A 72,089-nucleotide genomic window follows, 5' to 3' on the forward strand; every position below is an offset into this window, starting at 1 on the left:
AACAACAAATTATGTAGAAATACCAATCAACTACATTTTCTTCGTTTTACCATTTACTTAATTTAATTTAAATAAGTGTGATATCACAGGCAATGTTTGTATATAAGCTACATTTACATACATTTCAAAACACAATATCCAACAAAACACGAATAAATTAGCGTAAACGTATTGTCTTTTTTAAGTAACAATGTCCGTCTTCTTGAAATGACAGGCCTCAAATGCACTCCAAGCTAAAAATATCTTCTTAATTTAATATAGATCGTGTTGAGATATTGCATAGAAGTGGGATCGCATTAACATTACGCTAAGGTCACGTATGTTTTAATAAATAGAAAACTGATTTCCGCGAAATAACAAGAGGAAAAAATAAGCCATTTTGATGAACCTTACGCGACCATAACTTGGCCATGCTTTTAGTGTCTTAGTAACAATTCATACATAGTTACTAAAACATGAACGCTTAAAGACTTGAGAACGAGTTAAGCTATTACAATCAATAGCAATGCAACCAACAACAGCGAAACGGAAAACACAAACACAAAAAACACACAACTAAAACGAAAACAACATTTACACAATGAATTATAATACATTTATCTTGGTATGAAATCTTACTTTCGTAAGAACGGTACACAAAATCAGTCCCACAATTATTTACAATGTGTTCCCTTTTGGGCAAAAATGTTATTTTGCTTTTAAGATAAATTTAAAATGCATTTAACTTTCACACACACATAGACCTATTGTCAAAGACAAACTTTTTAAAATAAGATATAGGTAATTACATTTTACTCAACATCGATTTATTCAAAATTCATTTTGAATAGGCATATTTTATTGATATTTACAAATAGTAAAACAGTTTACTACGAATAAGCATAGTTTTAAAATAATTTTAGAGTTTGTATTTCCTTATTTTAAACGTACTTTTTTAGCTATAACTCTGAAGTTCGAATGTTTTGAGAAAAGATAGAAATGAAACAGAAAGTTCTGTGTGCGCTCTCAAGTGATTTAATTTTGGAAAGATAGGCCCACGTGAAATAAACTTAAAGAAAGATTTATACGAAGAAACCTCTTATCGCCGTATACTTGTCTTTTTTTCTATGGCACACGTTTAAGTAAACATGTTTTTCACTTTTTTTCAGGTGCATTCAAATTTCAAAAGTTACAGGAATGACCAACTGATAGTGTTTATTATATTTGGATTTGTAATTTATTGCGCGGCATATCGTGATTATTTGCGATTGTGGAAAAATGAGCCATGCATACAGAGTAAATGCAATGCACCTATCACCGGTTCATAGCTATTTCAACTTATGACAAAATGATAATACACCAAAAGAAGGGTCTTAGCAAACATACTTCAAACTTTATGTGCTTTTAAAGAAATCTTGAACATAATAGCTACTGCTTTTTGAGTGTTTTTAAACAATGAGGAACTTCCTTGACGAATGTCATTTGTCAATCACTGAGACTAGAAACATATAAGGACGGAACAATTATGCTTATCGAGATAGCAGTTCGACAAAACGTGAACGAGTACAAAGCGAGGCTAGTTCAGTTTGCGATCAAAGGTACGAGGCATTTATAAATTTAACTTGTATAAATTCATATTTAAACGCGTATCAACCATGCTATGAGTCGCTTGATGATGGACTTGAGAGATCATTCAGTTTCTACCACGTCGCGTTAACATGGATAATAATCTTTTTATTGTGGGTCAAAATTGGCATATACTTTCATGCGTAAATAATTATGCATTATTCAAAAGAGAATGTAATGTAAACCGTACGTGGGCACTGGTATTATATAATATTTTGCTGGTTTGAGACAAAATATATGTATGTATGTATGTTATTGTAAATATAAACACAGTATAGTAAGGCTCGCTTGGTCATTGTCGGCTCGGGTACTACTTACTTGTACCCCGGTTACTCTTAATTATACTTACATGTACCCCGGTTACGGTAAATGTACTTAAACGTACCCGGTCGATATTAGACTGTACCCGAGTTATATTCCCGCCCAAAATCCGTGGTTGTAAAACGCGCTACCGATTACCGAAAAACGATATTGTTTATCTTAAACAAACTTCTCTTAAAGTTGAGTATGAGTTTCGATAATGTAGAGGCCATTTAACAGAAAATTGACATAAATGTGAACATAATTAAATTTTTAATAATAGCTGACATCGACCGATTTAGCGTTAAAATTCCCGAGTACGTTTTAATATATTTACCGTACCCGGGGTACATGTAAGTATACTTAAGAGTACCCGGGGTGTAAGTAGTACCCGAGCCGACAATGACCAATCGAGCTAAAGTAAGTGTATCGAAACACTTATTAGATTATTCCACGCCATATGAAGTAACTGAAATTAAAATTCTAAAACTCCTTAGATAACAGCATTTATATGAACATTTGGTTTTTAATAAATACGCCAAGATACAGATGGCGTGGAAATTCATTGTAATGCAGTTTATACATGGACTATCTAAATAATATTATATGATTTATATTATACGTGCTTAAGAATCATGATCAAGCAATATTGTTTGTTGATCGCGATAAAAATATAAAGCTTTGATGTTTGCAAATCGGTAATACATTGCGAGAGTACACAAGCAGAAAAACCTTTATAAATAAAAATAGCTGTTTATAAAGAGAATGAGGTTTAAAACACATTCAAAAACACTATATTTATAGTAAATTGTATGTTAATGTGAACATATGATGGTTAAATTTGCAAATGAATACATTATTTTCCATATAAAACTAATGTCCCCTTAATGTTATTAAATTTGTGTCAATAATACTGTGCGGAAAGTGGGAATGAACGGTTATTTCATCATGTAATTTGACCACGTATGGCCGAATAGAATTTAAAATGCGATGCAGCCTTTCCCTTAAATTGCAATGTAATCCGAGGAAATCGGTAATTTACATTTTACATGTCGTTGTATGCATCTAACCATTCCGATCAAACAAACAAAACACAAGCTGCAAGAAAACATAGTTTATGCTACCCCCATACAAGATATCGGAAATAAAGCACATTTTATGGGTATGTCTTAATCATGCACGCAAGAGACGTTAATAATGACAAGGTTCCATCCTTGATATCTCAGTGAATACACGTGTAAGCACAACACCGTATATAACGGAATGTTGCATACCTTGTTATTTCCCAATATGTGTTATGTATTAGAAGTTTGTAATATTCTATATCTTATGTGTAAGCTCTATTTTATTATCATTTATGTCATTGTAGGACAAGCATGGACCTTAACAAACCTAAGGCAATTTTCGCATTTTTCCTTGCAATTTGCTGCGTGATGGGTGAATCCCACAATGATGTAAGTTTACAATTTAACCTATTTATAAAGTATTACAATATGATGACAATTTCTCGATTATTGCATGTGCAATAACAAGAATAAAAACAATACATCATAACTTGAGTTCGATTTTCTTAGCAAAGGCAGTGGAGATGAACGCATTTCAATTAGGGAACTTGAATATGTTTGAAGACCTATTTTTTGTTTAATATTTAGTTCAGTAAAATTCTTTATAAAGTGGCGCAAACAGAACATACTTGTTACAACGTGTAATCTTATGCATATGGTATGAATGGTACATCTATATTATTTTTTATCATACCACCGCATAAATATCTGCCTGATATAACGTTGCCTGATATATTGTTTTTTAATATATACCTGTTTAATGCTTTTAACAAAATACAGGTTGTATCAATCGTTGAAATAAAAAATCCCGTATTACGCTACTCGCTGTTTCCAATTCCGTATTACCATACTAGCCGGACTACTTCGACCCATTTAATGACGTCACATTACACGCACCGAAAATAGAAATATTTTCGTAATATTACGTAGTGCATCGTGTGACGTCATTTCTGTGACAAAACACAATAGTTTTATCTTAACTCTGTAAGGACACGTAGGACGTGATGTTTTTTAGCAGTAAACTATGTGTTAAAAACGTATTTTGGAGTGTGTGTTTATCATGCATAAATGTATGTTTCGATAGGAATACAATAAAATAGTGTGGTTTAATCTAAGTTTCGATAAAGACATGGGAGAAAAAAGTGGAAATGCATATCGTTTAAACGTTTTTGTTATAAACATCGGATTTAAGTTGTCAACTTAATTGTTATAAAAATTGGATTAACGATGGCATTAAGGTAAGCGTGTCGGAAACCTGTGTTTTCCCGGTTCGAATGTTTACACGTTAATTTACATAAACTGTATTCATACGCGTCTTAAATAAACTATGGCGTACCGTTTTAGTCATTGTTTTGTCAGTTTTGTTAAAGTAAAAAATACATTTGTTTACTGTTTTCGTTAGTTGTTGTATATAATAAAAGGAATATTACGCTAGTCAATTGTTCCAAGAGTTTGTATCACTCTCGTGGCTTGTGCTATTTCGCATCACACTCGATGTTCCGCCTCTCGTGTGATACGTCATCACACAAGCCACTCGAGTGATACAAACTCTTGGAACAATTGACGAGCGTAATATTCCGTATATATTATGGTCAACAGGAAGTTCTTATATCAGTCATGTGTGGAGGATAGTCAGATTCAACTATAAAATACTCATTTTTAGTAAAATCGAATCAGATTTAACAAAACAAACAATTTGATACCAAGATGTAATATATTTAAAAAACAAAATGCAACAAAAACAGCATTTTTTTTTAAATATTAACCGTGCTCATGACGTCATTATTAACACGTCAACCGACAAAAGTCATATTCTTTCCCGCTAAAACTGCAGCTTTTTAGCTATTTGTTCATTATTTCTTTAAAATCGGGGACGTAGAAGTATGATAAACAGAAAAAGAGGTTACTGCCTGATCTTTTTGTAATATATCAGGCTGGGCACGAATAAAATAACGGCTCGGCAAGCCTCGCCGTTATATTATTCTAAGCCTTGCCTGATATATTACAAAAAGATCAGGCAGTAACCTGTTATTCTCTATGTACCATATGCTATTTTTTGCATCCTGTTTAGTCTAACGAGTTGCCTGAAGAGACCTTCAATACAACCACCACGGACCTTGGTAATGAAAAGCAGATAAAGGTCATTTCACCGGATGGAGCTCTGCTTGCTACAATCGCCGTTTTTGAAATCGAGGTGATTTTGTTATGTGTTTTGTGCATCGAATTGATAAATCGATAACATGTACCACGATATTGTTTGAAACAATACAGTATCTTCAAATTAATACTGTCTTAAACAATGTTTTTTGCTTGTGCAAAAAGGAGTGTGTGCTGTATATTCAATGCTGTTAACTTCGATAACAGTAATCAATGGAATCAACGGGTATTCGTACAATAAAGCGATAATGTGAATATAAACTTTAATGTAATTATTTTACATATTTGCAGGGTTACGAAATTGACAAAACAGTCGACAGAAACAAGTGCTTATTGAGCAAGGTGAGATTACAATTTTGATACTCACGAGAGCTTATGATATGAATGTTTACAGTGATAAACCTTTTGTTTAAAAAAAAATCTTTGACTGATAGTTGAACACTAGTGACATTCCCCATATATATGTTAACATGTCAGGTTTCCGAGAACGCCACATGTTATGACGAAGTGCCCGTGGCGGATATTGACCTGATTCCTGACAACATTGCAGCCTTCTGTAAGGGTCGAGAGATCCTAAGTCTGGTCCCCACTGACTGCAACAAACAGGCGGATGCGACCGATGTTCCATCTGGTATGTAATCGTAACAGAAACATACAAGTTTGTAAACAGCAAATTTGTAACGGAAATAAAGCGTCTGAAAACTACTGCTTTTTTATGGAGCCTCAGTTGCTTCTAGTAGTTTTGCACGTGGTTGTTTCTTGAATTAGAGTCATTTAAGGTTCGCTGTCGTAAACATAACGTTTACGCATGGTTCAGCAAAGTTTGGAAATTACATTAATACGTTAATAACTACTATATGTATAATATTTATTTATATTCATGTTGATTTGTACATTTGTCTATTTATTATGGCCATATTTAAATATTAATGGGGATTTTTTAGTAAAAATATTCGCAAGTTTGATGTGCGTTGTTTATGTTGTATACATGGTTCGTCAGCTATACTGAAGTTGTGCAATTAATAATATAGTATATATTTGTCGATTGTGATTTCAACTTGCATAAGAAAGGGATCCTTCCTGTCATTTACAATTTGACATTTGACAAATGGTTTATCTCTCTTTGTTTTTTGGACGAGATGCATTGCGCCATGAGGATGGTAGATGAGTATTCTTTATATGCATTAGGTGTGGGCACAGTTTTGGGTTGTAAATAGTTTATCGGAGCTGTTAATGTAAATGTGAAAATGGTTTATTCGCCCAACATCTACTGTTTCAAAGAATAAACGAACAGCGGATTGCCTTTTGAAGAACAATTCCTTAAAGATCCATAACCACAAATATCAACCAATTCTAAAGTTAACCCATAAACACATCAGTAATCCTTATAGCCATAGCCAAAATTGCAACAGAACATGTGGTCTGCCAACATTTATTTAACGAGATATGAAATGCTCGTTTTTTGTATTTTTTGGGAGAGACAATATTTTGCATTTCAATTTCCCGCGACGATATCCGCACATTTACGAGCGATGCCATACTATGTTGTCCATGTAATATAACCATTACATCTATTTTTATCTAACACATGAGTAATATACTTTTTAAGCCTTTTCATTGGCTTAGTTTTCGTTCGATTGACCAATCGCATTTTGTTATTTTGCTGAAATGATGTTGCAACGTCAAATGACGTCACGAAAAGTTAACAACATTTGGGATTAATCATTATGTTTGCGTAACTATTTATTTAATTTGCTCATTTAAAAGCATGTGATAAAAAAAGATCTGACACTCGTTGTCATTTCATACCATATTTTATTAAACTTGTCCAGGAAATTCGTTAGTAAGCTCGCAAAAGGCTCGCTTACTAACAAAATTCCTTGACTCGTTTAATAAAAAATGGTTTGATATGACAACTAGTGCCAGATCCTATATATATAGCATACTAGTATTGGGCAGTGTTTATGGACCATTTAAGGTACTTATTGAAAGAAAAAAGAAACATATATTATTATCGGACAAATGTAGTAAGAGAGACAATAACATGTGTTGGTGTTTGTTAAGACTTTAAAGGGATCTTTTCACGCTTTGGTAAATTGACAAAATTGAAAAAAGTTGTTTCAGATTCGCAAATTTTCGTTTTAGTTATGATAATTGTGAGGAAACAGTAATACTGAACATTTACCATGGTCTAATATAGCCATTATATGCATCTTTTGACGATTTTAAAACCTAAAAATTATAAAGCGTTGCAACGCGAAACGATTGAATAATTTGGAGAGTTCTGTTTTTGTCGTTAAATTTTGTGAAACTACGAAGATTGCTTATATAAGGTATAAATACGACAAGTACGTGTACTCGGCGGAATAGCTCAGTAGGCTAGAGCGTTTTTACTTCAGGACTCTGGCAGGACTCCAGGGGTCACTGGTTCGAAACCTGTTCCGGGCAATGTTTTTTTTCCTTTTTTAATTTTATTCTTGATTTTTTACTGGAGCTTTTACAATCCAATGTTTACATTTATCGATATAAAGCATTTAATGAATAAGTTAAAAAATGCCAAAATCTGTGAAAAGGCCCCATTAAATGGATAAATGTTTACCTAATTGCTTGTATGATGCTGCTCCGTTAATGCTTAACTTGTACTTTTATTTCTATTAAGATTCCTCAGATCATGGCGTTGTTAAGAGATCCGTTTACAGCACTTGTGGACGCTGGAGCGTTAACTTCCACACTTGCTGTCGGAACTACTGCTGCGGCCTGTTTTGTTGGGGAAGCTGTACGACTTGCACAACAACCATACTATGGACATACCGCACTCTTTCTGGGTATATAAGCCCATTTTATTGGTAACAAAGAGGACAAATGTAATGCTGAACAAGCATAAGCATGTGAATTTTCTGATAATAATACAAACCGCACACGTTTTGGATTTATTCATTGATAAACAATTCGGTAGAATTCAGGCTTTTTAAATATATTACATATAATTTATAAAAAAACCTATAATCTTTCTTCATTGACACATTCTTTAATGATTGCTGCGTTAGTAAATTATTATGGTCTTCTTCAACATAGGTGCAGGTTATGTGTTTTGAAGCAAAGAATGATTTTATTTTGTCAAATACTAGTATATAATTAATTACATTGTAAAGTGCTGTATTATCTCAAATCAACTTTTCATAATACATGCTATGCTCTTTTTTTGTTATTGAAATAAACATGCACACACACACCCACACGCGAATGCGAATGCAAACATGCACACGCGATGTATTGCCTGACGACTACGGGTCCTTAAATATAAAAAAAGGTTTGATACATTAAATAATCGAAGGTAAATGTGTTTTTATTATACAAAAGCATAACATGACAGTGTAATGATCTTAAATATAACTGATTAAAACAAAAACACCTATGTTTTCTAAATCACTCACAGATGATTTGGATCGACACTGGCATAATTGTATAAACAGGTAAAACCGTAAAAACTGAAAAGTGTATTTGTGTTTGATAATCAGAGTGTGTATCTCTGATGATAGTCAGGAAATACTTCTTTGTTAACTGTATGCAAAAGTAAAATATTACTATGTACAACCATTAATCAAGATTTCAATGTCTAAAATATCTAAATGAGCCGCGCTATGTGAATACCGGGCTTAATTAACGTGCATAAAGTACCGTCGTCCCAGAATAGCCTGCTCAGTCTGCATAGCTAATCAGGTTCGACAATTCCCACTAAAATAGACTTTTTCGTTTAAAGGAAGTCTCTTCTAAACGGAAATCGTGTTTATGCCGAAAGTTTCGTCCCTTATAAGCTTGTGCGGACTGCACTGGCTTATCTAGGACGACACATTACGCACACGCATTATGTCCGTTTTTCCAAGACCGCGTCTCAAATATTAATATACGAAGTTCGCCGTAAACTACGGCTGATTTTGAGTTTCTGTTTTTAAGCAATGTCAATTTACAAAACTTAAGCGTGCAATTTCGTTGGACTATCCAAAACTTTAGTGTCCCATTTTGGTAGATACAAATCATATGAAATCCACGTATGGAATATATATTTACTGTTTAATTCACTATAAATTCGCGCAAAATCGAAACATTGCAAGTTTATTAACCAGAAGTAACTTACCAGGCTTAGTAACCAGATTTTTATTTGTAAACACCTGTATTTCCAGTACTAACAGTTGATTGTTTATGAAATGATATGAAACAATAGGGGAAGCAACTCAGTAGGGATTGCAAAACAAGTTACAGTCGTTTTTTCCAATAATTGATTAAATAGTTTGTCGCATGCTCGGATAATGGCGTCTAATGCGTACCATGGCTTCGACAAACAAGGCGCATGTGGACATATTCACAAAACTAGAGCGATATTTTGTTGAAATCATTAAAAACGTTGATTAAAAAAAAAAAACATTGAATATTAAATTTAGTATTTGAAACGTGGTCTTTCGGGACTGAGCCAAAGTTTTGTAACATCAAACACTCGCGAGGACTGTCTTATAGACAAATAAAAAAGGCGCTTCCATACATGTCAATCACATTTAAATTGATGTTGCAATATTACACAATCATCGTCTGTAGACATAACGTATTAAGCGAATCAACCATTTAAACAAAATTGCACATGAGATTCGTTTGTGATTTCCAAAACAAGCATTTGGTTATTTTTGGGGATTAATAAAACAAATTATCTGTTCACAATAGCTTTTGGGAGGAGTTTTGTATAGTGGTAGATCCTGGATATATTGTAACGTACGATACATGCGTTGTCAAAAATATTGACGAAAAGAGCATTCAAGCTATGTAATAATGATAGGTGCCTATTTGAATCGGTGGATACATATTAACGGCATTATATTACAATATATGTTTCTTTCCGAAATGTGATTTGTCTACGCTTGAAAAAGGTGCAATGCCTTTTCTTTTTATCTGTGACAACTTTTTGTTCCCTAATTGCTATATGGCGAGTTTGTGAAAATTCTCGAATAACATTTCACGCCATCTGCTTCGCGTAAACAGTTAACAGTTTAAGCTTCAAAACATTCTAAAAATCAAAGCGCTGAAGGCACTGAAGTTGTTCGCTATTGCATAATCTTAGACACAACTCAGTTTTCAAAATAATGTGACATTATGTTAAAGCTTTTTATATCGCAAGTTTGAAATGAACACATCCCATTCAAATTTATAAAGAGTGTGTCTTAAAGCACAGGTGTGTGTGCGCTGTTTATCCTCATATTTATGTTATTGAGATAACTTAGACAAAACAACAACAATATGTCTCTTTTTTCGCAATTGGTTGCTGCACTGGCAACCATCTTTAGAATTTTGGTTGACTTGCTAAAGAATAACAAGCCTAGAATTATGTACATGCTGTGATATGTGCATCTAATACTTTATTTATTGTCTTTAAATTATTGAGCAACAAATTTGCCGACATGACAGACTTTTAATGCATCATATATTGTTGTGAGCCGGAATTGAATCATTTTCTAGGCCTAATTGATCCACAGTCGTAATTTGTATTCTATGTTTAATTGGATTGAGTTGTTTCAAGCTTTAAAAAGGTAGTTGCCCTGTTTTTTAGCCCAACTGTAACCAACTTTTTAAATTGATTTTCCTGTGCTTAAATCTACTGGCCCCAGGCTAACAGGCAACCTCTAAACCTGTAAGTTATTCATGATATACGATCTGACAGTGTATTGAACTCATTTAATGTGCAAATCTGAAGACATTAAAGGGACCTTTTCACGTTTTGGTAAATTGACAAAATTAAACGATTCAATAATTTGGAGAATTCTGTTGTTGTTATTATATTTTTTCATACTACGAAGATTGCTTATATAAAGTATATACATCTCTCATTGTATGAGCACGGATGGCTGATTGTTCTAAACGATAGACTTTTATTCCAGGGGTCAGTGGTTCGAGCCCAGTTGAGGGTTACTTTTTGTTTCTTTAATTTTATTCTTGTTTTTTTAATAGGGCTTCTAAGATCCAATGCTTACATTTATCAATATTACGCATTTAATGACAAACTGTGAAAAGGTCCCTTTTAGATGTTTACTAAAAATGCCACAAGGTAACAATTTAGAACTCAATGGTTGTTTATTTTTATTTAAAAGTGATTTTGTTTATTTGCCTTGTTTGCGATTTTAGTTTGAAGTTATTATCACTTTTACCTTTTTTTTATTTCATTAATAGAAAAGATAATTTAAGCTTCATTTTGGGAAAACAGAGCTTAATGCATATGCATTAATTGTCATCCAAGTACCAGAGACTCTCTTTAAACGAAAACCACCATAAAATCAGAAAGTGTCGTCCTTGATTAGCTTGTGCGCACTGCACAGGCTAATCAGTGTGCACAGGCTAATCTGAAACACCACTTATTTTACATGCATTAAGCCCAGTTTTCCCTGAAAGCAGCAAATATGTACAGATTTCAATGACAAACTGGCCAATGTCGTCGCAAAAGCTGTTAAACGCTATTGATTAAGATACACTGAACAAGAACAATAAACTATACATACGGTGTGTTCCAATTGATAAATTAAAATATACATCGTACAACACTACACTGGTCAAAGTTTGTGTTAATTTCCATATTAGATTTCACAAGTATTCACTACTTCAATATACTTTTGTGTTCAAATTGCCGAAATAAGCTTTTCACAAAACAACACCAAACTGTTTCAACGTTATGTTCAGATTGCTGGGCTTAAATAAAAACACAACAATACTTTATTTTCCAAACTTTGAGTTCGAGTAGCTCAATTCAAACACCTATATGTTCAAATATTGATTTCAAAGGACAAATGTTCTGCTTTCTAGCTTAATACAACTGCGTTCTTTTATTTAACTGGTAAAAGCTGAAATCGCACAAGCGTGTGTGCAAGGAATCTCATTCAAGCCTCCCACAAAGATCCAAAGTGCAAAATCAAGTTTATGATGGGGTTTTTTCCGTATTCGCTAACGTCCTTTTTTGTAAATTTTATTTGCAATGATGAACTTACTTTGGCAGTCAAGCGGACGCCATAAGTTCTCTACTGCTGTGGCAAATATATATGTTGAATTTACAATTTGTGTACGTTTCGGATATATAACACGTTAATTGAATGAACCAATCCGTATCCGTATTTGACATGTTTAACAGGAAACGACCGTTACATTGAACGCATAGAAGTGAACATGTATAGATCGCACAGAATCATGCGATGTAATGTTTTAAAACTCAAAACCATATTGTGCTAACACTTACAATCGTGTGCTTTGAACCTTTACAAGAATAATTCATTGAAGTATGTGCGTAGAACGACAGTGCTTTCGTCCGAGTAGAAATTGGTTACCAAACATATAGGCTTCATGTTCGCACAACACGCAATGTATGCCTTCTTTAAACATATTTTATTTCCAAATAATATCATTGTACAAATATATACATTGGTCCATACATACATAATGGAAAAGGGGTTAGACCTGAAGTTCTTCAACATTATCGGGGCATTTCCCTTGCAATAGTTTTAACATGTTGTAATGGTGACAGACTTACATACAATATTAATCATGTCATTTACACAGTATACAATTGAGAACATAAATCTTAATAATTATATTTATTATATGATGACAACAGTACTACTAATAATAACAGTAGTTACCAAGAATAGTAATACTAATAGTAATAATAATAATAAAACAAAAATAATAATGGTTTTATAGAAAATATACAGATATCTTATACAATGAAGGATATTAATAATTATAGTAATAAAGATAGTAATAAGTCCTGTCCAGCAAAATGTAAAAAAAAAGAGTTAGCTAAGTAATGCATCGCTTTGTCGTAATAATAAATTTTTGAACTTCGTTAAAAATGATAGCGTTGTTTTAATTATTAAGTGAAGGCTTACCATAAAGGAGCATCTCACAATTTAGGGGATGAAACGATCGTAGCGCAGTAAATAGAGCTAATTGCTGCAAATGGTATGTATGGCAATGAAAGTAGTAGTGCTAAAACATGTTCAACATCATTTCCGCACGCACATAGGGGAGTGTTTTTAAATGATTAATGAATAAGTCCGAGTTAGGGTTGCTGCAGTTATTTTTTAAACGGGCATGTAATTGTTTGAATGAAGTTTTAAAATTCGAAATGGTATCAATGTTTCGTATATCAATTTGTAACGAATTCCATAGACTGATGGCAGATGGTAAAAACGAGCGCGAATAAAGTAAAGTTCTTCTTGATAAAATAGTATAGTCTTCCGCGTTTATAAGATTACGAGAGGATTGTTCATGAACTGTTGGTGGAAGAAGGTTAGTAAGGTAATTGGGACACTGTCCGATATGCATTTTGCAGATATTAATTAGTTGTAGATAACTTCGTCGTTTTTCTAGACTTGGCCATTTAAATTCAGTGTAAAGGTTTCTAAGTGAGACGGATCTGGTTAGGCCTGAGGCAATACGCGCGGCTTCATTTTGGATTTTTTCAAGTAATTCATTGTCGTACAATGTACAACCGTCCCATACAACACACGCGTATTCTAATAATGGCCGCAAATGTGTAAAATATATTTGATTCAGACATTTGCTTGATAGTTTATACTTAACTTTACGCATAACGCCGAGGATTTTCGACGCGGATGTCAGAATATTATTTATGTGGTTGTTCCATTTACCATCGCTGCTAAGCGTAAGACCGAGAATGTTTATGTTCATCAACAAATGTTACGGGTACATTACCAAACAATAACTTGGGAAAAGGAATATTCTTTTGTGTTGTGACTAGAATAGCTTCAGTTTTTGGGGGATTAAAATCAACAAGCCAACGCTTGGCCTATACTTTGATTAGGCATATATCATGATTTAAAATACCCTCGAGATCAGCTTATACAGATGTGGTACATGATAATAAAGTATCATCAGCAAATAGTCGGGTAATACTTAAAAGGTTTTTTACAATATCGTTAACGTAAATCAAGAAACACAACGGTCCTAATACTGAGCCCTGGGGGACACCGGCATTTACTTCTAATGACTGCGACTTTGCTGAGCCGACAAATACTTTTCGGGTACGGTGAGACAAGTAACTTTCTATCCATTGTAGTATATTTCCACTTATGCCATTGTGCTGAAGTTTGAATAAAAGACCTCGATGCCAAACACGGTCGAACACCTTGGATATATCGCAGAATATCATACAATTAAGTTTCTTGTCGTCAGTAGATATAGCTTTTTGATCAAATATATCAATGAGTTTGTAGACTGTTGAGTGCCCTCTAAGAAATCCTAATTGTTTGCAATAAATTAAATTGTATGCAATAAAATGGTTATACAAGTGTTTTTATACAGCACGCTCCATAAGTTTTCCTAAGCAGCTTAAACGAGAGATTGGGCGATAGATTGAAGGTATGTTCGAGTCACCCTTTTAGAATAAGGGCATCACAATTGCATTTTTCCATAATGAAGGAAATGTGCATTCTTGTAGTGAGCTATTAAACAAAAGGCATAACGGTTTTGAAATAGACTAGCAAGTACGCTTAAGAACAAGATGACTGATTAAATCTCCACCAACAGCTTTGTTGGTTTTTAAAATTTTGATTAAATCGATTATTTCAGTTTCAGTAATGGACACATTTTGCAAACTGGCAAATGGAAACTGAGTAGGGACGGGAAGAACTCCCGAAGATGAATCTAAAGTTGAAATGGAAACAAATACTTGTTTAAGAACGTTTCTTTTTCTTCTTCAGAAGTATATATAGTTACGTTCCCATGTAAGTCGACCGATTTTAGGGGTGGTATCAGATCAGAGTGTGAATGCGAGTGTATGAGATGTTTTAACATCTTCCAGTATTGCCTGGAATTGCTTGATTTTAAATCAGTTAATGTGGTTTCAATATTGGAGTAAAATTGTTCCTTTGCATGTTTAATCATATTGTTGACTCTATTACAAACGTATTTGAATTTAGCCCAGTTGTTTTCAGAAGATTGTTTTATAGCGGTAGTTTTAAGGTTTATAATTAGGACGGACTGTAACTAATTTAAATGGAATACATAATTTCATTAGTTCTAAAATTTTGGCCGTGAATAAAATGGTAGCATCTTCTACACTCATCATTGTTATAAAATTCCAATTTTCGATATTAATTAAATTGTTATGACGTTGAAAATCAGCTCGTTTGCACAACCAAACATGTCTCTGCATCGGTTTACTTATGACTGTTGGGACTTTAATGTGTGCAGCCGTGGCATGGTTATCACTTACGGAATTATCAATTGGTATAACCTCACTGTTCAATACAATTAAGTTATCGGAGACAATTATGGGGTCAATTAATGTAGAAGTTACGGCAGCGACAGTTATGACGTTTCTTTAATTAAATATTGCCAATGACTGTTTAAGACTAGTTTTTGAGTTTGTCTTCGTTTATATCACCAAGCATAATAACATTTTGGTTCATAACCAAGGCTTTGTCAATATTAGTTTCGAGGTCATTCCAAAAAGATACATTTGAGTTGGGGGGACGATAAAAGCAGCAAAGTAAAGCGGAGAAGTAGCCAGTATTAAGTTCAATCCATAACGATTGCACACTGGAACATTCTAACTCAATAACACGTCACGACAGTAAAGACTCATTTACATAAATTACTACGCCACTGGAGTGAGGTGTATAATCTTTACGGTGAAAACCTGTATTAAAACCTTCAATTGTGAAAAAAAGATTATCGGGAACAACTTCAGTTAGATGAGTTTCCGTGAAGCATAAAATGTCAAAATTACACAGATTACTTGCAACATAATCAAGTTTTTTACTAATTGACCGCCGCACGTTCAAATGCAAGACGCTGAGTGCCTTGTATTTCGGTCCTGGATTTAACTCAATATCCCCTGATAAAAATAAAAGAAAGCTTAAAGCGTCAGTTAATAACAGATTCATTTCAAAGACAAGCGGTCGAATGATGCAGCCTGAGAAAGCGCGCGATAGCCCGAAAAGGGTTAGAAAAAGTAATACAAATTCGCTTGTTGCAATCCACATGTAAAATAATTTTTTACGACAACAATATTTACTTGAATTAAATAACCCCACAGACATTCGGTAATCAGCAATATCGTTACCCATTAGGTAAAAGGTTAACACACAAACATAAATGACTGAATGGCCGTGAGGTTTTACCAAAATAAATTACATTTCGTGCAACTTCTTGACATATGCTGGACAGGACTAAAATTGCACAAAAACAAAAAGGATAAGAAAAAGAAAATAAAACATAGAGGGGATGAGAGAGTTGGATAATATAGGTTTAGTAAAAATATTTAAGCATATTGTTAGTTGAAAACTAGCATAAACAACGCTTTATAGCTTTTTAATTCTAGTTGACAAAACTACAAGTGACAGGATATTTGAAACGAAACAATGGAAGAGAGTGTTTTAAAGCGTATATTTAAAGAATAAAGTCAATAGTGTCGTGAGAAGTGTCGTTTAACATAAAAACAGCAAAACGAGTAACAACAAGCATAACATCAATAGCTGCAGTAAATAGTGGTAACAATATCTCATTTGCGTTTACAGGAGAAGACTTAAACCATAGCTAGACTAATCCCCAGTTAAGACGGCTATTATCTTTTTTATATATTAACGTAAAATTATTATCGGGAAATTGATAGACGATATAGATTACTTTTTGTGAATAACAACACTACAGCACAGAAACGTGGACTTGAATCATCACGTGAAAGAAGAAAACAACGTAATCACTAAAATCCGAGATTTCGAGAATCACTATTCATACTCATTATAAGGGATCGGTTGCATTGCAATTTGTTAAAGCTGTTTAATACGACCACGTAGTTCACATGGTGAATAAATATAATTATAAATCACCTGGTTCATCCCTAGTGAGTTACAGGTTTCTCTAATACAACATAATTTTACTTCAGACACCCAAGTACTTAGGTAAAGCTACTTAGCAAAAATTGTATTCACTGAAATCCAAGAATCTTAAAATTCATTAATTATAGATGCATTTTAGTAAAAACTGATCAATACGACCACGATGTTCACATGGTGAATAAAAGCAACTACTAATCACGTGTGTACTGACATAAAGAGTGAGAAACATAGGCTTAATCTTATTAACATGTTCTATACATTGACTAGATTTCGAAGTTGTGATAAGATGTGTTTACGTAATTAATAGCTGTTAATAGTGGTGTTAGTAACATAATGCGTATGGTACACACAATTTTTAGTGGAGTTTCACGTTTGGGTTAGGGGGGTGGGGGGGGGGGTAACAAACGTACATTACGAAAAAGAGTCAAGTAATAAACAACCAAACACGCGAATAACAAAAACAAGTACACATGCATTAGGAAAGATGATTATGTCACATGATTTTTATAGACAACAAAGCAGCAATATACAATTAAACATGTTGCAGATGAGAAGGTTCGATAATATAGGTTTACAAAAAAAAGAAACTACAAGTCAACAGGATTATTGATCCAGCAAAACAACCTGTACATACAACTACTCAAAGCGAGTATGCCTTCACGAGCATGATGGTCAGTCAAGATAAGAAAAGCTATGCATAAAAATTACATTAAAAACTTCTTGTTAAATTTGAGTCACTCTTGGTATTTGTTCATAAATGTCTTAGAAATAAAATGTGATTTATCGTGATGCTCACACCTTTTTACTTACACCAACCTACCTACAAAATACAATGTGAGATAAAACCCGATTGCATCATGTGCAGAGAGAAAACGGTAGATTGGCGTTTTCCATCGAACTAAAACGATACACAAATCGTTACCAATTCGTTTTAACAGAAAGAAAGCTGATACTTTAGTAGAAAAATCTCCGTTTCAAGTTAGCTCAAAATGAAAATAGTGGAACCCTTAATGCGCGGCCTCTTAATCGCAAAGGTCAGTGGACATGCGATACCGGGCAGCAAAACAAAAGCAACCCACACACTGAGCATTAAGATGTGTCAAGTGGAATTGATAACGCTATGACGTAAAGTTATAACGTCATGTTCAGTGTGTTTTCACAATTGTCAAAGGTCTCTTTGATGCAGTGTTATGTGTTGGAGTTAATAAAGTTAAACATATAGAGTGAGAAATATAAAAATAAAAGGGGCATGAAAGATGAAGCGAGACACCAGACCATTCTTGTTTTGCTGTAATTATCTATCTTGCTTTCGGGGAGGGGGCGAAAGTATTAGGAAACAATACTTGATGCATTATAAAACAAATAAAAATCACAAAAATGGAAAGGTAAAAAATAAGTTCATCCACAATGCATCTTAAGAAAAGTATTAGCACTTAAACGAAACAAGCAAATTCGTAAAATTGATATCCCCCGCCATTATACTTCTGAACACAAAAGTTTTCTGGACGGATGGACAACGCCAACGTGCATCATCCTCTTATCCATATTTATACTCACACCAAATTCCAATGAAATCCGTCAAAGCACTTCCAAGATATGGCTTTGGACACACACGAAAGCATTTTTTCAAGATACAAAGGGACATACCTCTGTTATAATCCAATGGTGTACAATGCCATTTGGCGTGCATCATCCACTTATCCATATATATACTCATACCAAGTTTCAATGAAATCCGCCAAAGCACTTTCAAGATAAGGCTCCGGACACAAAAGTGCCGGACGGCTGGACGGAAGGACGGAAAGACGGACAACGCCAAAACAATATCCCTCCTCCTATGGCGGGGGATTATAAAAGCTTTCCAATGTAAACAAAATTATAAAAACATTCAGTGAATTTATTCCTCTATTTAAATTACTTCGTTGTATGATCAAACACAATGTTTAAATTGTGATGCCCATTTAGTACACTTTTCCTTAGTTATGTTCATTTTGGATTCTAGGGTGTGCGTTGTAAGTGTTTTTTACACAGTTTTCGCGCAGTTCGTACACTCTTTTGATATAAATAAATATATAGGAACATTTTAACTCCGTGAATATTTTCAGCAGTTAATACCTTATTTTCAACAGAAACCTTTTATTTAAGATAAGTTACCAAGTGCCTATTGAATGCAGGACAATATATACAACACAAATTTAAACATTCTATGTTATTATAATACCTGAGAGCACTACATTGAAGCAGGGGGTTTAAACCAGTTTAAATTCATGTCTTACCTCACACTTACGCCAGCAAACATCACGATTAGCATGGTAGGTACACAATAAACAACGCTAAAATTTACTAGATTACCTAAAAGGCGCCTGCAAGATAAACGTGATCAAATCTTGTGTCACCATATTAGAACGGTCAATCCAAAAATACAGTGGAAGATTAAAACGTTCTAAGGAACGCCTATCAGGATTTTAGAATTCTTGTTTGGCTCAAGGGAAATAAATATGTGTGTCAAAAATGACAAAAAGTATGGTCATGTTTGCCTCAGCTTTCATCTGTATGTTCCTTGGAAATATGTTACAAGTTATGCAAAGAGAAAACCCAGAAATAATAATTCACATTTTAAGTAGCCCGAGACAAAGCAAAGCCATCATCTATTGTAAACTCAACTGTCGTCTTTCTAGACTCGAACAAAACTTTTTCTGATCCTTTGCGTTAATATTGTAAAGCAGTAGTATTATATCGAAAGTTTTCCTTCACATTAATCAAACGTATGTAGCATGACACGAACACGCTATTCTGTGTTTAATTTATACCAATATTGTATACTTAAATCTTTCATATATACTTAATGTATTCATATACTGATATAGTGACGGTTATTGAAATGAAATGCACTCATCTTGGTTATACAGCATTGCTTTCAAATATTAAACACATTTCATTAGTTTATATCGTCTAAATTGTTCAGTCTGAACTTAAATTGAACTCTTAATACTGCAATTATCATTTTCTATTTTTAATGACGACGCCAGTTCACCGGTCCAATCAGAGTAAATTACTAATCTGATATCATGAGTATCCACCTTGTAGCTAGCAATTAATATTAAGTCAAAACATCCAATCCGCCTCACAGTTTACTACTAATCCTATATTATAAAAGTAGGACTCCTCCCTGTGATGCGAAACCGTAGAACATTAGAACGCAAAACTACCAATTCACGTTATAAACCTATCATTATACCGTCAACGAGCTTTGTGTTGTTTCTTTTTGCTCATCAACTCACAAATTAATTATAGTTCATCGAGATCTTTTTCTAGAACGGTCTGTGACTCTGTTCGCAGAGTGTTGGCAGTGCTAAATTAATTCTACCCACCGGAGCAAGAATACGCTTGCACAAATCTTGAACTCAACAAAAAAGATACGCTTCAAGTTATGTATTAACAAATAAAACATGCTCAGCTGAAATAAAAAACATGCATTACAAGTTTTTGTATGAAATTACATTTCCTATCAAAGGTAAAATAAAATCACAATTCCAATCACAATGTTTTAAGCTTTTGTTTGAAGTAAATTGTGTGATATTTTAGAATCAAAATAATCGAATGTTGTATAAAAAACAAAATATAAAAAATATCAAATGTCGCTTAAAAAATAACCCAGGGTTAATAAGTAAATAACATGCTATAAACAATGGAAGGCGATGTAATACAAGTATTGTATGAATGGTCATAACAGTCTTATTATAACATACACAATATTGTATTTGTCCATAGTTACCTTCAGTTTTTATGAATGACGATATTGCTCCAATGTTGATATTTTTATTTTGAACGTTTATTAAAACAGATATGAGCAATGTGATCCACGACATATATGTATATACATTAAACGAATGCAATAAGTTTAAAGATTACTGACTTATATTGACGTTCGAATATCGCACAGCATATATCAAATGCGAATGAAAATATCTAGCAATTCAAAGCTAAGTGTTGAATTATTGAAAATGCTCGGATAATCATTTCCTGCTGGTGTTCTCACACCAGCACTTCAATGAGTTTAAAGATATTATTTGAACGCTCTCGAGTCCGTTTCCTGGGACTCTAACCAGTACTTGTGTCTGTTGGGTGATTTAAAACGCTCTAAAAATGGAGATCGAAACCCTGACCTCCGGTCGCTTGGCAGACACCATATACACAACGCCACGCCGACATAAGCATAATGTTATCCACCGTCGTATACACTATTACTTACAGATTGCAAACACAATAATTATGTATTTATTAACAAATTTATGCCTAGCGTCTAGAAAAAAGGCCTTGGCAAACAGCGTAGACCCAGATGAGACGCCGCATAATGCGGCATCTCATCAGGGTCTGCGCTTTTTGCTTAAAGGAATTTCTGTAAGAATTATTCTGAATATAGAAATAAATATACTGGACATTCTTAATTTTGGAAATAAATTGATCAAATTTAGAAGGATGTGAGAGTCCATTAGGCATAAATGGGTTAAAGTACCAACGCTCTTGAATTAGAGCTCACTAAGATTGACACATGAATAACACTTCCGATGTACATCGCTTCTCCCGAGTACTATTCGTAATGCCATGTGCTTGGTAAAAGAGGCCATCGGTATCTTTCCAAGCTGCCGGGTAGGCAAACGGCCATAACAAAAACAGAACATCTGTTCACAATCCATAGGCGACGCTCTGATCTATAGGATAAGGAGACAATTCAATGTACAATAACTACAAAAACTGACAGCACAAATAGGTCAACACATTGTAAGTTGTTTTATCTTGTCGGCGATTGTCCCTCAAATGTCCTCTGACATTCTACGGAAACTGATAAATAATGTAAATGAGCACAAATCCGTGATGTCTTGCAAACCGTAAGAAATAGATTGGATATGACGTTCTACCAAAGAACCACACAACTAATGATACTTATCAAATACATAAAGACATATACGTAAAATATTTACACAGAGATATTCATAAAACAACAACAACATTACGAACGTTAAGATAAGCATTCACAAGAGGCTACATTATATACAATTAAATCCACTCTATGCATGTCGTTTTGACAATTCAGGAACATATGTTGAAACGTAAAGTTTGAAGTTTATTTCATATCGGATCCAGAAGGCCAATAACAGCCCATGTGGACAATGATTATGCATAAGTTGTTTACAAATTTGCAATATATAAGGAATCAATGTATGGCAGTTGAAACATAAATATTACTAAAGTTATGATAATACTAATAATAATACTAATGATAATAATAATATCATAATAATAATTAAAAAAAATTATAATAGTAATAATAATAATAATAACATATATTTTCTACTATAATGATGCAAGGTGAATATCATGTAAATTTACATAACATGCAACTCAAAACTGTTGATTAAATCACATCTAAAACCGCTAAAGCAAACGTGTAATAATTATAATAATGATTATAATGCAATGTATAAAATGTGCATTGGTATACAATGCATTGCGAAGTTATTAATGAAATGACAAAAATAGCAGCTAAAGCAAACATGCAAACATGTAAAAATTGTGATACTTATAATAATGATAATTATATATGACATGCACCACAAAATTATTGGTTGGATAACATATAAACAGGCAAAAGCGGGCTTGTAAACTTATAAGCGCGTGTAAAGTTAATAGTAACCACCTCGTTATTATTGATTAATAATTTGTGTATTCAGATTACAGAAAATTATTTCATATTTTCATAACTGAAACTATACATTTTTGCTAGCGCCTTGTCTTGGCTACCTATTCGAAATCGAACAATAGATAGCCATAAGGCTTGAAAATGTTTCAATAAATCATACCAAAATGATAATAATGATCATAAAGGACATTTTCTATTCCTTTACAAGAATAAGGCCAGCTGCCCTGACTGTATAAAAAGTTACTAGCATAGACTCGACTACTTATTCGAAAGAAGAAACAATACATAATTATGAAACCTAAACAATAATAAATATAAGAAAATACTTTCATATTGGCATAACTGAAACTATACAGTTTTGCTTGCGCCTTGTCTTGGCTACCTATACGAAATTGAAAAAATAGATAGCCATAATTTTTGAAAATGTTTAAATAAATGAAAACAAAGTTAAAATAATGATCAAAAAGGACATTAAATATTTCTTTCTAAGAAATAACGTAATCTCAAGCTGCCTTGAGATTACACAATTATTCGCGTCAAAGAAAAATAAAACAAAATAGACAGCTTATTGTACGAGTTCGATATACATTGCGCATGAGTGTGATATCGCACTTCACACAAATGGATCAAAAACGATATAAGATTATGAAAATGATAAATCGTAACAAAAATGGTTATATGACTTTTACATAATTATAAATATTTAACATGGGGGAAAGTTAACATGAATATTGGTAGCTTAGCTGACACTTTCACAAAAATAAAACATAATAGGTATAATCTTATAATGAAATTAGTTTGACAATGCATATGTGTTGTTTGTACGAACTTGAAATGCGTTAAAAATGCATATGCACAATTCTTTAATCACCAATTTATTTTCTGAAGTAATAAGTGCTACGAATTTATACATATTTGGTCTGTGTCGAAAATATAATGGAATGAATTGTTTTCTTAATTCTGGGTATAAACTGCACTCAAGCACAAAATGAAACTCATCTTCACTTTTATTACATACGGTACATTTTCTTTGTTCTAATGGAGTAGGAGTGGGTCGTGCCCATCTGCCGCTCTAAATGTAGAGCCTATGTGATGCCAAACGTAATTTAGAAAAACTTATTCGGAATTTACCTATTTTACAATAATTTAGAAAGTAAAGTAAAGATATTGTGTAAGAAACTGAATGAACTGATTTGGACTGTAAACATCGATATGTTAAACAGTATAAAACGCTTCATAAATTAAATATATACAATACCAAATAAGCGATAATTATACATAATAATTACGTCACTTTTTGTCACTACGTGGTGATCCGCAGTAGATTTATAATGACGTCATATGCAATAACGTCAGAGCGAAGTTGTATAAACGAATACATAAGTTTATTAACATGTTTACACTTATCGCTCAAGCAAATCATGCGCATTGTGTTTTAATGAACCATACATAAATGAAATAACGATTGCATGATTTTAGTTTGAAATCGCTTTTTTTACATGTAAAGTTTAACTCGTGTTTACACTTATCATGAAAACATGTTCACATGATCTCTAATGAAACGAAAATATGCAATACCATTAACATACAAAATATACTCGAACAGCTCTGCTTTTTTAAGATTTTAAAACGGAATGTATCTTGACCCTCTAAGACGAAAATCGTGTTACAATTTTAGTAATTAACGGCTTTATTTCGAGAACTCGGAACGAATACACTATCGGATCAATGCAGGTGTTGATAACAAAGAACAGTGGGACAACGGTTCCGGCTACTGTTAGTGCTACCGGTATATTAGCGTAACGATTCGTTCCTATGAAGTATAATAAGAAGGGTATGTAGCAAACAAAATAGCAGCCAATTATTATGCTTATTGTAATCATAGCTTTAGATATTTTGCGTTTACGTTCTACAATAGATCTGCTACAAATGTTAAACGCGACAACAACAACAATAACGTAAATTGACGCAATGAGCACAACGGTCAGACAAGTAAAGGTAAACAGGTAAACCTGTACCTGGTCCATCTTTTCTCTCAATATGCCACTATTGTCTTTGAAAATATACATGAACGTACACGCCGAAACACTCGATGAAACAAGCCAAATCGTTATAATTGCGATCATAGTATATCGTTTAGGAATTTCATAAAAGGGCCATACAATTTTGATCATTACAACAATCGCGGAGCCTGTCATTGACAGAGAACTTGCTGTTATAGGTAAGGCGTATACGGAGCTTAAAATCTTAGACGTCAGACTGACTTCCGTGTTGTCTATGAATTTAAAATCACTAATCCGTATCATGTCATCATATTGAAAAGTGAAATCGAACGATTTATTTGTTATAAATGAAAACGGACGATTGGAATCTGTTATAGCGTTGGATATGCCTGTGTTTGATTTATCAGATAAAGGACTTATGAAATCTGTGCTATTGTTCTGGATGTCTGTGTTTGAGTTATCAGTAAGTGATGAATTATTGTTTGAATCATGAAGCCCATGGTCAATTGGTAAACCAGAATCGTTAACAACGTCTATGTCCGAAAATAGGTTACCAATGCGTTCATTTATTTCTCGATTGTGTTGTCCAAACATTGACACGGTTGTTGTCCCTGAAGCAGAAACATCAATTTGTGTATTGCTTCCTATAATACTTTCTTGTCCGACATTGTTTGGCAATACAAATTCAGACACATCCAGCGGAGATGTTTTATTTGGATTTAAAGTATTGTTCAAAGTGCTTTGGGGAAACGTAGAAATGAAACTCAGATGTTGACCCCATATATTTTGATGTTCTGTACCAATATAGTATACGTAAGCAAATATCATACACATCAGAAGATCTGAGAATGACAAGCTTAACGAGAATCGTAAGAATACCGTTTTGTTACTTTGACTCTGACTATTTTGGCTTTGAATTTGTTTCACAATAGCCAGAACAACAAGAACATTTAGAAAAATTCCAACTGGTACAACGACCTGTATTGCCAGTCCAGTAAATGTTAACGCATTATGGAATGCTTCCATAATACCGGCTGTCTTTCTCAACAAAGCGTCAATTTCTTCGTCGTTAAGAGCTCTTTCCATTGTTGTCAGGTCTCCAAATGCGTATCTACAAGCAACAAAGTAAAACATGTATTAATTAAAAGACAAGCTATATAGACAATTAATAAATGTATTTTTTGTGGGGCATATCGACGGTATATACATTTTTTAGAACAATGAGCAGTGTCTCTAATTTAAATAAAATAAATAAAATCTCTTTCAACAATGTTACACTATGTCATGAAGAAAACAAACGCAGTCCAAACAAATACAGTTTTTTTCGATTCTCGCCGTCAGTTGGATTCGAACACACGTTAAACAAATATTCTTCAAACATTACATTTTTCCTGTCCAAATATCGATACATACTTTATAACAAGTTCTTTTAAAACATTTTTACGATCAATTCTACCACTTCTTATTGTTCACGTCCGCTACAAATGTCCCTAGTGGTAAGTTTTTATTATAATGAAAATTCATATTGTATCGAGTGTTCTGAAAGAAGAGACTTTCATTTCGGATAATATTTAAATGTATAGTTTTAAAGAGATGAAATGTTTTCGTATAATTACATTATTATTATCAATATTCTCGTTAAAAAAATGAAATTCTCTTATACATGGATGACGTTTATTCAGTGTGTAGGAAAAAAAGGTAATACTTTTTATATAAGAAACCGTTTGCCACAATTAGGTAGGGGAGGGGTAATGCGTATGGGGAGCTTACCGTGTTTAAGTGAGGTTAGCTAAAACTTACTTCCAAGATGGCGTCAGTTTAGTGTTTTTCATGTACAAGCTGCGCACATTTTTACCCAGTAAGCCACTTTGTATATATATTTATTTTAAATGAATACGCCCTTTCGGCTCTATGGTGTTTGTGCTTTCCTCGTTTTTTTTTTGTTTTTGTTTCAAGATCTTAGACGTCGGGATAAAAAAGTAATTGAAGGAAACCCATCCACAAATTTGTCGTTTACTTAGTACGTGTCGTTCGAGAAATTGGACGTAGAGATATCATTTGCTCTATAATACACAGTATTGACGTATGTATACAGTAAAATATAACTAAAATCACGACTTTTTCATTTTACCAACGCCGTCTCATCTCTGATAACTAATTTATTGCCAAAAATAGTTTAACCCCTTTGTGGAACTGACTTCCTTTTATGCACATGTTTGGACCTGACTTCTAAATGACAAACAGCTCTTTCATATGTTAGAAGGTTGAGCGAAATAACTGTCGTGAGTGAATTCCGCATTGATGCGAATGTACTGGAAAACATGTTATCTTTAGAGATCAAGAGTTAACTTTTTTATTCGTTTTTATTAATTGTTATATTAATATTTTGTATTATTATATGTTTTCACACATACTTAAAGCTTACATTTGGTGTGCGTAATATAATGCCTTTGACGGTATTATTTTCCCAGTGTAATTCTTACCTGTTTATTTTAACACATATGAACATACTGATGTTTGAATATGCTTACTAAACGGAATACTATCCATACTATTTCCAGGAAGCAAGACGCCAGTTATAAACATTGAGGATGCAAAGATTAAAAAAGAAGACGTTACGAAGTGTGTATCGCTCTAGAAAGCGAAAGGTACATGCAAACCCACCAACCAAACAAAAAAGATTACGTCGAAGTGCCACGCAAAACACATAAAACAATGACGTATACGTGCAATATACGTGAAATATAAAACAAAAAAGCGGGCTCAATACTATTATATGGTTGTTGTGACCATATATAACCATTATTGCGATTCGGAATTCCTGAAGCAATTTAGAATACCGTACGCTTGCTTAGTAGATGTTTTTGTTGCCAACTAAAATATTTACTGTTTATTTAAAACAATGAAATTTGACTTGTTTAATCATAATGATAATGATATATGTAATATTGACGTGACACATTTTGAACGACCTTTTTTTAAACAAGTTCTAAGTTAGTTAATATTATATTATCGCAATCAGTGAACTTCTAGTCGATAGAAAGATGTGTGAAAATGCATACACCATATGATTTCAGTAGAAGTGACCAATATATACATTAATTATATACCTGCTTTATGTTCCCAAAATTACAAGTTGTATCAATCGGTAAAATAAAACTGCACAGAAATAATTCCCGTATTATGCTACTCGCTAGTTTTCCAATTCCGTATTACAATACTAGCCGGACTACTTATAATGACATCTCTTTAAATGCAGAAAATTATATGAGCATTCTTGGTGAATTATGAACGCTTAAACTCATTTTTAACTCAAATGATTCAACGTTGTATATAATAAAAGGAATATTACGCAAGTCAATTGTAACAAGTGTTTGTATCAGTCTCGTGGCTTGCGCTATTTCGTATCACACTCGCCACTCGACTTATACAAACACATGGAACAATTGACTAGCGTAATATTCCGTATGTATTATTATCTCTTTTATATTTATGTGAATACATATGATTTAAGACTGTTGTATTAAGGATAAAAATTGTTTCACGTAGTTTATTTCGTTTCTTCCTAACATTGCCTTCTAATCTTAAGTAATATTAATATGTCAAATGCATAACGAATTCATTCCAAACCAAATTAGTGTATTATGTATGTAAGTGCTGAATACACTTGACAATGTATGAAGAGATATCATGGGAAAACACATACAATGGTTTGGTTTTATATAAAATGAACGTAAGAAACTAACATCATGGCATTTACGGAACGAAACATGTAAATAAGTAGCACTCATAGCAATAATATTTCAGACTTGCCTATGTAGACTTTATATAATGAAAAAAAAACTAAAATTCAGCTGTACATGTTTTTTTTTCAGTTCGTATGTTTTTATTAGCTGTTTTAGTCCGGCTTTGTTGAAGGATTCTTTCTGGTATTTTCTACATTTAAACTCATGTGTTCCATGAATGGGGCATAGTAGTCAGTCCTCTGTTAATTGTCAATTCCTAACAACACATTTTGCAACGAAAGTTGCACTTTCCGTCGAGTTCTTACCTGCATAATATGAAAAGACAGTAAAAGAATGGTTTAACAAAAGTTCATATCAGAATGAGGTCGACGCATCATAACATACATTACATTAATTAAAATATTACTGTAGGTTTTTCGTACGGCATTATTATTATTTCCATAGTAAGTAACGCGGTTAAGAAAACACTTATATTGCACCACTTTACATGCTATTGATCTATTGTATTGAAATACACATTATCGCTTTAAAATGGTGGATAGGTATTTCGTGTCAAGTTCTTCAACTTAGGAAAATCTGTGTGTCATAAGTAAGTCACTTAAACTAACTTCAACCTCACTTAAGCTCCAGTTTACGCATGCCCCCCCCCCCTCTGAGAATGCAATTTACATATTGGAAAATAACATGGTCTATTTTGTCAAAAGATTGCGCAAAACATTACAATAGCCTACTTAAATATTAATTGGGTGTAAACTGCATAGAAGCATGCTACAATACAATACAATGCACACACCTTTTAAGATAAAGTTTAAATTAATAGTTTATTTCATACTTTCATACTTTTATTGTAAGCAATTGATGCATTCATAACTATCATTTAGAATATATACTAGTTATCAAATAAAATAATAAAATTAAATCATTACGTCTTTTTGCCTTATGTAACCTTTTCAGGATGTGAATAATCAAATGTTTTGTTTGCCCATGATCGCGACAAGGTAACCTTTACTCTATTTCAAATTATAGCTTACTGTTTTGTGAATGGTATTTTTATTTAAAAAGGACATACAAAATAATAAATTGAAATGTAAATGTTGCGACATGTAATTTAAGCATCATGCATTGATGAAAGAAACAATATGTATACAAACGCAAATAATATTCAAACATGTTATGTAATTTGTATTTATCTTTGAATACTTCGACAAACATTTTTGTATGATTATTAGTTTTCACTGAAGTTTGTTCTGTTTAAATATCTATAATTTATTGCGTTTATAATAATATAAAGCTTAAATACTAGCTTTTTCCTAATAAGATATTATAATTTGACAGAGCATTATACTTAAGTGTAGATGTTTCATAATATTAACACAATAAGAATATTATGAAAAATGACAAACCACAAAATAAAATATAAAAATCCGAAAAATCTTGAAGCTATAACTATTGAGATTTACTTACCCTTGTAGAATTGATTGAGGTGGATTTACCAATCCTTCAATAATTGTATCTTCAATCTTCTACCAGAAGGTGTTCACATGTACAGGTATATGAAACTAACTGTATCTGTTTTATCATGTTCTGTCCGTTATATAGCACATTACAGACCGTATCCGATTGGTCGGTCTCTCGTAGATGTATATTTTTTAGCATTTATGATTGGCAATTTGTAAGCCATTTACAGTGTCCATCATCTTTAAGCTGTTTATGCTCTAATAATCGAAAGTTAACAAGTTTTAGCGTCGTCATATTTGTATGGCTGATGGGAAGAGACGTATGTTTTATTGATCTTTATTGACCTTCTTAAACATATAGCTTTTGGACTGATGTTTAAGTGAGTAACCATCAGCACAAATAGCTTTGAGGAATTTTAGCAAAGTCGCTTTTGTTTTGTCATAATTAACATAACTATCGATAATACAAATATACAGCGACCACACGTAAAAACAATATCATTTTATTAATTGTACATGCTGTCTGCTTGCTATGAAAGACGATTTGAAATTCCAGCCAATGCCAAAAAGGAATGCGAGAAAGGAATAACCGGAACGATTAGGATACGCACGACTTAAGTGGAATGACTAAGCAAACACGCATTACTCACAAAAAAATGAATCGCTTACAAGAATATGGAATAACAGAAGCCGTCTAGGCCGAGCAGCATTAGTTCTAAAAAGGACGTTATACTACAAGTTTGGTATTAATCGATTAGCGCAATATTTAGTAGGGTGGAAAAATCGACATTGTCGAAATAACGGCGTCCACACTACATTCTCGGCGTGTCTTGTACGACACTACCGCGACCTTGGCGTTCGCACTGTGTTGCCTCTGTGGCTATAGTTTCGAAAGGCGTTTTTCCAAGAAGCCGCTTGGACGCATAGCTTCGGCTGCTACTTTCAACATGTCCTACGCAGTAGCCGTAGGGTCGCCTAATGAAGCGGTCTGTGTGTTTTAGCGACGTTCTCACTAAGAATTCATTGCGTACTTCCACTTGGTTGTCTTATAATTTAGACAGTGTAGGCGAAGCCTGACATATTCGCGCCAAAATAACCTGAAGCTTTAGATTCGCAAAGGATCCAATTTCTTTTGCTGACCGTTTCCTTGATCGCCGTAACACCTCAAGATGAAAGCAAGCTCGGATTGACTGGATTATTACTTAGAAAATATAACAGTTATCATAAAAATAAATACAATATTATCACGCGACAGTCAATATAACCGTGAACTAAACTCCTAAAGTAATGTGAACACTATACCACTCATAACAAGCAGCTTTTGTTGCAATATTCCAAAGCCCAGCAATATGACGCCCGAATCCTTAGTAGCTGCATGTGTAATCTATGCTAACTGAGAATCAAAGCGCTGAAGGTAATGCAGTTGTTCACTCTTTGATAGTATTTATTACCACAGTCACAGGGCATGAAGTTCAATTTTCTCACGTAAGGGCACAAAGACAAACACAATCAAAACACAGTCAACTGCTCCTTCCTTTTCATCGTTTAAGGACCGTTGTACCAATACGAATTTACTTAACAAAGTTCACTTGTCTTGCGTAGTATGTTTGATGCCGACATTAAACGCAAGTTGAACATGTTATTAATATTAAACAACGATCAGCTTATTTGTATTGACACAAGTTAACGCCTTAACATTATAACAGTATTTATATAACATTATTCAGTCGTCATCTTAGTAAATTGCTAGTATGTTTACTAGCTAGTAGCTAGTAGCTGTTTTGTCGCCTTGGTGTAATAGATTTGGTGTCCGTCTATCGACCTGAAGTTGATGGACTCGATCCCTGCTGTGGGAGCGTTCTTTAGGAATCCCACATTCACACAAAGTACTGGTTCTAGTCCCAGTAAACGGACTCGAGAGCGTTTCAATACAAATGAGACTTTCGATGCAATCGAGCTTTAAAATGTATGTAAAAACTACTATAATTGCTAGTTATGTGCTGCTTAACTAAGATTGTTCGTCTGAATGATGGGTTATTGACTAGCTTTTAATAGCATACTAAACTATGATAATTTGTATGAACGATTGGTTATTGAATATCTATTAATATGATGCTAAACTATGAATGATGGATTATTAAATATTTATTGGTAGGATGCCTAACTGAGAGTATTATTATAAATGATATAGCTATTACTATGCTGCTTAACTAATATTATTAGTAAAAATTATTGATTATTAAATAGCTAATAATAGGATGCGAAACTACTTTTATTAGTTTGAATGATATTTAATTGAATACCTATTATTAGGATCGTTGACAAAGATTATTAGTATAAAAAATGTGATATTAAATAGCTATTAATGAGATGCAAAACTAAGATTATTAGTTTGAATGATGGGTCATTAAATATCTTATAATAGGACGCTATAAGTAGATTAAATGTACGACTCATGTGTTATTAAATATATATTAATAGGATGCGAATCTATGATTATTAGTATGAATGATGGGTTATTGAATAGCTATCAATAGGATGCTAAACTAAGATTTTTAGGCTGAATGATGGTTTATAGATGCTAAAGTAAGATAATTAGTATGAAAGATGTATTATTTTTTTGCATTGTTCAGCTTCTCCGTCCTGGAACCGTACTAACCAACCCATTTTAGACTTTAAGATAAAGAATTGACTTACAACCAAGAAAATACCTCCAGAGTCTGAACATATAGAAGATAATACTGGCGATTATGTGATTAATGAAATGTTTACATAAACAATTTTTTAAATACAGGTGGTAAATGCAACTTTTGACTCAAAATTAAAGCAAATCTTGAATATTCCAATTAAAATAATGTTTATTGTTCTCAGACTTTAATCTAAGAAATGTTTGGTGAATACGGCCCTTAAATAAATTCAATTGCTCTTAAATCCTTAGTAATTTCAGTTATCAGTCGCAGCTGAAGCTTTCATCAATTAATCCGTATATTATCTTTTTCAGTCGAAGTCATTTATATGCATATGATCATAAATGTGATTGAAAAAAACAGCAACAACGTTTTTGCTGTTTGTTACTGCCCATTCAACACTATTTTTTGCCCACAACTCATATTAGCAGCTATTTGGGTATGTGTGATATGAAGTATACAATTTGGATCTTATGAAAGAAACACATTTCTCAATATAGTTTGAAGGTATTGTTAGATCTCACACATTGATGAGTTAATTACCAAATCGCAGTCGATATAATAGTAAGGTGTATGGTATGATTACTATGGATAATGAAGCGGCATAACATCTACGTCTCATTCAAAAGTGGTAGTCGTTAGCTTTTGTTGATTGTATTGGCACTCTTATTAGATCGATCAAGCTTTCCAATATGACTGAAATTCTGTTAATCATGGCATGACATGTCAGATTTTTATGAAATGGAGCTACGGTTTGTTCGTGAAATGAACGCAGCTGAGATAAGTTGGATTAAAGTACAAACCAATTGTAAGTCGATAAATATCGCTTACACAAGAATGAACAAATACAACTGCAACAATATTTATGTTTAAGCGTGAGTCATTATTGTAGATTTAACCTTTAAAAATTATACGTTAATGCTATGATATTGGATATAATGGAAAGCTTATAATATGTGCATTTCTGGTAGTAAATGAGGTCTATCAAGTGAAATAAAAACACTAAGTAATAAAGGACAATATAAGCACAAAACAGTTGTCATCGCCGCTCAGAAAACCAGAAAACACACTTGTATAGAGTCTTTTTTTCAAATATTTTTTCCCAGAATCAGCAGAATCTATGCGTATGAACAAAATGCAAATTATGTACAGTTATAAGTATCATTAATATTTTTGAAAGCAGAGAATTCGGGCCGCTGTCTTCCACTTATCAATGTTTATAACAGAGGTTAAAGAGGTGTTCGCTTTTAAGCATTATTTCCAAGATAAATCAAAATAACCAATAAGACAAGTAGTTTTCATGGCATTAGCATCTATTAACGTGATGTACGACCTTCTTTCGAGTCTTTCGAGAGGGTCATTAGTGGATGTTCGCTTATTTACCTTTACTATAAACGTAAAACAATATTATATTTAGGTAAATTGAGGTTCTTACAAGGACGTTCCCATGCATGAACTGTACATGTGGCAGAATAATGAGTTTCTCGCCTTTATGTTGCTACTTCAGTAATTCTTTGAACAAAAGTATGATTAAACGATAGCAACAGGGATTAATGTCGTCTTATTGCAATTGTATCTTTGCCTTTCTTTATGGAAATATCATGCATTATAAAAATGGACAACTGATTGGAACAACACTTCAGCCCATTTAACAATGAAGCCACGGCTAAGACACTGGTTTTAGCTATGGAATAAATACTATTCAGCTTACCGTAATCTTAAGGTTAAACAATACGACATGTAATGCGACATTGTGGTGTTCTGTTCTATTCGCCCATATTTGCTACACTCATGGTATACTGCATCAAAAGTCACAGTTTAACCCATTTATGCCTAGCGTCTATAAAAAAGGCCTCGGCAAACAGCGTAGACCCAGATGAGACGCCGCAACCTATAATCTGTTTTTCCATTTTTCATTCTTATTTACTTACAGCAAAGTTCACTCTAAATAACATAAGCATTGATAAATAATGGCTTATTTGGTATACATGTATGCATTAATGCATGAAATAATATTTAATGATAGTAAATGAGGTATAACAAGTGAAGAAAATATAAAAACACAAGTGTTGTTATTTCCCGAAAGACAACCAGACACAATGCGCATTTAACTCTTTCAGTGCGGGAACCGAATTTTGAAGGCCTGTGCAAACAGTTTGTATCCAGATGAGACGCCACAGAACATGGCGTCTCATCAGGATCAAAACTGTTTGCTATTCGGATAGTATTCTTTGAAAATAATCGAAGAAAATGCTAATTTAAGATATTGAGCAGACCACATTTTAGCAGACGACAAATTTCCCCGCATGCAAAGGGTTAAATCATAAGAGACACACATCATAACGGAAGAAGCAACATCTAAACATACAGAGCATATATATTTTCTACTTCGTAATCTTGATCGAAACATAGAAAACTATTTTAGTTTCAAGGTACAATGATTATTTTGAAAACCTCAAATGGCGCATTTGTAACGTATACGAACTTGTGCAAAGGCTCATCTGGGACGACACATTACGCGCATGTATTTTATCCCGTTTTCACAGATCACGGCTTATATGTATTGTTGCAGCTTGACCAAAAAGAGCTGACAACTGTTGACGTGACAACCGCGCATGCGCACATCGACACAGATGGTAACTGCTCTCGTAAGTTAACGAGATGTAAGTAGTTGTCGTAGTGCAACAGTTAACGAAAATCGTAATTTCAATCGCAATTACCAGAGTTACGATATTGTAACAGCATTCACGATAGCATACGAAACGAATGCCAGGTCCTTCAGCCGCCTGACGCACATGAAGCAGAATTTCATATGGCTTGTAATAATTATTTTTATAAATAATTACTTTTATAAATATTTACTTTTATAAATAATATTTTTTATAAATATTTTATTTTTTTAATTATTCATTTTATAAATATTAAAAACGTTCGTTGGTTTATAGCAGTGTTTTCTTAAAAAAAAATATTGCATACTTACGGCAAACATCATCTTTCGAATGTGAAACGAAACGTATGCCTGTTAGTTAAAACAATTCAAGTTACATTTTTGCGCCCGAATCCTTAGAAGCTGCGCAAGTAAAGGCACAACGAATCCAAGCGCTGAAGGCACTGCAGTTGTTCGCTATTTGAATATGCTTAATATTACAGTCACAGGGCAAGAAATTCACCTTTTTAACGTAAGGGCACAAAAATACAAAATCAAAACACAGTCAACTGCTTCTGCCTTTTCATCGTTTAAGGACCGTTGTACCAAATACGCATTAACTTAACAACTTTCATATTTTTATGTAGTATGTTTGATGCTGACGTTATAATCAAGTTGAACATTAAATTATTAATATTTAACAACGATCACCTTGTTTGTATTGACACAAGTTTACGCTTAAACATTATTACAGTATTTACATACTGTTATTATGTCGTCATTCTACAAGAATAGCTAGTATGTCTACAAGCTAGTAGCTAGTAGCTTTAAGGTCGCCTTGGTGTAATAGATATGGTGTCCGCCTAGCGTGGGAGGTCACGGGCTCGACCCCGACTGTGGGAGCGTTCCTTACATCTACCCCCGTTCACATCAAGAACTGGTTCTAGTCCCAGTTATCGGACTCAACAGCGTTTCAATAAAAATGAGGCTTTCGATGCAATCGAGCTGTAATAAATATGTTAAAACTACTGAAACAGCTATTTATAGGCTGCTAAACTAATATTGTTAGTATGAATGATGGTTTATTGAATAGCTATTAATAGGATGCTAAACTAAGATTTTTAGGATGATTGATGGTTTATTAAATAGCTATTAATAATATGCTAATATAAGATAATTAGTATGAATGATGTATTATTGTTTTTTTTAATTGTTCAGCTCCTCTGTCCTGGGCCCGTGCTCACCAATCCATTATTAGACTTAAGGATAAAGAATTGACTTACATCCAAGGAAATACCTCCAGCGTTTGAAAATATATACGATAGTACTGGTGTTTGATAAAATGTTCGACATGAACAATGTTGTAAATGCAGATGGTAAATACAACTTTTGACTTAAACCTAAAGCAAACTTCTCTTAAATCCTTGGTGATTTCAGTTATTATAAGTCCGAAGCTGAAGCTGTCATCAATTTATCCGTATGTTATCTTTAGCAGTCGAAGCCTTTAATATTTATATGATAATGAATGTGATAAAAAGGTTATTGCTGTCATGCAATTTGTCCCTTCCCAATCCGGCTCGCATAAAAAACATTTCTCAATAAAGTTTGGAATTATTGTTACATAGTAGATCTCATAAATTGACGATTTAATTAACAAATCGCAGTCGATATTATAGTAAGGTGTATGATATGAATAATACGGACAATGAAGCGGCATAAGATCTACGTCTTTTTCAATAATGGTAGTCGTTAGTTTTTGTCTATTATATTGGCCCTCTCATTAGATCGGCTAAGCTCTCCAAAGGACAGTGTGTTAACTGACTGACACAATATGACTGAAATGCTGTTAATCATGCATGACATGTCAGGTTTTTATTAAATAAAAGTTGTTGTATTTATATGTAGCTATTCAAATAATATGTAGCACGTGCCAATTTATCATATCTCTTTTCATATAATATACATTTATTTTTATGGAATTATGTTCTCTTTCCAGTGTGCGTTCACTGATGAAGGCTGGTTCACTAGTTGTCATGTCCAATCGAAATCAAGAATTGATCCATACGAAATATAACGCAAGTCAGTTGTTCCAATAGTTTGTATTCAGTCGAGTGGCTTGTGTGATGACGTATCACACGAGAGGCGGAGCCTCGAGTGTGATGCGAAATAGCACGCGCCACGAGACTGAATACAAACTCTTGGAACAATTGGCTAGCGTTATATTCCTTTTACTTATACAACAACTAACGAAAACAGTAAATTGTATTTTGGCTTTAACAAAACTGACAAAACAATGACTTAAAAGGTACGCCATAGTTTATTTAAGACGCGTATGAATACAGTTTATGTAAATTACCGTGTAAACATTTGAACCGGGAAAACACAGGATTCCGACACGCTTACCTTAATGCCATCAAGAATTATTCCATACGGAATATTCACATTGCACATTCAATAGAATAATTGTATTGTATGTCTCTATCTGTTCACTGATGACGCTTAAATTCAGCAACAGCACTAAATTAACTGCAGTCCTACATGGGCACCAACCTGGTGAGTTGAATGGTCTTTATATTAATTGAATAATAGCGTGTTATTGAATTCTGACATGTGTAAAATGTGTGTTAAATTTGTTACGTGACATTCATTTCATATCGTTCTTTATCATATAACATGGCTTCTTTTGTTTCTAAGATGGTAGATTTTGCCCTTGCACATGCTTTTCCGTCATATGACTATATTGGTTAACGGCAATAAATGGATATAAACCATCTATTGACAGTTGATAGGTGTGTTGTTTTTGTCTAATACCTCTCACCAACAAGCATCCATAATGTGTATTCTCCTGTCTACGTCACTCAGCGTGGAAGTGATTTTAAATTTGTGATGTTGTTTTTTATATTGCCTAGGCTTGTCGTTTTTAATATACTAAATTTTAAATAAATGTGTATTTCAAATATGAAATATATATAATAGTCAGCTATTTTCAAAACATCCGCTCAAATTGTGTGGATGTTAAAGTGTGTTGAGATTTTTTTGCAAATCGTACATACTGTTACGCTCCAAATGTGTCGATGTAAAGTGTGTTGGGACGTTTTGTGCGAATTGTACATACTGTGACGCAAACAGTTGAATATTTCTGTATGCTTCATTTAAATGAATGAAGCATGATATTATAGCCTTACTCTGGATTTTATTTCTGCATTAGATTTTCCTTAACCCTTTGCATGCTGGGAAATTTGTCTTCTGCTAAAATGTCGTCTGCTGAATTTCTAAAATTAGCATTTTCTTCGATTTGTTTTCAAAGAATACTATAAGAATAGCAAACAGTTTGGATCCTAATGTTGCTACTTAAGTTCTTAACTTCGAATAGTTTTCCCTTGATATATTACACGTATTTTACCTATTATTTTCGTTACCGTATAAGATGCTGCTTATGTTTATATTATTACTATGCTTATCTCTGTGACATTATTGTGTGAAATATCTTACGTTTAGACGATGTACACTGGTGCAAGTCTTAATGAATATTTGTCATGTCTTGAAAAAAAAAATAACGGAAGAAGGAACATCCAAATAAATTGAGAAGTTTATATCGACATTACAATTTATAGTTTTCAACTCTAAAATGGCGTATTAGTCACTAGGGGACGTATTAAAAATGTAATCATCGCAAATGTAGACTGACTAATCGATTGAACATCAGCATAATCATATAGATATCGCATTGCTCCCGTTGGCGCATATGGAGTTTTACGTTATTTATGTGAATAATCTTTTTGTCAAAATGTGTGTGTCTAAACTTGAATAAAATATCATCATTTAAGCCTAGCTGACTCTCCCATCCTTCTTAATTGGATCTTTTTTTCCCCAAAATTAGGGATGCATTGTATATTTATTTCTATATGTAGAATATTTCTTACATAAATTCCTTTAAGCAAACAGCGCCTACCCATGATGCGGCGTCTCATCAGGGTCTGCGCTGTTTTCCAATGCCTTTTTTCTAGATGTAGATACGCATGTAAATAAACTACCTGCTTTTAATTTTATCAAGCTCCAGAAAAAGTAAATATCAGCGAAAATATCTGCAAAAGGACACCTATCAAAAGGTAATAACTGCCAAGGCTCAAGTCGTTGGCGAATTCGGCACTGCAGCTATTCCAGACCCTTGCAAAAACATATTCAAGAGTAATGCACTGTGGAAACGGGGATTGATTCATGTGCGTGTGTTGCCGTCCCAGGTTAGCCTGTGCAGTCTGCCGACTTGTTGTATAAAGGAAGTCTCTTCTTAGCGAAACCCAGTTTAGGCTGAACGTGTCGTCCCTTATAGGCCTGCACGGACTGCACAAGGTAATCTAGGACGACACGTTACGCACATGCATTTAAGCCCGTTTTCCCAGGACGACTGATATTCAAGAAGCGTAACTTTATAATGCTTGGTCACGCTTATATATTATTAAAAAAAAATCTTAGCTGCTTCTTTCATTTGTTATCAAAGCGTTATGTCTGTTTGATATGCAGTTGTCATTGTATTTCAGCTAATAACAGCAACCGAATGCATTGCTGATCCGTTTCAATTGTGAAATTTAATTTATTTTTTTCGTTTGACAGAACTTGCTGTTTTTATTATATTAATTTATTGTTAACACGCTATATGTAAAATGTAAGATTATTTTTTATGAAGAAATGGTCTTTATCGACGAGAATGTGGATTAACAAATGTATTTAATAAACATGTCATTGATTTCTTATTTAGTATGTTTTATGTAGTCTTTTAAGGAAACGTTCAAGAAACAATACATTAAAGTGAACTTTCAATAACATATCGAGATAAACACATTCCCGTGTGGTGTTAGATATCGAATACAAGTTAAGGTACTTTTTGTTAAACACACACAGTTCGAACAGTTGCGCGTGTGTTTCTGGTGTATATGCGCATGTAATCAGCCTCGCCAGGATGTGTCAGTACCTAAATCCCAGTTTTGTCAACAGCACCATAATGACATATGATAATTGTTTCAATGTCAATCTCTCCAAGAACTTTTTCTACCTAGGATTTTCTCTTAAAATCTGTTTTCTGTCCTGCTTGACATATATTTTGTCTTTATGTGTCTTGTTTTGTTTACGTTTTTCTCTATAAATGTTCTTTTCGCAGTTAATTCATGCGCTCTCTCTTTAAATTGTGAAGTTTTTCTACAAAACATAGTTACATCTAAGGTAACAGTTCTTACATAAAATTCATCTTCAAACGTTGTTATGTTTGGAAAAAAATGGCTTTATGCATGTGATTCAAGTGTCGTCCCATATTAGACTATATCACGCCATCTACAATATACTCTTCTCTCATTGGCTGTTTGAAGTCACATACTGAACCCATATATTCTATATGTTGTCAGTAAACTATATGGGGCAGTATTATATCCCGGATCGGGTCAGTAACTTATCCTGTAACGATTATATCACGCCTACTCCTTGTTATTTTGATGAGATGGAAAGTAGTTGGCGTGATATAATCGTTACAGGGAAGGTTACTGACCCGATAAGGGATATACGGTTCTGTGGAAACCATATCGGGGCGAGACCGAACCCTGAAGAATTAACTTCCGTTAAAAACAAAATTCCATTACAGCGCAAACTTTGCTCGGACGATTCTATACACACATGAATAAGACACGTTTTCGCAGGGCGCGACTCAAATCTACGTTTGCATCCATAGGTTCCTCATGTACTTTTCTTCTTGAGCTATGACAGACAACACGTCTGTTAACATAATACTTTTCAACGACAAGCTCTTCGCCGCAAACGACACCAACTATTGGAACCAGATTGATCCTGAAACACTGGTCCGAAATAAAAAGGTACGCAAGGCGCATGGATGAATCACTATGTTGAATTGAGCATTGTTTTGAAAAAAAATGGGCTTAATAATGCATTTGCGTTAAGTGTCCATTATAATTTGTTCAGTCAGACTAAGAATTGTTTTATTATTCCTTCTAACATTTATTTTCGCTGAGAAGAGACTTCCTGTTAACAATACAATTCAATAAAGCGATCGTGTCGTTCGTTATTATGATAAGGCGACTGCACAGGCTAGTCTAGGACGACCCAGAATTCACATGGATTAAATCCCGTTTTCCCATAGCGAGGCTAATATTTATTGTTGCAGCTTGACCTAAAAGAGCTGACAACGGTTGGCATGGCAACCGCGCTCGCGCACATCGACGCAGATGGCACTGTGTATAACGTCGTTCACGTGTTTAAGAAAGGGTTGCCAACTGTAGTAACACGCCTGTCAGAAAAACGGGTCTTTGATATCATATGTTTGTGCTTATTTCAAAGAATATACTTTTTCCCGCTTAACGTGGAGGGATATGGAATTGGCTTTGTAAATATATATAAATGTCAGAGGAGGGGTTCCATGGGCATGAACAATAACCCTACACTTTAGTAAATAAAAGTTATTGCTATTTGTGTTGTGTTTCTGTGTGTGTTTTTTTATGTTAGTTTTAAGGGCTGTTTCTCAGATACCATACGAGACTTTAACATGAAACGTCATGGGTGTATCGATATCATTTGAGAAGAAGTGCCATGCATAAGAACCAAAACCTAAAACTTTCCTAGATAAGAGTTATTGCCCTTTGTTGTTTTTGCGTTGTGTTACTTGAATGTGTAGCAGGGCTATAAATCAGATACGCAACAATATTTCAAAATAAAACTGCATGGATGTATATATATCAATAAGGAGAACTGCAATGAATAAAAACGATTATCAGACTCTTAAATATGTTTTTAAGATTATACCAAATACATAGGGTTTGCACCCATCAACTAACGAGCTTTCTATGGTGGGGGATATCAAATCAACGAATTTGCCTTTGTCCTATTGTTTTATATCATTATATACATTATTTATTTATTTATATGCATTTATATTCACATTGTTTATAATTCTCGCCGTGATGTGTATTTTTCTAAATGCAAAATCACTTTAAAAGTTACCATTATCATAAACTAGATAATTCCACACAGATCTGCCAGCTGTTTGCTCGATGCGTCAGAAAACATCGTTGCGCACGTACCTTCCTCATATTGGACCACATGCATTACTTCCACAGCTTCGACATGACGGAAAACTACATCATCATCGTTCAACAACCACTACATGGACATAAAAAAGGCTGCGCTAGGATACTCGGCGGCAGATGCCTTGAAGTTGCACCCAGATAGTAGGTAAGGGCAGGCAGGCTTTATCGGTCATTGTTGGCTCAGGCGTTATAAAAAAGTAGCATTTGAGCGTATAACAGATCGTTTAAATCATTTGGAGGGCTTAAAGGCATCAGATTATACTCCGGGTACTTTTTATTAGCTCATTCATTTTTTGAAAAAAAATAGCGATTGTCATCACCTGAGCGTCGGCGTTTGCGGCGGCGTACGGTTAAGTTTTGTGTTTAGGTCTGTTTTACTCATTAAGTATAAAAGCTATTGCATTCAAACATGACACACTTACTTATTATCATGAGGGGACTGGGCAGGCAAAGTTTGATAACTTTGGCTGGCATTTTGACAGAATAATGTGCCCTTTTAATACTTAGAAAATTTAAAATTTGGTTAAGTTTTGTGTTTAGGTCCACTTTATTCCTAAAGTTTCAAAGCTATTGCATTCATACTTGCAACACTTACTATCATAAGGGGACTGTGCAGGCAAAGTTATGTAACTTTGACTGGCATTTGACAGAATTATGGCCCTTTTTATACTTAGAAAAATGACAATTTTGTTAAGTTTTGTGTTTTTGTCCACTTAACTCCTAAAGTATCATAGCTATTGCTTTCAGACTTGTAACACTCGCTAACAAACATAAGGGAACTGTACAGGACAAGTTGCATAACTCTGGTTGGCATTTTGACGGAATTATGGCCCTTTTTTTACTTAGTAGCTTTGGATATTGGGTTACATTTTGTGTTATATTCACTTTACTTCTAAAGTATCAAGGCTACTGCTTTTAAACTTCAAATACTTTCATACTATCATGAGGGCCCTGTATCTGGCAAGTTGCATTTGACCTTGACCTTTCAATGACCTTGACTGTGAAGGTGAAAATATTAAAATTTGCAAAAATTGCCATAACTTCTTTATATATGATCAGATTTGATTCAAACTTTGACAAAACAACCCTTACCTTACATACCACAATAGACTATATCCAAATCATCATCCACGCCCCACCCCAGAATCCCCCTCCGAACAAAAATCCCCCCCCAACAATTATGTTTTTCTTATTTTTGAAAGATACTGTAATAAATGACCACACCACCACATCATACACCCTTCTCAACCCCCACCACTTCCCCCATTTGTGATTGAAGAGTTGAGATAGGTCCATTCGCCTTTAGAAAGAAAAACAGAAGAGCGGTCTGCACTCGCTAGTCGGTGCTCTTTTGTAATGTATTACGACCTACATGTAGTTATTGAAATTCATAACGATCCAGGTTTTGAAGTAAATAACGACCCAGCTTTTTGTAATTCATAACGACACAACTATTACAATTCATAAAAACACAGGTTTGAAATTTATAACGACCCATTTTTTTAATTTTTTTTATTTTTTTTAATTTTTTGTTTAGCTGTTTATAGCTCTTTAAATGTTGATGTAATAACTAATTGTCTCATATGCACGAGAATAGATTAATACAATTATGTGTTATACTGTCGATTAATTTGTGTTCACTTCATGGACATCATAAACACCAAGATTGTTAAATATAAACGACTCGGGTTTCAAAATTCATAACTACCCAGTTTTTGAAATTCATAACAACTGTTTTGGACTTTCTTAACCACCCGTTTTTGAAATTGATAACGGCCAATTTTCAAAATTTATAACTATCCAGTTTTTGAATTTAAAAACGGCCCAATTTTTGAAATTCATACGACCAAGTTTTTGAAAATCACAACAAGTCGTTTCTGAAATTCTTAACAAACTTTTTTGAAATCAATAACGGCCAATTTTTTTTTAATTCATATCGACCCAGATTTTGAAATTTATATCGACCCAGATGTTGAAATTCATAATGACACAGTTTGTGAAATTCATATCGACCCAGTCTTTGAAATTCATACCGACGCAGTTTTTAAAATTCATAAAATTGTGTAAGAAGACGGTTGTGTTCAAACTTAAATTCTTGTTTCACCACTGCAAAATACCAAAACAAATATGGTTGTAATGTTGAACTTCCATAATGTGTACCCAACGTCACGTCTGATTCAGCATTTATCCCCGCCAAAATTGTTAAACTTAAGGGACCTTTTCACAGATTTTGGAATGTATTGAAGTTTATCATTAAATGCTTTATATTGATAAATGTAAACATTGGATCTAACAACATCCAGTATAAAAAGAATAAAATTAAATAAAAAGTCACCCTAAACTGGGCTCGAACCACTGACCCCTGAAGTAAGTCTATCGCTTAGACCACCCGACCATCCGTTCTCATACAATGAGTGAGGTATTTTATACTTTATATACGCCATCCTTGTAGTATCACAAAATATAACGAAAACAACCGAACTCTCAAATTATTTAATCGTTTCGCGTTGCAACGCTTTATATTTTCTAGGTTTTTAAATCGCCAAAGATGCATGTAATTGACATTTTAGAGCATGACAAATGTTCAGTTTTACTGTATTCTCACAAATATCAGAATTACAACGAAAATTTGCGAATTTTAAACATTTTTTTAATTTTGTTAATTTACCAAAACGTGAAACGGCTGCTTTAATTTTAGTAAATAAACAACTCTTCTATTTACACGTACCTAATTGGCAAAAAAAGTCAAACGTCTGCTGGCTCTTGTTCAACTCACCAAAATTTTGTAATAACCATGTGTATTTTCGTCAAGTTATGTTTGGTAGTTTGTTTGCCATAGTTTTGGCACGCCCCATTAATTTGTCAATGTAAAAACCTGAAAATTATAAAGCGTTACAAACGAGTGAATAATTTTCAAAGTTCTGTTGTCATCGATATATTGTAATCCACTACGAGGATTGTTGACTTTGAGTATAAAAAAACCCACTTAAGGTTTGAGCACGGAAGACCGAGGTCTTTATGTGCTACTGTAGATGTTTACTCCAATGATCAGTGGTTCGTGCCGAGTTGAGGATTACTTTTCATTATTTAATTGTATTCTCATTTTGTCCTAGAGATAGTTAGATCCGATGTTTACATGTATCAATTTACCATTTACTGACAATCTTCAATGTATACATGCCCACATCTGTGAAAAATTCCCTTTTAATAATATCCCTAGGGTAAATATCAGCCCCGCCGGGGGCGGTTATCGGTTTTCCATGTATGTATATGTGTCTTGTTCTGAGGAAACTAGGCTTAATTCATGTGCGTAAAGTGTCGTCCCAAATTAGCCTGTGCATTTAGCCTGTGCAGTACGCACAAGCTAATCAGGGACAACACTTTCCGCTTTAATGGTTTTTTTAGTTTCAAGGAAGTCCCTCCTTACCGAAAATCAAGTTTAGGCGGAAAGTGTCGTCCCTGATTAGCCTGTGCGGACTGCACAGGCTAATCTGGGACGACACTTTACGCACATGCACTATAACCAGCTTTCACAGAACAAGACAAAGTTTAAAGAGTCCTATATTAAATTTGTTCAAATCATGCCTCTGGGGTAAAAACTGCTGAGCACTGGGTTTAACTTGTTTTCATAATATCTGTATTTATAGGTGTACGAAAAACCGTCAAAATCTCTAAAATCGCAAGGCCACTAAGTTTTGTATGTTAAATGTGGTATCGTATACTGGTCCTCTTTTAAGTGTCCGCAAGTCATAGCCCTGGTGTGACAACAGGCCATGATGCAGGGTTCAAATAACTTGTTACAAACTTAATAGAAAATAACTTTAATAATTAATTTTTATCTGAAACCGTAAAGGGACAGGGATTATATATTTGCTATGTAACATCTTGTAGATATCTACACAAATTGTTTCAAACATTGTTCAGCACTGCGGGGAACTTGTTTGCCTAATATGTTTGTAATGAAAACTTTTTAATTCAAATCTCTTAAAGGGAAAGACCAAACGGTTTGGTATTTACAATTCTATTAAACATCATATAGTTGTTCTCTACCGACAGAGTTCGGATTATGCTCATGAAGTACGGCCCTTGGGATAACTGTTTTCCTTATATGAATAAATGTATAGTGACAGCTTATAATCTTCTCATCTGAAACAGCAAGGCCAAAGGGTTTGTAAGTTTTTATGTGCATATTTAGTATGACTACGAATATGGTGAAAATTTTAAAAAAGCCTTTTCTTAATCCAAACGGTCCAGTGTTTAGTGTTGTCGTGTTGTTTTTGTGGTTAAATACCAACTTTTTTTCAAATAATGCCACTGGGGAAACAATTACATGTGGTTAATACCCCAGTGGTCACAAGATTTATATTTTCAGGATAAGAAACTGAAACTCAGTAAAAATATTAATCTTAATACTTAAAAAAAATAAAATCGATTGTTTAACCAATGCAATTATATATCCATTTGAAAAGCATTCTTTAAAACAGATCTAGCATTTGCTATAGCTTTGTTACGCGTCGCTAGACGGTTTATAGGATGGGGCCATTGCTTTTGCGGATAACCTATCATCATTGACTAGTCCTTCCATAAACAACGACCTGCTTGCCTGTGCTTTTAAATGGACAAGAGCATGAATGAAGTTGTAAGCAAGTTTTATGCCATGCACGGTTAAACAAGTCATGAAAAGTTGAAACTTATCCAACTCCGGTTTTGTAACCATCCATTTCTTTAGTCATTTAGGCATATATCATTGAGCTTGAAGAACGACCTTGATCTTTCACCACTCAAAATGTGTAGCTCCATGAGATACACATGCATGCCAAATATCAAGTTACTATCTTCAATATAGCAACAGTTATGGCAAATGTTAAAGTTTGACGCAAACAAACACACAAACACACAAACCAACAGACAGGGCATAAACAATATGTCCCCACTATAGTGGTGGGGGAACATAAAAAGATATTACTATATGTAACATATATATATCGAAACTGTTTTAACAACGTTTGTCCAGATAAAGAATCATAGTTTAAACTACCAAATAGCATCCGCCACGTCAATTATATAAATGTCCATTGTAGAGCCTTCATAAACTCCAATACCCGATAGTCATTTACCATACCACGAAAATGTTCCAGATGATCCTCTGCGCTGTGCATAACTTCGCTGAAATCAATTTGGTATGAAAGAGTTACAGCGTGAAACGGTATCATCAAGCATTCGTTTTTAACTAACAGGCATTCGTTTGTTAATAACAAGCATACGTAATACATACGTTTGTAACTAACAAACAAACGTTTGTAACTAACAAGCATTGGTTTGTAATTAAAAAGCATACGTTTGTTACTAACAAGAAAACGTTTGTAACTAACACTAACAAACATACGTTTGTAACTAAAAAGCATACGTTTATAATTAACAAGCATACGTGTGTAACTAACAAGCATACGTGTGTAACTAACAAGCATGCGTGTGTAACTAACAAGCATACGTGTGTATCTAACAAGCATACGTATGTAATTAAAATCCATACGTTTGTAACTTCGAAACATAAGTTTGTAAATAATGGTGAATCATGTAAATCAAGAAAAAATCTCAATAGAGGTATTGATTATACGCGGGGTAGTAATGTATCATTTTAATATCTTAATATCGTGAAATAGCATGTTGCCGTTGTTAGAAAGTCAGTTTGACCCTGTCCAACTTAATTGCAATCAAAAGGGGAAGAATAGTGATTTGTGTCTTGGTAATGAGCTGTACCTTGTCAATAAACCTTACATGTAAAATGTGAAAATGAAAATGGCAAGTTTGAATGGAATCTGTCTAAAGTAATTGAAGCCAAACTAGCTCGATGAAAAACCTTAAAAATTCTGCTGACGCAAAACGCAAATATAAGTAGAAAACATTCCACATGCGAGCCCAAATTACTAACGTGATGTATAATACGTTTTGCAATGCTAGTTTGAAGAGGACGGCCGATTTTGGACAGAGGCGAATTCGGCACTTACCCAGTGTGCTGAATACCTGTACTTTTCTAAAGCTTAACTTTGAATATTGAAAAAGCTGATAACGTTTGGTTTATGAATATTGCATTTTCAATGCATTTAGTGATCGCTTAACAATAATGCGTCTTGCAATTAGTATTTGAAATGGGCTAATGTAAACCGTTTATAGTAGGGCTGTATGTAATCCAACATCAGTGTCATTACTGTAGCATAGATTACCAGCTTTAACAATATCTTGTGCATGTACCTTCGTGTCTTTTATCTCTCTTGAACACTGTTCGCAAGCAAGTTCTAGCGTTTCCGTGCCCGGTTCGTTTCCACTTCCAGGTTCGTTTCCACTTCCAGGTTCGTTTGCACTGCCCGGTTCGTTTTCACTGACCGGTTCGTTTCCACTGCCCGATTCGTTTCCACTGCCCGGTTGCCTTCCACTTCCCGGATGCCGTCCACTGTCCGGTTTCCTTCCAATGTCCGGAACAGGTTCAAAGTCCTCACGTGTTTCCATTTCCGCATCCGTTCCTGTAATATCACATTTCTATACAATTTCCAGCACTAGGCTCCTGTCGATTTTCTGCTCGTAGAGGTGGGTCTAGATGTTTTTACTCAGAAAAATGCTAAGTTTTCCATTTAATTTCATTTAATTTAAAACAATGGCTTATCTTTAAATTGTACAAATCAAAAACAATTAATGGCATCACGAACTTCTTTTGACAATGATTAAATGAACATTGTAGGTAGTTGGAACAGCGTACAACTTAAAAAAAGTGGTTAAATATAAGAACATTAGAACTCTACATACCTTCTCTATTATTGGTATTTAAAACTTTAGACCTCTACATACCTTCTCTAATATTGGTTTTCCGAACATTAGATCCCTACATACCTTCTCTAGTATAGGTATTCAGAACATGAGACCACTACATACCTTCTCTAGCATAGGTATTCAGAACATTAGACCACTACATACCTTCTCTAGCATATGTATTCAGAACATTAGACCCCTACATACTTTCTTTAGTATATGTATTCAGAACATTAGACCACTACATACCTTCTGTTCTATTGTTATTCAGAACATTAGACCACTACATACCTTCTGTTCTATTGTTATTCAGAACATAGACCTCTACATACCTTCACTACTATTGTTATTCAGAACATTAGACCTCTACATACTTTCTGTTCTATTGTTATTCAGAACATTAGACCACTACATACCTTCTCTAGTATTGGTATTCAGAACATTAGACCACTACATACCTTCTCTAGCATAGGTATTCAGAACATTAGACCTCTACATACCTTCTATTGTATTGGTAATCAGAACATTAGACCCATACATACCTTCTCTCGTATTGGTATTCAGAGCATTAGACCCCTAAATACCTTCTCTAGTATATGGTTTCAGAACATAAGACCCCTACATACCTTCTCTAGCATATGTATTCAGAACATAAGACCCCTACATACCTTCTTTAGTATATGTATTCAGAACATTAGACCTCTACATACCTTCACTACTATTGTTATTAAGAACATTAGACCTCTACATACCTTCTCTTGTATTGGTATTCAGAACATGAGACCTCTACATACTTTCTCTTGTATTGGTATTAAGAACATATACCTCTACATACCTTCACTACTATTGTTATTCAGAACATTAGACCTCTACATACCTTCACTACTATTGTTATTAAGAACATTAGACCACTACATACTTTCTCTTGTATTGGTATTCAGAACATAGACCTCTACATACCTTCTCTTGTATTGGTATTCAGAACATAGACCTCTACTTACCTTTGCTAGGATAAGCCCTCGTGAAGAGCCCCATTTCCTAACATTTTGCGTACAGGGAGTTTACTGCAATTTTAAGATTTACGGTTGAGTAGTTTTGACATTTATCTACTACAGGTGAAATGTACAACATGCATTAAAAGTGCGTGCTCATTTTGTGGAACGATATGTTCATTTTGTAGCAGTTGGAACAATGCGTTCATTTTGTGGAACGATGCATTCATTTTGTGGAACGATGCGTTCATTGTGTGGCAGTTGGAACAATGCGTTCATTTTATGGAACAATGCATTCATTTTGTGGAACGATGCGTTCATTATGTGGAAGTTGGAACGATGCGTTCATTTTGTTGAACGATGTGTTCATTTTATGGAACGATGTGTTTATTGTGTGGGGCGATGTGTTCATTTTGTGGGACGATGTGATCATTTTGTGGAACGATGTGTTCATTTTGTGGAACGATGTGTTCATTTTGTGGAACGATGTGTTCATTTTGTGGAACGATGCGTTTATTTTGTGGAACGATGTGTTCCATTTTGTGGAACGATGTGTTCATTTTGTGGAACCATGTGTTCATGTAATGTTTTGAACATGCTAAGTAGTTTATAATAACGAAAGGCTATTCAAGATCATAAAAAATAAACATTTGGATATAACTTTATTTTAGGCGGGAATATTTGAAAATGATATTCAATGCCTATTGAAGAAACACTTAATTATCTTACTAACATTCCATTAATCCGGGAGGCCATAGGTTTTCTTCTAATGTTAATGTTGCGGGCGTTTTTGCTGGACAAAACGAAGTGGCTATTAATAAACAGTGAGTGAAACAAATTGAAATGAAACCATTTCTCGAAAAATTGAAAATTTATTTCATTTGAAAGTGATTGGTTTATTTTGTGCCACAATATAAGAAAGAATAAGAAAGATAGTAAATACAGGTTTTATTGTTTTACTTAATTTAAGAAAATGTTGTCATTAATCAAACACCAAACACTGGAAATGCATGGCGAGTTCAAATTATAAATCAGGTGCACTGTTTTGGGATTTTAATCAATTTTAAATTATATTTAAACACTGTACCGCATATAACCAGGTAGTGAATATTATGCAATAAATTATTTCACGTAAGAAACCGATCACGATTACCGAAATAATAACACACCACTGCATACTTGGTGTATTCGATAGAGCTTTGATCATTTAGTTATTTACTACCACTAACATCTCAAATCGTATGGTTAGTATTGTCCGTTATCCTTTCACAAAACATTATTTATTTCCAACTGTATAGGGGAAATCATAGAGACCGTTAAGTAAAAATATTCTATTATACTACTCATATATACAAGGGATACAACTGTGAAAATTCCTGCACACAACCATGGTGTAAACAATAGCGAAAAATTTGCTTCCAAACGCAATAAATACACCAATTAAACTGTATTACAACAGCCAAGACATTTATCTTTCAGAAAAAAATACACTTGGCAATAAAGAACAAGTTTTTCATTGAACTAAGAGAGAAAGTTTCATTCAAAATGCTCAAAAATCCTTAATTGGACACAGGTGTGCACAGCTGAAAACTGAGAATTCTAGAAGTAATTTTCGTATTCCTTTGTTATAAAGCTCTTTTGCTGGTACATATTCCTTGGATAGTTATTTTTCATAGTAAAATAGAACATAATTACTATTTAGTGAGCATATTTTGCTAGAAATTCATATCAATCTGCTTCAATTTCACAATGACAATGTTTTACTTTCATTTTGGATAGTTCACATGTATTTCTAACATGCGATTTGATTGGTTGAAATTCCACTGCAGTAATAAATCCAGCCATTCACGTTCTACCTAATATTACCTGACAAATTGCATACACATCCTTGAAGATAGTAGAAATGTAAACAAATTTAATATTTACGGTGTTTTACATATATGCAGTTACATGCAATTATGGAAGGTGTCTACTTTTATTAATAAAGTGTCTATGGATAATAAAACAAGGTAAAATTTGCTCAACTTCTCTGTAATTATTAAATTATGAAACAAAATGTGTCAAAGTGGGTGTGCACACCTGTGTCGCATTTCGAAAATTTTACCGTTTTTCATGAAACTTTAGTTTCAAACACAACTATGAACACTTTTACTGCTATAAACATAGTTGTTATCTGATAGATAAATGTCTGAGCTGTTGTTATACAGTTTTTTTGGTGTAATTATTGCTTTTGGAAGCGATTTTTTTGCTATTGTTCAGACCATGATGTTGTGCAGGAAATTTGACAGTTGTATCCCTTGTATATATGTATATAGTATAAAATAGTATTTTTTACCTAACGATCCCTGTGGGGGAAATGCGAAGACATCATGGCATCTTACAAATATGTCGTAAACATTTTTCGTTATGTTTATTTAAGTTAACCTTTAAGTTAATGTTTCGAATGTGATCGAAGACAGTCGAAAACTAAAAATAACTTTTAGCATCAATGATTTAGTGGTGGAACATTATTAAAAACACAACCTGGAATAAAACAGTTTGGTCGGCGGCACAAAAAGTCAGGAGTTGTTCGGAAAATATCAAATTAACAAGCAGTCTAGAAATAAATAAACATAGAGCGTCACTTACCTTGCAAAACAGGTACAAGGAAATGCCACCTTTTGTCAACGTTTGCCTTTCTGGGAAAAGCAACAACATAAGCGACCACGCACACAAATATCAAACATGTGGACCACAGCCTCATGGTTGCAAATTATAGTACTCCGCGTTACATCGTATAGCGGAGTACTTTTGTCCTGACGGACATGAGAAAACAAACCGGTTTTGCGAGTTTGTTTTGTGTATTGCTATTTATAGAAATAAATAGCGATAGAAATCAGTTCTAGCGAAGGCGTCAACGTGGCAAGATCGTGCACCGAAAATGGAGGAACATATACACCTGATCAGCGAAATAGTCGATGAAAAGTTGAAATCTTCTTTAACTGAACATAAGAATGCAATGCTTCATGACCTGGAACGCATTGTAGAAAAGATAAGTTAAAAAACTAATGTTACTCAGTTAACTCAAATTTCGAACATTGTATCAGGTATACCATCTTTTAAACGAAAATCAAGTGAAGAGCAATTTAAGCATAATGCGAAAGTAAATTTGGCATTAGAGGAAGTAGAAAGTTCGTTGTCGAATAGAAATATTGAAGAAACGCGAAACAAAATCGCGGAAGTCAAAGCTATGGTGGCTCACCGACAGAAGCTAATACGTTTAGCTGACGAATCAGAGTTGGGGTGGAGGTTCGTAAGCGAATACGAGTCCAACCCGCTGGCATCTGACTCCGAAGACGAAAAGAGGATGTACAGGGCAGAGGCGCGGGCAAACAAAAAGTTAAAAGCGGAAAAATCGAAAAAATCACGAGGCGCGCGCAATGGGCCGTACCGGAAGCCGATGGTTGCACAAAACAATGCAACCCAGGGGATGTCGATGAGACAGCCGTTGAGACGCCCAGGGCTGTGTTTCGCTTGTGGCAAGCCGGGGCATTGGAAAGGGGCAGCTGAATGTCCAGCAAGCAGCTCTAACAATAAGATAAGTAGTTTTATGTTTGGGACACCGCTATCCATAAAATGGGTAGTTCCTATTCCGTCGGAAAAAGGTATCGTACTTAAACATGTAAACACAGAAATTGATCTAAAGGATCCTATTAATAAAGAGATTGATACCGGAAGTTCTCCGGTTAGTAGACTGAAGGCACACGTGGCCAAGTGGCAAGAGGCTACTGATAGTAAGTTTATTTTAGATGTAGTAAGTGGTGGGTACAAGCTTCCATTTATAACTGTACCTGAACATTCTCAGGTGAAAAATAATTACTCAGCGAGAGTAAATTCCGTATTTGTAGAAAGCGAAATAAAAGCTTTATTAGACAAAGGTATTGTTTCAAGATGTAACGAGATTCCACATATTGTTAATCCGCTTACAGTAGCATTTAATAAGAAAGGGAAGCCACGATTAGTTCTAGATTGTAGGTATATTAATCCACACTTGCACCAGTTTAAAGTAAAATTTGAAGACATTAAAGTTGCTGAAACTTTGTTTGAGAAAAATTCCTTTTTTATTTACTTTCGATATTATAGGAGCATATCATCACATTGATATATTCATGGAACATAGAAAATATTTAGGTTTTAGCTATTAAGACAATAGCAAACAGTGTTATTATGTGTTTAACTCGCTTCCATTCGGCATAAAAACAGCCGGTCATATATTTACTAAACTGCTTAGAGTTGTAGTAGCATTACTTAGATCAAAAGGACTTAAAATAGTTATGTTTCTGGATGATGGTATTGGCGGAAATGTAGTATATGAGAGAGCATTGTGTGCCAGTGAATTTACGAGAAATACCCTGGTAGATTTTGGGTTTTTATTAGCCGAAGATAAATGTAATTGGATTCCTTCTCAGAGAGTAGAATGGCTAGGGCATGTGCTCGATATGCATACAAATCGGTTGTTCATTACTGAAAACAGAGTGGCTAGACTAGAAAAGAGTATTGATTCGATGATCTATCAAATTCATCAAACGAGAGAAAAAACAGTGCCAGTAAGATTCGTAGCTAGCATTGTAGGGCAGATAATTTCACTTCAGAGTGTTGTTGGAAATAAAGTTAGGTTGTTAACAAGACATTTATTCAATTGCATAAATACCAGAGCTAGTTGGAGAGCTCCCATTATTGTGACAGAGCAAGCTATTTCCGAACTTACGTTCTGGAAAGAAAACGCTAGGAAATTAAACAGCAGTGGAAAATATTTCAAACACAATCAAGTGTGTTTGTTTAATATATTTGCTGATGCAAGTAGCACAGGTTATGGAGGTTTTATAGAAAGTTGTAGCTTTCAGGTAGATAGACAAAATGATATTCAAGTCTACGACTTTCATGGAAATAAACGAGAAAATTTGAGCAATTTGATGTATTCACTTGACGAACAGAGTAAAGGTATGTACTCACGGTCTCTGAGTCCTGAAGATGAGACAACAAATTGTGTTGTAACATTACGTAAAGACACGTATCCACCGGAAGTTGGTTTTCAAGATAAAACTTTGCATACGGATATAAAAGGTATGTTATCGCTCCCGGAAGTGAGCAGAAAGATTATGCTATTGTCCCCAGAAGTGGACATGGAGACTAGTAGATTGCTCCCGGAAGTGAGCAGAGAGCGTATGCTATGGTCCCCGGAAGTGGACATAGAGCCTAGTAGATTGCTCCCGGAAGTGAGCAGAGAGCGTATGCTATGGTCCCCGGAAGTGGACATAGAGCCTAGTAGATTGCTCCCGGAAGTGAGCAGAGAGCGTATGCTATGGTCCCCGGAAGTGGACATAGAGCCTAGTAGACTGCTCCCGGAAGTGAGCAGAGAGCGTATGCTATGGTCCCCGGAAGTGGACATAGAGCCTAGTAGATTGCTCCCGGAAGTGAGCAGAAATGGTATGTTATTATCCCCGGAAGTGGACACAGATTCAGTAAGATGCCTCCCGGAAGTGAGCAAAAAAGGTATGATTTGGTCCCCGGAAGTGGACAAAGATTGCAATACATGGCTCCCGCAAAGGAGCCATAGCGAATATGGTAAGCCCGTAGAAGAGGACGGTAAAGATAATAGACGGTTGTCAGAGATGGTTTGTAGAGTATATGGTAAAACCACAGATGACGAGATTTATCCTTTTTGTATAAAGGTTGATGATAATGCGGTTAAAGATGTAGAAGTAATTGGCATTTGGTCTGATATAGAAAAATCACGCAGCTCCACTTGGCGGGAAGCGGAAGCAGTTAACAGAATTGTTAAAACTTTTGGAAATACTTTACAAAATTCGTACATAAAAGTGTATTCAGACAATAAAAATGTAAAATCTATATTACTGAATGGTAGTCGAAAAATGGATATCCATGACATAGCTTTAGATTTAAATATGTTTTGTGATCAAAATAAGATATCATTATGTCCGGAATGGATTCCAAGAGCAGATAATGAAAAGAGCGACTATTTAAGTCGATGTTTCGATTCAGACGACTGGCAGATAGATAAATGTTATTTTATAGCATTAGATAACATATGGGGTAAACATTCAGTTGACAGATTTGCATCGCATGCAAACAATAAATGCAGAAGGTTTAATTCCCGATGGTGGGTTCCAGGAACAGAGGCAGTAGATGCCTTAGTACAATATTGGGGAAACGATGTAAATTGGTTAGTTCCACCACCTAGGTTGGTTCCGAACTGTATCGATAAGATGATATCGGAGAAAGCAAAATGCACCCTTGTTGTCCCAAAATGGGTCAGTTCGCCTTATTGGCCAATGCTAATTTCGTCAGACGGCATATTTAGATATTTTGTAAAAGATTGTAACATTATTGGAAGAGATTGTACGATTCCTGGGAAGGGAAATAACGGTTGTTTTGGCGAAACTAGATTATCATTTGATATGATAGCATTAAGATGCATACCATAATTCATGTATTGATGCATATATCACATATGTTTGACAGGTATTGGTTTGAGAGGAACTCTGACTGAGCGATTAGAGGACGCAGGTTTGCATGGGCAACACAGAGACGAAATGGCGGACAGAATGGCTGGATATTTGATGCAGTCAAGAGCAGACAATACGGTGAAGAAATATAATTCTTCTTTTGAACATTTCAAAACTTACTGCGAAGACAATTCATTAGTCGCCATGCCAGCCTTACCCATATCAGTGGCAATGTACATGACTCAATTAATGGATCACGGAAAATCTAACAACGTTGTTTCATCTGTGTTCTACAGTATAAAATGGGTTCATTCTATGAATGGTGTAAATGATCCAACAGAAAATAACATTGTTAAGCAATTATTAGAAGCTTCAAAACGTGTGTGTTCAAAACCTGTTCACAAGAAAGATGTACTTTCATCAGAAATGATACAAACATTATGTTTGATGTATAAGGATTCTACTGATGTCATTGATGTTAGAGATTTAGCTATGATCATTTTAGGATATGCTAGGTTTTATGCGTATGAATGAAATAAGTGAGCTTCGTTGTAATGACGTACAATTCAAATCAGATCATTTTGTTATTAATGTGCACCATAGCAAAACCGACATTTATATGGTTCAGAGATTATTATTGCAAAAGGCACGACTTCAGCTTGCCCATATGGTATTTTAACAAAATATATGTCATTAGCAAACTTGTCTAATGAATCAAATGAGTATTTATTTAAACCAGCTTTTCGTTCTAAAGCTGTATCTTCCTTAATTAAGAAAGATAAAAAATTAAGTTACACTAGAGCAAGAGAATGTATTGTTAAAAAATTAAAACTAGTTGGCCCCGAACTTGATATTGGTACGCACTCACTGCGAGCTAGTTGAGCCCTAATGTGGCAAACGCTTCGAGCGTTTCTGAAAGATGTCTTAAGATACATGGGAGATGGAAAACGGACATAGCAAAAGACGGTTATGTTCAAGATTCTATAGATAAAAGATTATCAGTTACAAAAACCTTAAAGTTGTAATTTGTTACAATTTGTGTATTCGTTTGTACAACGGATGAAATTATGTATGACTATGTATGAATTTGAATTTGATATTTTATCCACTATACTTTGTAATGTCTATATGCGTCTCTCGCAAATCGCACAACAGTGTTGTTGTTTGTTTGTTTGAAACATAGTTAGGACTTATAGTACTCCGCGTTACATCGTATAGCGGAGTACTTTTGTCCTGACGGACATGAGAAAACAAACCGGTTTTGCGAGTTTGTTTTGTGTATTGCTATTTATAGAAATAAATAGCGATAGAAATCAGTTCTAGCGAAGGCGTCAACGTGGCAAGATCAAATTCAAATTCATGTTTTGTATGAGTACATTTTTATGTATATATTGTATATCCATAATTGTTTTATTTTATTTTTTATGTTATGTATATGCTCGGATAAAGGCCGTAATTCCGATATTCTGAAGAATGGTCTAAGTGCATTGCTACGTGCCCCACGTTTCTTCCTAGGTAGGGAATAAACCCACCATAAAAGGGAGTTGTTCGTGGGCGGCTACCATTCTTGTGACGAATATATGGTTAAATCTGTAGTTGATGCTTTATCGTAATGCGGTTTAATTTTAAACACAATTTACTGAATATTTACTACAGATTTTACCTGAGCATACATTTATGCGCATGATGAAAATGCGCATCAATTATACTTGTAATTTCGTATTACTGTACCTGCTTTATGAAAATCAAGATTGTCTTGAAACTCTGTGCACATGCGGCCAAAATATATGCGTCTCTCGCAAATCGCACAACAGTGTTGTTGTTTGTTTGTTTGAAACATAGTTAGGACGAAATGTTCGTATATGTTTTCAGAGGGAAAACAAAACAGTCTCTGACAACGATGTTTAGACCAAGTTTTAAAATACCTGCTGACCACTATGTGAGGCCCGTTCACTATATAGTTGGACCGTGCTTTGTGAAAAGGGGGCTAAATGCATGTGCGTAAAGTGTCTTCCCAGATTATCCAGTGCAGTCCGCACAGGCTAATCAGGGGCGATACTTTCCGGCTTAACTTGTTTTTGCTTATAATAGACTTTCTTGTAACGAAAAATAATATCAAAGCGGAAAGTGTCGTCCCTGATTAGCCTGTGTCAAATATCAGTGACGTTGACTCGAACAAAAATATTTTTAGAATGAAGTTTGATGTCTCTTACGTGCTATATACACATTTATATCTAGATATATGTAAGTAAAAGATGGTAGTTAACATCGTTTTGAGATGGAACTCGTGGCTAGGGTGAAGTCCAGTTTATGGCTCTTTTGCAATTCAAATACATGTAAATGCAGATTTTAAAGAAGCATTACATCGTAACGCCGCTTAATCAGATCGAACACGAGTATTCACCAACGACCAACGCATACGGCAATTACATTTATATCTATAGGCATACTGTCGGCGAGAAAACAGAACAGTTTTCCACGATATATGTGATGTAAATAGCTGTCTCAACCGGCCAGTGGCTTCTGCAAACAATTTTACATTCTCAGCCTTAGTTTACATCCGACATAAGATTAATAAATAATATGTGTTCATTCTGGCAATGTAAAACTCTCAAAACGGGCCTTGCAAGCGTGTATGTAAACGGCTCAATGTGTTCGCGATTTACAAGATTCACGTTTTTAACGATCTTCTGTCTCCATGCGTTCCACGACCCTCTCTTTGCAATATGAAATAAAAAGGAACCGAATAAGAAAGACGCCATATATGTGTTTATTGTTTTGTAATGAGTACACAAATGCACTGTAGTATGCTTAAACTATTTAATAGTTGCGTAGGAAGATAAATTGCCTTTTGTATGCAAGACAAGAAGCAGAGATTCAAAGGTATGTGTTTTATATACACTTCTTAATTCGACGCTATAAATATAATTTGACTACTATTCGCCGACCACCAAGGCGAAATACCATGTGGACCACCAGTTACCGATAGCAAGCTTTCTCTTTTGGTCACCGATGATTACCAAAGTATTTCCGCTTATCGGTCGGACATCTCCGAGGATGACGACACTCTGAGCCAATCAACCATCGCATTGTATTGGGTCAATGCCAACACATTAACACCTGTGAACACTGCAGTATATTCAATTGGAACTTTGTCGGCTTAAACAAACATCAAGGAAATAACGAATTAAGATCTTATTTACAAACGTTCGACATAACCAACTTGTTTGAATCATGGGGCAACAGTATGCCAGGAAACTTTTAATAAATACCTTACGGAATAATGGTGACATTAGTGTTTTATACATAATAAGTTAGAATCACTTAATACTGTTAAAAGCGTATATAATGATTGTGTTGATTTTATTGTTATTGTGTTGACATTAACGATGTTATTATGTACTTTACCTATGTATCTCCTTAAATATCGACAATTTATAACAATACTTATTATTCTAACGGTATTACCCAATTTTTTATGACCTAGAAAAAATAGGTTTGATTATTCCTGTTTTTGTCTTGTGATTTCAATAGCAGAACGAAAGATTATCTCGATTTTATACCATGTGATAATTTAAAATATATCCACGGTGAAATCGACTGTCACGATAGTACATACGAAATGCCCAGGCACAATTATTAAGGATAAAATTGGAAATAGCTTTTTCCGCTCTATAGCAAATCCAGCATTTTTATACCCATAGTCTTAATGGCCGATCTTATCCGATATAAACGACGAATTTACCTATTTCTCAAATGACGGATAAAGCGTAGTTGACTACATGATAGCGTTACCAGATCTTTTTTAATACCGCATTTAAAAGACTTTAAAGTATAAGACAGAGATGACTCCGATCAGTTCCCTATATCATGTTCATTTGAATTGAAATTCGTTGTACCGTCAACAACGCCCAGGCACATCATAACTCAAGTACTTTGAACCCTTTACACCGATTGCAAGGGCACGATAACAGAATGCATGACTTTGTATCCATATTTAAGAGCGCCCTCCAGTTAAACAGCGCAATAATTACACATTGTCTTAACGAAGCAATAAAACAAATCAAATAATTATATGGAACAGCTGGAAAGCAAATGCAAGTACGATCACTCCGCTTTAACGCAACGCAGCCCGAGTGGTGGGACTCTAGTGCGACGATAAAAAGCGAGGTAAGTACGCGGCGCTACGTCAATATAGGGATAATACACGATTTCGAGGGCATGATCATCTGCGGGCGCTCGAAAACTCCGTAAATTCCCGAGTGCGCAGCACGAGGGCAGAAACGAATTTTGAGAGCGCCCGCAGATGATCTTGTCCGAGAAAATGTGTATTTTCGCTATTATTGCATTAACAAATCACACATACCAAAATAAATTAAAATAACATTGAAAAGAATATGTCTTTTTCATTCGACATCGACAAAATGATTCGATTATTTCATATGAAGTCATACAGTTCAAGGTTGTGTTTTACATATGCCTCACTCGGTCATCATCAGAAATGACGAGGCAGTTTTCGATTTAAAATGTGTTTAAATAGTGGATTAATGCAAATTTTAAATGCAGCCGCGAAAAGTAAGAAATGTGGAATTATTTTGGAATTTACTGGTCGTGACGGATAAATATATCGTCAGAATACGTCATTTCGTGCAGGTCTATCTTATTTAAACTAAATTTTCTAAAAACTAATACTGCCAACATATTGTCACTGAAGTATTTCAAACATACAGCAGGAACGTTTAATGTACATAAACACTTACATTTTAAGCATAGTCTTTTGAAAGTGTTGAGTAAATAACCTTAACTTCATTGACGTTGACAATAAAAAAGCTGTTGCCAAGAGAGTGCAGATGGTTTAATTTGAAAAATGGATTGAAATATTCATTGCCTGTATCCCTGCATGCATGAGGAAACTGGTGCTTATTCTGTTCAACATTTATGCTTGGAGAGTCGTCGAAGGCTGGAGTTATTAACAAAGTTCATAATAACTTCATTGAATTCACTAAGAAGAACTCAAAGAAGACTAAGGGAAGTAACTGCGCGTGGACCAGTTTATGGATATGAAAAAACACATAACAGGGCTTGAACGGCACGTGAATCGCCTTGTTAATGCACGATTTCTCTTGTTCAAGCCCCCCTATTACTAAGTTTCTGCACCACGCCATAGGGCATTATAGATAGAGTTTATGCAATAATTTAGAATAACACATTTAGCAGCTCATTTGCATGAATATAAACTGTCGAGGAACGAATTCAAATCTTTCTGTACAAACAAGCTTTTAGACTTTCAGCTTAGTGAAAGAAAATAACTGTCTGTGGTAAGAAACAAAGCGTCTATGTTCTGGAGAAAAATCAAACGTGTATAGATTCAACTTCTTTGACTGATACATGGTATGAATCTGTTCGTAATCTACTCTATGATACAGATGTTGTGGAAATGGAAAATTATGAAAATACAGAATTTATTGATGAATCAACAAACAAACTTAATAAGCGATTATCGTACAAGAAGTAGAACGGTCATTGTCCCAATTGACAAACAACAAAAGTTGTGATGTTAATGGTGTTCCCACGAAATTTACAAGTATACCTCGAACGAAATAACACTTAATTTATGTTCACACTTAAACAAAATTCTCGATTCAAGTAATTTTCCAGATTCATGGGGAAACAGCATAGTATGTCAAATAAATCGGGAACAACTATTGACCCTTGAAATTACAGAGCTATTTCTGTTACTAACACTATGCACAAAGTATTTTCTGAAATAATTAATACTCGTTTATACTTTTGGGCCGAGAACAATTATAAAATCAACGAATCGCAAGCTTATTTATGATGCGGGTATTCGACAGCTGACATTATTAATTTCCTCCAAGCTATGATACAAAAATATTTATCGAAAAAGAAAGGCAGATTGTGTTGTTTATATGTTGATTTTTAAAAAGCTTTTGATTCCATTAACCATTTTAAATTATTTTAATGTCTTGAAAGGAAAGGTTTACAAGGTAAATTTCTGAATGCTCTAAAAGCTATGTATAATAACTTAAAATCCTACGTAAAAGTGCAAAAGAAATCTTCATGCTCAGATGATAATAACACACAATCGGTTGACCACACTGTTACCAATTGGTTCTCTTGAAACATCGGCACGAAACAAGGAGACAAAAAAGTCCGACAATAATTGTCCTCTTTATTGACAAGTTATCTACTTTTCTGCGTGAACACTATGGTTCGGTTATTTTTTATGTCATCAATCTTTCCCTAAATAAGTCCTCGCGACGTTGGTGTGCAGACTGAGTCCCCACGTTGATATCTATACAAACACACGCACACGCACACACACACGCACACGCACACACACGCGCGCACACACACACACACGCACACACACTGGCACACGCGCACACGCGCACACGCGCACGCACGCACAAACACATGCTCGCACGAACGCACACTGATTATTTAACCAATTAAAAGCATATAATTAGTTTATACATAGATCTAGTCTGTATATTTTATTATATAAACATGATGATATTAACCTGCTCTGCGATAATTAATATTTTTGGTTGCTCATTATGTTCATGCATGCTTGTATTATAATGATTTTGTTAACACGATGAGCTTTAATGTTCTTAGGTGCATAAATATTCGTTCTATATGTTCTGTTGTTCTGATAAAGCTAAATAATTCTCTTCAGAATTGTTCAAAAATAGTTCAAAAAAAGTTCAATGCAAATTTCATTAAACGAATGTAATAAAATACAATAATTATAAATGAACAATCTTATTGGTAATCAAACCTAATTACGTTGTCGTTAAACAAATTAAAGACATTCCACATTCACTTTCTTGTATCTAGCCTTTAAAAGAGAAAAGACAGAAATGTTTAACCTCAATATTTCCCAACAGCACAATTATTTTGGCCGTATGATAAGATGGTAAAATTAAAAGATGTATGTTGTTGTTGTTTGTAGTAAATACTTACTTGTAATAATATTCTCGGTAATTTAATGTTACCCAGTTGGTTAGCAGTACGTTAGTTACAGTTAGGGAGTTGGTCTAGTAAGTTTCGTACGAGTGTTTCAACGTCTCTTATTATTTTATCGTGGTGCGATGAGGAATGACGATGTTTTAATTAATCTATTTTCTGTTCTATGAAAGAAAGTCAATATATTAAACCAACCATTTCATCGAACCTTGAATAACTGTACCTATCGGGTAAATGCGCTTATACAGCTGACGAATTAATATAATAACACTAGTTAAACTTTCAACAAACCCAATCTTGACAACTCTATTGTGTTGTTGTTATTATTATTATTATCGATAATAAGCACCCACAGAGAACACCAAAACTAATTTCCGTGATATACACGTCTAATTGAACTATTTGATTATACTAATGAGAAATAATTTGAGTTTAAAAGGAACCAAACTTCTCTTAAGACTAAGTCAATTAAGGTGAACTATCTCTGCTGATCTATTTAAAAAATAGTTCAACGTACTTAGACTGAACTGTTGGTCACTGTTAAAGAACCTGAGATGAAATATAAATGATGATAAAGTAACCGCTATTAAAACACACTATTAAGTTATAAAAGCGCTTTGATCAAACTATTCAAATATTATTAACGGCTATGTTGCGAACAAACACATTAATAGCGATACGGCGATAGGGCGTTATCTGGACAAACAGAGCACAATTCAATTTTCAAGAATACAAACACAACAAAAACAACAAGTAGTTGGCAAACGCAATAATGCCATTCGGTAGAGCAGTATTACAGAGCAGTTTAGTGAACGAGAAACAAACATGTGTGTATGCTTCACTGTCAAAGGACAGCACACTTACAGGATGAAACGAAATTCCCTTCAATATGCACCTTCTTCGAAACGTATATGCCCAGCTAGTACTGTTGTCATGGCAGGATGTTGAAGTCAATCATCGTGTCCATCCGTCCGAACTTCAGTTTGACAAAGCGCGTCGGTACATCTACATCGAGTCCTCGAATATTATGCCACACTCCTCGTAATCAGTGGAATGTATGCGCCGGGCATGAATGTCGTACCTGTACTTGGTATAATAGTTCACGATTGTGTTGAGGCTGAACACAGCTGTTAATTGCACTAACCCATAATTGTTCGTATCGATCCTAATTTTTTTCAAGCCCTCTTGCGGAAAGCTCCATATATGATTAACAATGGTCGGGTGTATGTGTGTGCGTGCGTGTGTGCAAGTTTCCGAGCAGTTCCGGACTGTTTATCATACATTTTACAAATAATGACAACTGACCACCATGATAATACGACTTGTCGCTTGTAACACACATCTCTTTACCTGAAAGATTAAGGTCAAACATAGAACCAAGTCAAATTTGAAAATAAAACTGCTTGCCAGATAGTAACTTGATAATTCATCACGAACCTTTAAAATATCTTACAACGAATGACCGGAATGGACTGACATTATAATGCGTGTAAAACCCGTCGTCCTGTTCAAAATTATTAAGCTTTTCCAAATTATTAAGGGCATACCTTGAAATCAAAGGCAAACTTAGCCATAAAACAGCTTGTCCGGAAATTAACTTCATCATTAATCATACAAGCGTTTCCATTGAAAGATGAAATACGTGTTTATAAACCTGTCTTCCTACCTTAAAGGTCAATGCCACGCATACAGGTCAAATGTTTATTTTTGCAATATAAAAGTATGTTATTTATTATTAACCATGCAATTCTAAAATAAGTTATTTCAAAAGTTCCAAATGTATAGACATCGTTTCAAATGTAACAACGCCCCCCAACAAAGGTCCAGGTATACTTAAGATTACATGTTCAAATGGAGCGTGACTTTAACTTCATAATAATATACGAGTAATGTAAACTATGTATAAACATCATCTTACAAGCCGAAAATTCAATGTAACAGTAAAAGGTCAAACTTGAGCATAATGTACATTGTCCAGACAGAAATTAAACATTAATCATGCAATTTTGAAATAACTTAATACAAATGTTCATCATGTACAGATGATTCGTGGCCTGTATTACCAATCTCCCAGCTGAAAGCACAATGGCACATTTGAATGTTATATGTCCAGTTTTGGCATATTACAGTATGGATGGACGGTTACTTCATCATTCACCTATATAATTTACAACAAATGTGTCACGCGTATATCCTGTACCCCTTGGGCAAATGTAAATGTCATATTAACAATCAAATTACAAATATGTCAATAGCTCATCTTTTGAAATGCATTGCTTGCATTTCTGACAATATGTTCGACAAGTTGCATTAGATTTCCTTCAAATTCGTTACACTTATCTTAACAGTCCATACACATTCAAAATCAACGAATATTTCGCACAATAGTTCGAAAAATAAAGTTTACATATACAAAGTGAACGTTGCTTTAAGGGGCCTTTTCACTTTTTGGCAAATTGACAACATTGAACAAAGTTGTTTCAGATTCGCAAATGTTCGTTTTAGTTATGATATTTGTGAGGAAATAATACAACTGAACATTTACCATGCTCTAATATATCCATTATATGCATCTTTTGACGATTTAAAAACCTGAAAAATATAAAGCGTTGCAACGCGAAACGATTGAATAATTTGGAGAGTTATGTTGTTGTCGTTTAATCTAGTGAAACTACAAAGATTGCTCATATAAAGTATAAAATACGTCTGTTATACATACTTGGCAGGATGGCCGAGCGGTCTAGTTGGTTTTTACTCCAGGACTCCAGGGGTCACTGGTTCGAGCCCTGTTTGGGTTTACTTTTTCTGTTTTTTAATTGTATTCTTGATTTGTTAATGGAGCTTCTTAGATACAATGTTTACATGTATCAATATAAAGCATTTAATGACAAACTTCAAAATATGCCAAAATCTGTGAAAAGGCCCCTTTAAAGCAATAGCAAAAATGTCAATGACGAGTGTGGTCTGGTAACATAAATTTGACACAATACAAAATGCTTGTTTTACTTTTTTTGTGGGACAATATCTTCAACATTTCTTCATGTATCAAGCGAGTGTTCGTTTGAATAGATAGTATTGCAGGAAATTAAAATTGAATATATTGTGCCACAAAAAAACGATCATTTTTTATCCCGTTTAATTTACATCTAGCGTTGAAATTTTGGCTATTGCTATATTCGTTGATTTTGAGTATTTAAGTTACTTTAAAGCGGGTATATACGATTTTGTCAAATATTTATGAATTTATATCAAATGTGTAAACAACTTATTATATATATATATTTCAATATAAATTAAAATAAAAGTTAAAAAGAACATGTGTCGAAAAATGCGAAATAAGCCAGATAATTAATTCTGCAATTGAAAACGGCTGTACAGCCGAATTCGCCAGCATGTATATCATACATGTACGATGTGAATCTTAACTTAGTTTAACGGTTTATTTGAATTTCTGCAACGATATTTATTCATACGACACACGAACACTAACTCCAATCCTAATACAAAGACGAATGCTTCGGTTATTGTAGGATTAATTAAACACATATAAAAAATCGTATATACCCGCTTTAAGCGAGAAATCATACACATTTACACAATGTGTAATTCAAGTGGAATCACATCGTTAAGAACTTTATATTTGCAAATATCTCAAGTTATAAAAATATGTTTGCAAACATTTATAGTGCATGAAGACAGTTGTTCTTGCAGTTTGTGCAAATATCATAAGGAATAAGAATAATTCCTTAAATACGTCTGCAATCGGTGACAAAATTTCACGTTGCGTTAAACATAATCGTGTACAATAAATGCAGTAAAAATGGATTTTTTAACAAGACCACATGCTTATTAAATAAAGTCATTCTTATGTATTTCACATTGTCATAAGCAGCATAAAAATCTGTATTTGATGCGCTAGTTGAAATTCTTAAGAAAACTTGTTTTAAAAAAATATTTGAAATAAAGCATCACTTACCGTTTAAAGCGAGTATGGACGATTCTGTCGAATATGAATGAATTTATATAAAATGTGTAAAAAAAAACACTTATTATACATATATTTCATTATAAATTAAAATAAAGTTCAGAAGAACATGTGTCGAAAAATGCGAAATAAGCCAGATATGTAATTCTGAAATCGAAAATGTCTGTACAGTCGAATTCGCCAGCATGTATATAATGCATGAACTATGTGAATCTAAAGTTAGTTTAACGGATCATTTTAATTTCCTGCATCGATATCTATTCATACGACACACGAACACTAACTTCGATCCTAATAAAAAGACGAATGCTTCGGTTATTGTAGGAAAATATATACGAAATATCTTCGTCACAATCGGCTCGTGGCGCTTATTTGTCTCTGCTGAATTGTATGACATTCGTCTTCAATGTATAATTGTTATTGCCTCTTTTGTGTTATTGTAACATATTTGTATCAAGAAATTACAATTTAACACATATAAAAATCGTGCATACTCGCTTTAATAAATCCAATAAAGTAAAAAGGTGGAACACCCAAAAAAGTCACGTGATTCTCCACCCTGATAAGAGGCAACCGGAAAAAGTTTCCCAACCGATCAATCTATTTGATCAAACTACATTCGTGAGGCCCGGTGAGCAGTATGATCGTAAAGCAAGCTCATCAATACTATTTACCTTCAACGATTCCAACACTTCTACAACCTCCGCCGAACGACTACCTCACCCATTACCACCGTTTGAATCTAGTTCACAAGCTAACCATAAGATACATTACAAAACAAAGACCGGAACCTTACACTCTGGAACCTTCCGGGGCAAAGAACGGCAAGCTTGAGCCACCTAAGTGCTGCTGGCGACGTCTCGCAAGGTCATGATATTTACCTCCATAACAATGCCACCGATGGTAGACCGGACTTGTAATTCTTAACAAATTATATCACTATTCTTGTTTTAGTTTATTATATATTTCGTATATCTCGATTTATCGAGGCTATTGAGCAACTATTGCATAATGATTCTGAAAAGGACAAATTATTGGTGAAGACTAAATTCCTGAATGTGGATTCAGAGTTATTGAATCACTAAATTCCTGATGTCGACTAAGAGTCTGTTACTGGATTCCTTATCTGGTTTTAGAGTTAATGATAACATGCCCGATGTGAATAATGAGTCTGTGACTGCATTCCTGATATGGATTTAAATAATATGACTGCATTCATAATGTGAACTTAAAGTCTATGGCTACATTCCTTATGTGAACAAAGGGTCTATGGCTACATTCTTAATGTGAACTAAGAGTCTATTACTTCTTTCCTATTGTGAACTAAGAGTATATAACTTCATTCCTAATGTGAACTAAGAGTCTATGACTTCATTCCTGATGTGAACAAATAGTAATGACTGCATTGTTAATGTGAACTACAAATCTATGACTTAATTCCTAATGTGAACTAAGAGTATATGACTGCATTCCTAATGTGAACTAAGAGTCTATTACTGCATTCCTGCTGTGAAGTAAGAGTCAATGACTGCATTCCAATTGTTAACTAAGAGTCTATGACTACATACCTAATGTGCACCAAAAGTCAATTAAGAGTCTAAGACTGCATTCCTTATTTGAACTAAGTGTCTATTACTGCATTCCTTATGTGAACTAAGAATCTATGGCTGCTTTCCGTATGTGAACTAAGTGTCTATGACTGCATTCCAAATGTAAACCAAGAGTCTATGGCTGCATTCCTTATGTGAACTTAGAGTCTATGGCTGCATTCCCAAAGAAAACTAAGTGTCTATGGCTGCATTCCTTTTGTGAACTAAGAGTATATGACTGCATTCTAAATGTGAACCAAGAGTCTATGGCTGCATTCCTGATGTTGAATAAGAATCTGTGACTGCATTCATGCAGCGGGAATAAATGATATATTGCTGCATTATTGACTTGGACTTCGGTGCCAACATTCCTGATGTAGAGTATGTGACTTCATTTCGGATGTGGATAAATAGTCTGTGAATGTAAATACATTCCAGATGTTGAGTAAGAGTATGTAATTATATTCAAGATGTGGACTGTGACTCTTTTCATCAATGTGGACTTACAGTCTTATAATGCAATCTTAGTCACACGTGCACGGATCTCGCAGTCAAGCAATTCACATAAAAAAATCATTACTGCAGTGTGTTACTTTGAATTAATTGCTGTGGCCAGTTTATTATACCATTTAATAGATAAACTAGGGCCGTGGGCATTAATCACACCACTGTTATCTATTTAACATAAAACGAAATAATTGACATTCACTTCTGAACGCCATGAGAATAATTTTGAAGCATGTAATTTGCCTCTATCGGACTTTGCCTTACCATTCATTAGCTTATGCTTAATAATGTTATACGAAAATAAATTTTCGAGGCGATCGAAAATTTATAAAGATTGAAAGGAAGATGTTGTTGTTGTTTTCGCCTCCATGAATATAAATGACTCTATGACGATCGAAGGTGAATGCAGCTATGAGCCCCGTTCTGCGAAAACTGGGTTTAATGCACAGCACTTTCTACCCACACTGGATATAAATCAAAAAGAGAACTCCCTTAAAAGCTTAATTCCATAACAGCGGGAAATCTGTTCTTGATTCGCCTGTGCAGTGTCTTGAAATATTTTATATCAGGCGCATTTAATTTTAATCCATCGCACGCCATACTTATGCGATGTAATTTCCAATAAAAATAATAAACGTTGGCCTTCTAGAAAAACGGCTATAATCAACACACGTTCTTTAAAATAACGCAATACAAACAAAATGATCCAAAATGATCCAACTATAAACGACTGGTAAATGGATGCTTGCGTAAACACACACACACACACACACACACACAACCTTGTACGTTTCCTTTTTTTTAAAGACCATGTACTCTTCAAAACAACAAGAAATTTACTTAAGCGCAAAATATCATTGCATATTTTCAAACCGATTCACCAGCTTTAAACATCTATTTTGCCTGAGAAAACGTTTTAAAATTTCGCTTTCCGTATAAGTGCTGTTCTATCAATATTTGGTGATCGTCATTCGATCATTCTGTCGTGCACAGACGACAATTAAAATACCCAAATAATGAGAATCGAAAATATTAAATACTAATCTATTGGCATACCTCAAAACTAACATTTTACATTACACCACAAATAAAAACACTTGTCCTCACTTCTTCCCATCTAGAGGTTTATCGATTTTCCTGTTACACAAGCTTTACAAACATATGGCCGCGCACCCGTGTCATTCCTAATCACTTCTTAGACTTACTTGGTAAACCAGTAACGGTAAGGTTCCATGAGTCAGTAAGTGGCTTTCAACAGTAACACTGAAATAACAAAAGAAAACACATTAAGTTGTTAACAAGAGTAGACGCTTACTATAGCTGAATTATAACGAGCACTATAATTTAAATTATGCAGCACCAGCTAAAACGATAGCATGACGCAGTGAAAACTTGTTTAATGCTTGTACTTTGTAATACAAATTTTTGTATTACGGCTTTAGCGTTACCTTTAATGAATTTTACTAAATGAAGACATCATGGATTCATATAATCCATTTTTAAACACAGACGTACCTAAATGTCAGGGAGTAACTCGACTTGGAAGGCATTGTCACAAAAAAGTAAAAGCCGCCAGTCTCCTTAACGTAAACATGCCCGTCCGGAGTCTGACTCAAGCTTGGCCTTCAAACAATTAACAACGCAGCTTAAGGTATATCTTAGTTATATATGATGTTTTTGTAAAATTACATACATAATGTTTTTTAGTGTTGAATATCATAAACAGCTGACTGCGCATGTACATGTTGCAACTCGTTACTGTACATTTTAATGATGTTTTTAAACTATAGACTTAAAGTCACACAACTTATTTGGCATAGTGAATTTAAGTAAATTTGCGCTTTAAAAGTTAAAAATGATCGCGTTTGTCGAAATGGACTTATACGTCTAGAAATCCTACTTTCGGTTTTAAAAGCGATACCGTTTGAAAAATAAAATTACTTGCTAACTAAGGTATAGATTTAATTTTATCTATGCCAATAATAATATATCTGGTTGTTACATCTGGTGGTTACAAGGTAGAAATCCGTCCTTTTTGCGTTTTAAAACTTAAAAATAATCGCGTTTGTCGAAACGGAAGTTTACGTTTAGAAATCCTACTTTCGGTAAAAAGAGCGTTACCATTTGAAAAATAATAAATTTCTTGCTAACGAGGCTAAAGTTGTAATGACAATTTTGCACACTTTCAAATTGCATCTGTATGTATTGATTAACATGTATTTCATTTCAATGTCAGGGGCAAAGCGTGTGGCTTTAAAACAAAGGCAAGTGAATGTTTATTAGTTTTACCCGTAGAATTTCAAAGGTCATCATTCGCAACAACCATAGATACATCGTTCAAGCAGGGGTCGTAGCCATCCCAAGGAATTA

At 34.3% G+C, this 72,089-nt stretch overlaps 2 protein-coding genes across 3 annotated transcripts; one reads left to right on the forward strand and one right to left on the reverse strand.

Annotated features, from left to right (window-relative positions):
- The first annotated feature begins 1,631 nt into the window (after positions 1–1,631).
- LOC127867587 (uncharacterized) lies at positions 1,632–8,046 on the forward strand. The gene is made up of 6 exons (XM_052408862.1): positions 1,632–1,718; positions 3,275–3,359; positions 5,041–5,163; positions 5,418–5,468; positions 5,604–5,757; positions 7,786–8,046. Exons 2-6 carry the CDS (start codon positions 3,282–3,284, stop codon positions 7,974–7,976), a joined length of 597 nt encoding a protein of 198 aa, XP_052264822.1. The 5' UTR covers positions 1,632–1,718; positions 3,275–3,281; the 3' UTR covers positions 7,977–8,046.
- A 38,460-nt stretch (positions 8,047–46,506) lies between these two features.
- Positions 46,507–58,715, reverse strand: LOC127867593 (41 kDa spicule matrix protein-like). 2 transcript variants are annotated; one of them, XM_052408873.1, is made up of 5 exons: positions 52,768–52,961; positions 50,873–50,932; positions 50,149–50,211; positions 48,596–48,864; positions 46,507–47,509 (listed from the first exon to the last, which is right to left on the reverse strand). In XM_052408873.1, the coding sequence occupies exons 3-5, from the start codon at positions 50,180–50,182 to the stop codon at positions 47,453–47,455; spliced, it is 360 nt and encodes a 119-aa protein (XP_052264833.1). In that variant the 5' UTR covers positions 50,183–50,211; positions 50,873–50,932; positions 52,768–52,961; the 3' UTR covers positions 46,507–47,452. The 2 variants fall into 2 exon arrangements, with proteins under 2 accessions (XP_052264833.1, XP_052264832.1); XM_052408872.1 differs by lacking the exons at positions 50,149–50,211; positions 50,873–50,932 and adding an exon at positions 58,495–58,715 and having other exon boundaries at positions 52,768–52,891.
- Positions 58,716–72,089: the final 13,374 nt, after the last annotated feature.

Source organism: Dreissena polymorpha, chromosome 2 (assembly GCF_020536995.1).
Source record: "Dreissena polymorpha isolate Duluth1 chromosome 2, UMN_Dpol_1.0, whole genome shotgun sequence".
In the NCBI taxonomy this organism is placed as follows: Eukaryota; Metazoa; Mollusca; class Bivalvia; order Myida; family Dreissenidae; genus Dreissena; species Dreissena polymorpha.

What these genes read in the sequence shown, in the direction of transcription:
- LOC127867587 (XM_052408862.1), top strand. Translation starts at nt 3,282, where the DNA reads ATGGACCTTAACAAACCTAAGGCAATTTTCGCATTTTTCCTTGCAATT. An exon ending in TGGGTGAATCCCACAATGAT is followed by an intron (nt 3,360 to 5,040) that starts GTAAGTTTACAA and finishes CATCCTGTTTAG; the next exon opens with TCTAACGAGTTGCCTGAAGA. An exon ending in ACAAGTGCTTATTGAGCAAG is followed by an intron (nt 5,469 to 5,603) that starts GTGAGATTACAA and finishes TTAACATGTCAG; the next exon opens with GTTTCCGAGAACGCCACATG.
- LOC127867593 (XM_052408872.1), bottom strand. Translation starts at nt 52,882, where the DNA reads ATGAGGCTGTGGTCCACATGTTTGATATTTGTGTGCGTGGTCGCTTAT. An exon ending in CCTTGTACCTGTTTTGCAAG is followed by an intron (nt 48,865 to 52,767) that starts GTAAGTGACGCT and finishes GTGATATTACAG; the next exon opens with GAACGGATGCGGAAATGGAA. An exon ending in GAGAGATAAAAGACACGAAG is followed by an intron (nt 47,510 to 48,595) that starts GTACATGCACAA and finishes AATTGATTTCAG; the next exon opens with CGAAGTTATGCACAGCGCAG.